At 34.8% G+C, this 72089-nt stretch overlaps 1 protein-coding gene across 1 annotated transcript; it reads right to left on the bottom strand.

Annotated features, from left to right (window-relative positions):
• Window positions 1-32194: 32194 nt before the first annotated feature.
• LOC149798920 (cyclin-dependent kinase 4 inhibitor B-like) lies at window positions 32195-69495 on the bottom strand. The gene is made up of 3 exons (XM_089957832.1): window positions 69118-69495; window positions 60877-61083; window positions 32195-32989 (listed from the first exon to the last, which is right to left on the bottom strand). Exons 1-3 carry the CDS (start codon window positions 69310-69312, stop codon window positions 32837-32839), a joined length of 555 nt encoding a protein of 184 aa, XP_089813958.1. The 5' UTR covers window positions 69313-69495; the 3' UTR covers window positions 32195-32836.
• Window positions 69496-72089: the final 2594 nt, after the last annotated feature.

The raw sequence follows: 72089 nt of genomic DNA, 5'->3' as shown, positions 1-72089 counted from the left end.
AAGTTATTGGAAATCTAAACAGTTTACGTTACTTAACAACAACGATAAGAGGAATAAAACCGATAAAGTTTGTTACAAAGGTCCTCGGTTTATCAATGAAACTTTTAACGGTAAAAGTCCAATTGGGTAAGTAATCAATCGTAAAAAAAGCATAAAAACTGATAACAGTTTAGAAAATCTTGATCTTGTGACACCTAGAGAGACAAAAATGTTTTTTTAAATAATATCGATGATTTAGAAGGTTTTAATAGATTTGCTGATTCATATTTTAATATTGATGAAGATGTTTCATTTCCATCATTACCACGTTCTAGAAGATTGTTAATAAGAAATAATTACGATGAAGTTGAAAAAATAACCACACTGCCTTATAATTTACTGATGTTAAAAGTCGCTAAATTAGTGAATAAATTACCTTGGAGATTTAATGCTACAAGATTTTGTAGAAGTTTATGCACTATTAGGCAGGATCTTGTTCTTAAAAATTTTAGTGTAAGAGATATAAGTTCAGTAATCGGGTTTATTGATGAAACAAAGCAACTTTACGCGGATCTAGTAAACAACGTAACTGGAATATAACTTTTGTTTTAATTCATGCAGTTGGTTAAGAAAAGATGGAGCATTAACAGATAAAAGTTATGATGATACTTCGTCTGATGTCTATGACAAGTACAGAAAGTTTATAGCAGATCCGAAAAACGATAGATTTCGAGTACTTCTTGATTCGGTTGTTGGTACTACAAGTTTTACTATCACGTAAAAAATATAAAATGGAAAGCAAATCATAGACTTCAACCATGTGTCTGAATATATTCCAAAAATAATTTGATGCGTTAATGCAACATTACAAGTTTTATGTAAAAACTGGTGCGTAAAGCGATGTTACAAATACTACGACAGGATCATACGCGTAATTTCATATTTTCCGGTTGATTTAACGAGTTCATGTATAATTTCTAGTGGAGCTGCGTTAAACCCGTTCTTCTTCATAATATCTGGTTTCGGTGCCTCGTTAACGATCACGTCTAAGAAAATCGAACCTAGATTTGACACCCCAAAAAAGTGCATGTAAAATCGCAAGCGTGACTCATAAAAAGTTGCTTCATAAAACACGGTCTTACTTGCGCGTTGTCAAATACGATATGTACGATATGATAAGAGAATTTCGAATTAATCACAGAATGTTTGCTGACATTTTTGCCAATGCGAGCTGAGAAATACAAAAGCCGTTATAAAAGACAATATCAAGTTGAATAAGTTAACTCTAGTATAGCTGACATAAATCAAGTATGAAATTTTGTCTAAATATTATAATATCAATTAAATAGATTGATTATCAAACATGAAACAACGACTGCAGGCAGCTGTTAAGTAGTAAGCTAATCTGGGGCGTTACGGCTCAATGACCCTAGTTCGCCTAGGACAATACAAATGTCAAATCGAAGACCTAAATAAATGAATGACCAAAAATGTCCGACCAGATCCACGAAACAAAAAGTGGGGGATCGGGCAGGGGGGTCTTTTGGGGTCTGTCGGTGAATATTTGTGCTTGTCCTGGGAAAAATAGGGAGTTTTGAACCAGAATCCCCAGAATAGTTTACTATTTTCTTGAATAAAAGTAGTTTAGACTAAAGCAATTGACAAAGGCCACACAGGAGACTTTCTGAAAGAAACTGCGCAGGTTAAAGTAATCAGATCAAATTATAACAGCGAAAGTGTGATCATACCAAAATGCTGGCTGAAAATTATATTATGCTTGAAAAGCGAAAATTCCATATGCCCGATTTATCCCCTTGGATCAATTCCAGGATCGCTCATTTAGCTCAGGCAACGAAGGAGAAAAAAGAAAATCTTATATACTGTTCTTGGATCTCGACGATTGCATGTGTTAATATGGTTACAAGCATAAAAATCTAGCATCAAGATGATGCAGTATGCATACGTAATCAGTCTGCATTGAAAGAATAAATTGCTGTACAAATATTTCAGTGCTTTAAGATAGAAGATTTCAATATTGCTAAGTCATTCTCTGTTTTGTCTTCAAATGGTATGATCGTAATATGTTCTTCAGTCCAATTTTACATAAAACGCAAACCTAAAGTAATGATATTATAAATATATCATTCGACAATGATGAAATAATTATCTTGAAAGGTTTGGTGGTAGAAATTTGTCACCTGTTACAACAATACATTCTTTTTCTTTACAGTGAAGTCGTGAAGCATAATCACAATGGTCGTGGACATATTTTTATTTATCACATAGTCGGTACACTTTGCCTATAGTGTGTGCAGTTTAATATTTTTGATATTATACACGTGAACATCACATTATGCGATTATGATTGGTCCAAATAAGCCCATTAAATTATTTTGGAGTTTTCTCTTTACTGATTGGCTGCAATCGTGGGAAAACTTTTTTTTAACTTCGCCTTCTGAAATTTTTAGTTTTCATTGAACATATTTGGCCGCCATTTTTTTTACTCGACTTGCAAAAGGAAATTGGGTAAAAATGGTCTCGTCTGTTTCAATATTGCCAATGTACCCCCGCAGCGGTTTGTTATGTCATGTATAATATATCATAACATGAAAAAATGGCATAAAAACCCAATACAAGAACAATAACAACAAGTAAAACTACCGGTATTGCTTAGATGATCACGAGGGTGGGAGTGGGGATAGATGGGTGGTATAACTGTAGTATGGAATCCACCCTATATACAAGCTTGGTTAAAATATGAACTTACTGAAGTAAATAAACTCACCTTTGTTAACAGAAGAATGTAGACATAAATTGGTCTCCCGAACTGACAAAACCTTATACGGTAAATATGTGATGAAAGTCCGGCTCAAAAGAGATTTGTTTACGTCGTCTGTACAGCCTAATGTTCCAAATCAAATACAGCAAATATCCGGTCACAAATACATTACAGTAAATATGTATATTTCTGTATCCAGTTATCTTTTCATAACAATATCGCAACAATGTAATGTTTAGGTGTTACGTAGAATTTCAACGTAAACACTGGCACTGTGTTGTGTATGCCAACTCAAATCTGTACTGTTCATTGTATCAAGCAATGTGGTATCAAGCGCATTGGATATTTTTGTTGACAAATGTTTTGTCTTTTGTAAAATGTTGTTTATTTGGATGGACGCTTGTTCTTTGATTTATAGCTATAAAAATGTATAATATACTTTGACTATTTCAACTTTGGGATTATTTTTACGCACAAAAAATGAAAGGTACAGCGTCTGTCAGAATTAACTAAATTATTCGTTCTTCTTTCTGTCTAAATAATTCTCCTGAAAAAAAAAGCATGTGATAAAAAGAATCTCAAATTGGTAATGATTTAGTATTAAATATATGAAACTTGTAAAATAATATCCAGGCTTTTCTCGCCAAGGTTCGCAAAAGCTGGACATTTTTTTAAATTCGTTTCAATATTAAATCGTTACCCATTTGTGATCCTCTATATCTTACATATTAGTGCAATAGAAATCCATTTCCTTTACATCTTTTTATGTGACCCTAATGCCAAATGCATACCAGTGTAAAAGTCTACAAAATTAATCCTTGCAATAGTTTGACTAAGATAAACATCTTACAGAGCCAAGCAGAAGGAAACCGACAAAATATGAAAATGTACTAGGTTACCTGTCGTATTCATTGATTTCAAAGGGCGTGCAATGCGTATTCGGCATTATTCTGCCGCCAGAAAATTCAGTACAACTTTGACATCATTCTTGAGATTTGACTGCCAAATATTTGACAGAAAATCGACTATCCACATCTCAAGGGGACCATTCCTAGGCCATCTTAATTGATTTTGATTGGACAAGTCGATCAGTAAATTAAATTATTGTTGTAGATGATACAAAACAATTATCTTGGGCCTTGCATTAATGGCAGACAGCGAATAACACAATTTAATTAACTCGAGAAGTCGGTTGCATGAATATCTCAAAGGGCCAAGCCATTCTGACGCTTATACGGTAGAATCTTGTCAGCACATTATGTTTGTTTCTTTTTTCTTTTGTTTCAGCGGGGAGGGGGTAGTTATGATTCCAAGGTTGTTGTGTTATGGCATCAGGATCAAGATATGCAAATAAAGTGCCGCAGAATATGGAAATTAAGCGTGTAAGCTTATAATTCTCCACACATATATGAGACGGAACTTGAGATATTTGAAGATCAGTATACCCTAATTATCCTCCACACACACATACATTAGCAGGAACTTCAATACTTGACGGTCAGTATAGGTGTATTATTCTGTACACACATACATGAGCCGGAACTTAAATACTTGAAGGCCATTATACACCAATTATCCTCCATTCACGTACACGAGTCTGAAGTAAAATACTTTAAGGTCAATATATTCTAATTATTCTCCACACACATAGTTGCGCTAGAAGAAAATACTAGATGACCAGTATACGTGTATTTCACGCAGTATCTAGATACTGCAGTAAGACAGAAAGAAGATTTTTGTCCATTTGATCCTTACGGAAGGATGAAATAGAAAGCTCTTTAAGTTTAATTTTTTATTTCTTTTTAAGCCCTCGTTGTTAAAAAAAGGCTTAAAGAATTTTTCAATTGTGGAAAAATCAAACTTTTTTCAGAGAAAAACAAAACAAGATTTTTAAAGAAAATACAATATGTTATTATCTATCGTTTAATCCTTGAAGCATAATACTTCTTTCGTGAAAATACATTATTGTCAGGAAAGCTATTAAACACTTAAACCTATCAATTTAAGGAGGAAAATCTAATTTGTATTTGACAAAAATTGGAACCTTAAAAGGAGGAATTACATATTGTGCTGTGCTGTGCTCCATTAGTGTCCTAATAGTTACAAAATAGTGCGTACGTGTTTACAATTAAGAGTTAGAATCGAGCTACTTTAAATTAAATTTTCAAGCCTCTTGAGGCCAGACCCGCGTGAACCATATTGATTTTTAAGTTACATTGGGCTGGAGATCCGCAACGGCAATCGCTAAATTATTGTCTTAAGCAACGGCAAGTAATTAAATTGTCACAGAGTTTGAAACGTTATCATCGAAAAAACTGTAGTATCACAGGATGATACAAGTTCGCGTAACTCAAATAGCATATATTATTAGATAAATGGTGATAGCAAGTGCTCAGATGGCTCTGTTCTAAAACATCTCAATGAACGACCAGACAAATCCATTTCCGTAAATGTTCTGAGCTAAGCGAACAGCATCGCAAGGAAAGCGACATATTTATGTGATAAGTAAAAAGTGAAATATACAACACATTTGACAGTTTACCATGCTATGGCTAAGTCAGCTTGCACAACATGCATTTGAATAAGACACTGAAGATGTCCCATAGATTCACCAACATAAGTGGAATTTGAGGAAGTCAAAAAGTTGATCAGTCAAATTTCATTGAACCTGGTTGCAAATGACTACATGAAAGCACCAAGAAATCCTACAAGATAAAATAATTAAATAGCGCTTAAAGATGAGTACGCGTGACCCTTAGGATTATAGTGTGGCATGTTGCAATATATTGCAAGATCTAAATCTAAAACTGTTTGGTTTATTTTTGTAAATGGGAGAAAAAAACGTTTGTATCCTTTATTACTGAGAGACAATAGTATTAACTTTAGGTTTCAGAAAGTCAAAAAGAGCACGAAAGTAAGAATGATTTGATTAAAGAGATCGAACATTACAAACTTGCTGGAAAGAAACATAAAACGACATAATTCATTATTATTATTATTATTATTATTATTATTTAAACTGGGCAGAGGTAAACATGGCCACTGTTACAGACTGTGTGGATGGTGTAGTTGCTGATTTAGGAGCTGAAGGAATAGCAACAAGATTTGTTATCGTACTGACATCAAAGAGTTTGGTACAACTTTACTGTGGGTGGGCATGGTTAACGCTATCAAGGCAAAGTTATTATGTAAGAAATCACAAGTCATAATACTTTCACCTGTGCATAAATAAGTTGAATAGTATTGATGATATGTTTATTAGGGCAATAAGAAATAACTATTAAAAAATCATGTCGAATTTCGTTGCTATGGATTACAGTAAATACAAGACAAAGAATGTAGTGGGAAAGAAATTAGTAATACAGAAGGTCTAGAACCTGAAGAGTTTCAAGAGACTTTTAAAGAAGCGAAAGAAAAAAAGATATAGCTTTCAGAGGACCTTAGAGAAAAAAGATGCCTCTAATTGCTAAAACAACGGATGTAACTATTTAAATGTTAAACAAGTCAAAATTACAGAAAAAGCCAAAAGCTTTAACTTTCGGATGGGCAATGGTCTGATACATAATGGAAAGCTTTATCGCAATTCACGGACTCACAGAGAAGGAAGTTTATCTTGGCTATCCTATTAATAACAGAATGGCAACATATTCGTTACATGACAGAAAATAGATATCTTGGTAAGGGCGGTCTTAATTCCATATGGCTTTTATAACCTTGAGATGCACACGAAAACACTCTAAGAAATTAAGACTGTTAATTATGACAATGAAAAAAGTATTGATATCTAGTGTTAGAAACACAATTTAAAAGTACGCAATTTACAGTTGGTGGATTTTTTTATACCAAGCAATTAGTACAAATTAATTTTATTAATAACTTCAACAATTTCTCTAATGTTCATTATTTGTGTTTACTAGAATATCTACGCATTAAAAATATAGTGATTTTGCTTTATACAATGTTAATGGTCGTTGTCACATAAGAATATAAACAGATACAAAGAATATGTTGACCGAGAACTAATCCAATCATGTCGATGATCGTATTAATTAAACAATTAGCCAAAATAATACAACCAATTAGAAAAGATCTGAATGATTTCAAAGACAACTTAACAACCGAAATAGATAAAAAGTATCTTGCACAAAATATAAGAACTGGTAAAGTGAAATCATATGTAACGAATACAAATAAGTCATTCAAAATCCTGTAAAAAATAAAAATGGGAATAAAGAGCATTGTTTCAAATACTGCAACTGCCCAAAATTAAAACCAGGTTTGAAAATTGAATGATTCCTATAAAATATTACTTTACAAACGTGTAATTCCTAAAATATTTTCCATAGTTTTCGAAACAAAATAATTGTTTATGCATATAATACATTTTCTATACATTTTAAGAGTTATGAGACTTTGGTATTTATAAGAGTTGTAGATTTTCAATTTATTTGATAGTGAAATGACAGAGGACACGTCAACTGATACTTATGTATTTTACTAATCGTCACTAGGTTTTGTAAAATACTGGCCAAAATCCAAATTTGTTAAATGAACCATATAACTTCGAAATAATACATTTTTAATAAACCTGAATTTTAAGGATAATTTTGACAGATCTTAGTAAATTTGGATCTTATATCTGCAGTCAACAATGCATTTTGCATTTATATATATATATATATATATATATATATATATATATATATATATATATATATATATATATATATATATATATATATATATAAAGTTACATCAGAACAAACATGATCAATTAAAACCGATTTAGAGGGAACAAGAAACAATATTTTTTAAGAATTGCTGAACAACACTGCTTAGTACAATCACAACAGATCAAATGCATTCGATTACATGACTCCTCACAACATCTTAATCAAACATAAATGATTGTATCACATTAAATCCAAGAAGCATCAAACATTTGCAGAATTTACAATTGACAATACCTGATTATACCTCTATCATTTTTCAGATCGTTTAATGTAAGTGTTAATGGAGGTGTTCATACAGCAATTCGGAAGGATATTTGTTAGAGACATCATCATTTACAATGGCAGTAAATACATTTTAAAGTTTAATGTGTAGACGTTTATTGATTCAGATTACAGATATAGAAAAGTGTATAATTAACAATTGACTGAGAAAGGCAAGATCAGGAACGCCAAATGAACAAAACACTGGTGTCGAATCTATTTATTTTGCATATTGCAAAATAGGTTTAAAATACCACTTGACACCTTGACACTTACAGGAAATTGTCCAATAGCTGCAGTTGCATCAGTTGATAAATGTAGGGAAGATTTCCATTGGTCAGAACACAACCATGTGATCAGATCCAGTCACTTTTATTTTTTTATACATCTTACTGAGAACCACCTTACACTAACTTCTATAAATAGTCACGTGCAAAGTAACTAATGTAAACACTGAATCGGGAGGTATACACACCGCATGCCTTTAAAACGAACTAAAAAGAGTGAGTTTATATTTTATCGAGAAAAATTTAATGATTTAATTTGACACAATCAATAACAAATCTTTGTAATTTTTCTGAAAATAATTAATTCTTCCTTTGATTAGATTTTTTTAACAAGTTGGGAAACTCAAAATCTGCCAAGAAGAACATTGTGACAAAGTACAGTAATTTCACTGCGGCTCGTAACAAATGAATTCAAAACTTTTGGTAAATGGATATCAGGATTGGGAGGAGGAGGATGTCAAATACTAACATTATAACAATTAGATTCACAGTCCTACAATTTAACTTTCATTGTAAGACGTCAAATTGGATAGTTACGATATGGGGCTGGGTGGGTAAAAAAAACCGCTACACCTTCATCGTAACTGTCAGGGTCGATAGCTTGCATTGTTTGACTATTGAACCCCCATGATTATAACCAATTACCAATAGTCTTAATTTCATTTGTAAGTAGCCCTTGTAATTAGCATAAACTGTTAGCGAACACGAAAATTGATTTCAAGAGACAAAATTCGTTACTCACGTGTCTGAACATGAATGATGTGGCCAATTCACAATGAAGTCATGTGACATGTGACATGCATATGTCAAACAAAACGACACATCACGTACACGTGACATGCATATGTCAAACAAAACGACACATTTGAACATTGAACATTTCTCAGATCACATATACCAGTTAGGTAGAAGGTTGAGACGATGCTGTGGAATGTTCAAAACCTTAGATCATCTACCATTTATTTGATGCTGACGTACACATGATAATAAGGCACGTGGTGTAGATCATAAATCAGTTAATAAAGTTAAACAGAAAAGCAAACGAAAATCCACACAAATATGTATTTTAAGTCTGTTGTTCAGGTAAACATTTAGAATAATCAATTAATTCAAAACGGTTTGAAATTTCCAGTTTCAAAAATTCAAATACATTGTGATGTTTCAAAACGCGGTAATTTTACGGGAGCATGATAGATGTTATCTGAACAATGTAGTTGTAGAAGGAGATGTACAAACCTGTTTGATATGTGGCTCTGAAATAATTACAAAACATGGAGGAATGCAAAAGATAAATAAAATATTGATCACATGTCAATAGTGAATTGATCATTCTCAGAATTGTCATTAGGCAATTGTTATGGAAACAATGCAGGAGTAAAATTATGAAAGCTATCATATACAATTAACAGAGGTAAAATAGCAGAATCCCTGTGTGAATCACTCAAAGAAAACTACTAATTAGAGCATGAGATACTGAAGAAGTTGAAGGATAATGATATGAGTATACATAGTGTTTGGTTGTTGGGGCTTTTAAGTTATTCAATTTGATTTTGGCACATCTAAGAAACCCGCCACAAAGAGCTATCGTAAATTAAACACAACCACAACAACAGTTAATGTGCGTAATCTAGGACAAATATTACTCTTGGAGGACAAATGGAAATTCCTGAGATAAGTTTGCCTAAACGTTCAACATGGGAATTGATTTATAGAGACAAAAGTGTTTATAGGGACAAAACGGTAAGAGTGTTACAAGTTGCTGACCTCAAAGGGGATTGACATAGTAACAGTGTTAGACCTCAACAATTGCCACAATATGTAAGTATGGGGAATGCGGTGTTAAATGGTTACATAGCTTTAACATGGAAATGGGTTTATAGGACCAAAAATATGCATAGAGACAAAATGGTTTATTGGAACAAACGCGAAGGGTAATGTTAGTATGATAAACAATTAAACACATACACACAATACAAACAAATATCAATGGCAATATTTGAATATTATCTCTCTTTTTTTAGGCATGTGGGTGGCCCTTCTTTTCCTCAGACTTTGTCATATAGGGTGATCGTACAGCAAGACATCTTCAGGTGACCCTGAACTTGCACATAAATCTGTATCTTCCAATCAGCTGTCTCTGTAATCTTTGAATGGCCCATGATGATTTCACATACATCAGATAGATCGGGTTAAACAGCATCCTGGATAATAGAGTGGATGCCAACGCGCATGCTAACATAGCGGAAAGATTACAGTCTTGACCCTCCTTGATTTGTCTGCAGCATTTAACACAACAGACCATGATATATTACTTCACCGTCTCCAGCATGTATTTTGCATTCATGATACAGCCTTACTGTGGTTCAAGTCCTACTTGGTCAACAGGACACAAATTGTGTCTGCAAATGGAATACACTCCAGCTCAGTTAATCCATGTTGTGGTGTTCCAAAGGGTTCTGTTCTTAGACCTGTTCTTTTCATTATATACACTCATAGATCATCATCCAGTGTCTCACCAATTGTACGCTGACGACATCCAAATTTATATATCTAGCCACCCAAATGAAGTTGATGCTACCATCCAAGGTGTAGAGAGGTGCATTTCTGATGTGAAATCATGGATGACATGTAACAAGCAGCAGACGAATGATGATATAACTGAGGTCACACAAAACCTGATCACAACACAAAGACTTTCTCAGTCACACCCTTTATCTCAACAATAAATATCAGTAACACCAACATTAAATTCACACAATCAGTACGAAACCAAAGTGTCACTCTGGACAGTACTCTCACATTGCACCAACCTAACATGAACATATGCAAGGCTGCATATCTTGAGCTGAGACGCATCAGCTCCATTCGCAAATATCTTTCAGTTGATGCCACTAAAACACTAGTGTGTTCATTAGTACATTCACGACTGACCATTGTAACCCAATTCTGTCTGGTTCATCTCAATATCTACTTCAGAAACTTCAAAAAAGATCAAAACACAGCTGCTCGGATCATACTTAGAGTACCACGATCAGAGCACGCCTCCCTGCTGCTCTGTACCCTATACTAGCTATCCATTCGATCCAGAATCAAATACAAAATTTGTTCTCTGTGCTACGTTTCACTGACGGACTCCAGTCCAACATACCTATCCGACCTCACCCATGTCTACACATCAGCAAGATACTTTCAATTTCATCTTCCATCCAAAACTGTTTGTGCCCTGTACAGCATCAATCGCGAACAAAATGCGCAAGTCCATGCCCATGTGTTAGAAAATAGTCAGAAAGAAGTCTTCCGGCCGTTTACTTTGACAACAGGCCAATTACTTCAACGCATCATCCACAACCTTTATCAAAACTAAACGCTTTTTAAAAAACTAAAGTAGTCTTGTCACAACTAGCAGATCGGAGAATCGATAGTGAAACCAATATCGAAAATCATTTTAAAACTTTAAAACCGTTAACAGTTGTCTAAGCTGTGTCTTCATTCGTTTCATCTTAACATGGGATCATAATGCCCAAAAGATCACCAGGAAAAACTCCTCTCCCAAAAGATATTCCAATAAAATGAGTAGTGCTGCCATGGATAGTGCGCACCTCCTGGAAAAGAAAGTAAGAAAGACGAAAAGTCCCAAGAAAAAAAAAACTACCAGAAACAGAGGTACCTCGTTGATAGTGTCTTCAGCCTCTTTGTTGGCCATGATACCTGCCAAACCTGATTTAACATGTGTTTTTCCTAATTTTGTCTAAAAATGAAAGCATATTTCCAAAGGAACTTTTCTAGCTGCTACGACCTCTGCTTCCTCTTTAGTTGCTGAGAAACGTGTCCTCACCCAAGACTAAAGACCAAATAGAACGGGAGTGTTACAAAGTTTACTGGATTTATGCAAACAACGTCACGATGTAACCGTTACAAACACCTGATCGTCGATTGTTTCTCATGATGAAGTTTATTCGACGAACTGGCAATCAGTGGAGAAAAATTCCAGTATAAAAGCGAATCAATTCGGTGTTTGATTGCACACTATTTTTTTCTCCTCCTAAGACACAAAAATTTGGAAAAGAAAGGAAATGCCTCCTCGTTTAGCCAAATACTGGGATGTACTGCCGGTACTGACGAATTTCAATCCCCCGCTGCGATAACAGCTCATTCAAAAAGCACCTAAAAATCATCGATGCCATGTGTGAATGTCATTTAAGAAAGATAATTTTTTCCAAGCTACGAGAAGAACACTTAAGAAAACATCGGAAAGTTGTTCGCCAAATAGCCAAAAATAAAATGGTCAAAAGGAAAATACCGATCAATCAGTCAAAAGAAAAAGATGCTGGTTCAACGTGAAGGATTACTTCCCATGCTGACAGGACCCTTGTTGATAGTGGTTGCTTTTTTTCGCTAAGGATCGATTGCGGAGCAACTTCTAGGAGGTATAATGAAAAGATAAAAAGAACCCATTTTCTTAAAGGTCTCATACGTTACCTTGGAATCTCTTGGAAGGACGAAAGCTGATTTTTGTAACCTACAAACCATTGAAGGACATGAACATATTCTCAAGTACACTGACATGTTAACGCGTTTCGTCAAAGCCTAAAACCAACCTTACCATGGTAGCATTGGATAAACAGCCGAAAAAGTAACTCCGACAAGAAAGTGACAGTGTTTGAGCTTTTTTTTCAACGTCTTCTTCTGCAGCCCACACATCTGGAATGCTAGCGACGCTAGAATGGATTTGCATTGGAAATAGCAAACATACCTTCAGCAAAGTTTATTTGCCTCCATGGACCATCGAATTGTTTTGTATCTCTGGACGAGTGCGTGGACACCATCCTTCAATTTATAAATTGGAAGTCATCAATGGTAAAGTGTTAAAAGGAACTTTTAATTTGTTTGAGTTACAGCGAGTGACAAAATAAGAAGACGACTTGTACGATATCAAAAGCATTCGCGATCAAAGAACATGTAAAGTATGCAGACGCCAAAACGAAGAAGTGAAAATGCGTTGGAAAGGGTATCCACCAAGATCTGACTCTTGGATTCCAGATTCGGAAATCATCGATTATAAGAAGAAATGATCATCATGCCATTAAACACATTAGCGACCTCTCCTTCTCAGAGTATCTCTCTTCAAGAACTAAAAATCCAACCCCTCTGTGTGTGTGGTATGGAGAACGTGTGAATAAAATGCAAATCACATCTTTTTTAGCATTTTGTCATCGGAGCAACCATTGCCAAATTGAGAAAGGAGTTCCCCTGAACGGGCCTTTTAGTTTCTTCTATTTCCTCTAGTTTGCCGTTATGTTCTCAGTTTTTGGACGAAATTCATCTTCTTCTTACCGTCTTCTAGTATCTAGTCTGAATGCCCCATACTCCTAAACGTTTCCTGGACCTTTATCCAGTTCTCATTCAGTTTGTCAAAGTCGTCCTTTTTCTTTCTATTTTTCTTTATTCTCCTTCACTCAGGTAGCCATGATATTTACCATTTCCTATGTCATCTCTATCCGCACTAAAAACTCAGCTATATTTAAGGCGGCTGACCCCTTCTCTCACTGTTTATGAATGGATAAGACCAATCGACGCGGGTTTTAAAAGAAATGATTTACTTCTACCATGAAATCCTCTTTCAATTTACCCAAGATACATTGTTCAAATGTAACAAACACTTTTATCTTCAGCTCTCGCCTTCTCCATTACTTCTTTGACAAACCACCTAGCTCTTTTTGGAGCGATCAGATTGCCTTCTCACATAGTGTAGGGTGCCAATGTAACGCGGGTAACCCTAAATATTTTTTCTTTTCTTTTATTATAGTCGCATTCGCCCACTGCACATGTGTGACTTTTTTTATTCTCACGAGGTTAAATATTAAACTGATCGTGAGGTAAGGAAAGAAAACCACGTCTCTCACGCCTTTATGAACACTTGGCGTGCTTCTTACTTGTATCAGTTTTTCGGTCAATGAAGCCCCAGGCTACAGTATTGGGTTTAAGATGAGTGGGAATCGAAAATCATGCACGCACTCATTTGATACAGCATGTATCGCATTTAGACGCTCGGTGTGGATTATTACCCTACTCAAGACGCCAACCAGCCCCTGTTTGAGGAAGAGAAGGAACAAACAGAACTTGCTTGGGAACTCCAAATGTCGGCCGGAACGTCGAAACCCCAGCTGGTACTGATAAGTCAAATTAAGCTCAATTTTCCTAATAGGCGGTTCCTATCTACCAATACTGTGTTAGTCGCCTGTATAATTAGGTCAAGCATTAACATTTACAAAATTTTCTTTAATTTTACTTATAGTTGGAGTTTTGGATGTGAAGTGTACATCAGTTTCTAAAAAGTAACCCAACATCTGCGAATATGAGTAGCTCATTTTTAATCCACATCACGCCATATTAAAATAATAATAATAATAATAATAATAATAATAATAATAATAATAATGAGGACTTTGTATGCGCCTAATCTTTAGAAACTCTAAGCGCTTTACAACAGTAGACAACACCTATAAGATAAAAAACATATATAATTATATGATTACAAACACCATGAAATTAGAAAACATAGAAAAAAACATGCTCAGAATATTTAAGGTAGGAAACATTATTAGGTCTTTAAGTTTGTTCTTGCAGTCAAAATAAGTGAGTTTTGAAAGCACTCTTGAATGTGATCACTATGTCTTTGTTTCTAACTTCAGTGGACAATTCATTCCACGTTGCTGGGCCCTGGTATGCAAAAGAACGCTGTCCATATGACTTTGTTGTCATAGTGGGAATAATGAGTATACGATTGTCAGAAGAGGAGCGTAAGTATATTGCTAGTGTGTACACATGGGTGAGGTCGGATAGGTATGTTGGACTAGAGTCCGTCAGTGAAACGTAGCACAGAGAACAAATTTTGTTTTGATTCTGGATCGAATGGATAGCCAGAGTAGGGTACAGAGCAGTTATAATTTAGATAAAGGTAGAAAAGGATCAAAGTTGGGTTAAATACAGTTTTATCAAAAGGGGTTTTGGATAATTGGAAAAGGAAAACCTCATCCTTAAAAGGGCTATATATATAAACCTTCAACAGCTTGGAAGACATGTTTCAGGTGGTCTGAGATTATCCATTGTCTGCTATTGTGGTTCCTAGAGGAATCCTGATCAGTCATGTTCGTTACACAGCGATGTTTAAACTCAACAATACATTTCTTCAAACCCTTCAAGTTGGATTGGATTGACAAAGTTGTATATCACTGTGGCAAGGGTTAGTGGGCAACTCGTATATTTCTAACCCTGTGAATGACGTTATTCGTCGCCTTTCTCAATTTAGCTTTATGGAGTAGTTGGTCGTCGCTCCTTCACTTAATATTTTACTGCTTCTTCAGTTACATATTGTGCGGCTTCCTAGAATAGTTATGTGATGTTTAGCTATTCTTCTCCACTCACCAGCTGGTCCTTATCAAATTCTCGAGTTTCTAATATCTTTGGTGGAAAAGGATCAGTTGACTGCGTTTTTGAAATAGGTGGACGTGGAGAGAATGGAGTTGATATTTCTTCTCTTCCGCTACTCTATCTCGCTGCTGCTTTTGTTCTTGTTGTTGTAGTTGTTGTTGATTTGCATCTATCATCTCGTACCTTTGCTTGGCTTATTGACGCGTGCTGTTTTTTGCTTCCTTGCGATTCGTAGTGGATGGATAAATACTTTTAAGAGTGGTAGATCTTTGCGACTGAGACTTCTCGGTTGGTTCACGCGATCTTGTACTTGTCTGTATTGTCCCTGATAGATGTTTGCTTCCATGTCCATATCCGTGTCCCGGCCGTCTTATTCTTCTTTTTGTTCTTTTTCCGACGTTTGATCTTTCCAAATGAGGAGGAGTGTATGTAGTTCGTGTCTCCTGCGCTCGTTGGCTCCAAACCGTAGCGACTGGTAGTCCTGGTTTTTTCAGTGCGCTTTGGGCTAAAGCGGGTATCAGCTCCAACGCCAGCTCAATTTGTCTCTACGTGCCGCTTCTTTTATGTTCACTGCGAATGAATGGATGACTGACTGACACAATTTAAATTTACGTCGCTTACACCCATTAGGGCATGTGCGACAGTTTAATTCCCACATCGTGGGATCTTTAATTTATCACTCGAGGGGGAATGACACCTCATCCCGCGTGCTCTTTAATGCGAGCATTACTCGAAAGCTAGTTGTCATGTCTAGTCAAGCAAGGGGAGGAAAAAAAATTGAATGTCGTCTTGCCGATATTTAGAATACAGATTATATGTGCAGTTAACTATATTTTTAGTATTAGGTGTACTGGAAATGGGTTAGCTATTGGTCTTTACTTTTGACAAGGCTTGGGAAATAGTTTTAATTTGATTTGTTCAAATGGTACCACACTGTGTGGATGGGCCTGGTGATTTTGGGCTTGTAACCACCTTATAATATCTACCTTTATAGACCAGATTTTAGTCTATGTTTGCTAATCTTGCCTTGTATGACTGTCAGAAATAATTATCTATCCTATTTTCCACGAATCGTGCGGGGTGGGAGGCTGATGCTATGGGCTTTTACCACTTTATTCTTTTAAGTTGGGGCCCTATGCAACCTTCTAGTTTATAATGTTTGCTACGTTGTGTATGTGGGCTTATGGTAATTATTGGGCGGGGTTATATTTTTAAGTATGTTTATAAGATTTTAATTTTTGCCACTTTATGTTGTCTGGGTCAAAAAGATTTGACCAGTTTTCAAATACTTGTATTTATTCTTACACCATTTCCAGAGTGTGACTGAGGGAAAGTATGTTAAGAAGGAGGTTTGGGTTCGTAATTACACTTTACCGTAATTTATTCGTATTGACCTTGTTACTACTTACTTGCCTGGTATCAATGCTCTCCTCTGTAAATTATGGAATTATGTATTTTAGTTTGATTGTTGTTGTTTGTTGTTTGTTTTTTTGTTTATTTATTATTTTTTTTATTATTTTTTTTTTTGCATTGCATTGCTTGACTATTATTACCGATATCCTACAAACTGTTACTAGTGACATTGTCATAAATGTTTTTGTTTTTTTATTTCAGCTGCCACACGTACGAACGGCAGGGAGTTCCCTCTCAACCACTGCCGAGTTTGAGTACGCAAACAGGTATAACCAGGCCCGGATGACCCTTTGTCCACGACCCTTCGTCAGCACTCTATGCGCCACTCACAAGGTCCGACAAGTTTGTGTTCAATGGATATGTTGGCATATATGAATTGAGGGCTATAATGTTGGGAGGACCTGTTCTAGGATACCTACTTGGAATGGAATGGTGAAGTGGAATGTAATGGAATGGTGTGGAATGGAATGGAGTGGAATGGAATGGAATGGTATGGAGTGGAATGGAATGGAATGGAATGGAGTGGAATCGCCAATGAAGGGGGAGTTATTTACACTTAACGTTTTTGTACCTATTTCGGTGAAAAAATTAAAAATGTTGAGATAGCTAAGCTCTTTTTTTTCTATAAGATGGCATCAATAATTATGAGTATGTAAATGGTGCTTGCGTATTTTTCTGATCACATTGAATCTTTTCCTCTGTGTGGTATAGAATGGACATTCGTTGAAAGTGTGACTCGGTTCTTCTACTTTTGGGCCGTGTGGGTAGCTTGCTCCCATTTCAGCGTTAATTGAAAGATATATTCCAAGCTGCCTGCTTCTGTTCTAATTCGTTTGATCATTATGTCTTGATTGTTTCTCACTTTTGGGCTATTAATATTTCGGTCGATCCTTGGTTGAATTGAGTACAGTCGTCATGCTATGACGTCAGAGTTATTTCAGATTGTTTGCCATTTGAGGTCAATTAGTAGGATGAAAATACCGTATATTTCCTGTACACTGTACTCCACGTTCTTGCAGGTTGGTTCTTGAAGTTTTAATGTAGCCTCTTTGTCTGCTCTTTATTTCCCTGGGATGTCTGTGTGGGATGGTATCCAAATGAAATCTATTTCTTGTTGATATTGTTCTGATTCTTTCATAATTAAATTTGTTTCTACTAGGTAGTTTGATCTACTGTTATCGTGTTTGCTTTCCATGGATTTTAGAACACTCATTGAGTTGATGAGTATAGTTTTTCGATTTTAATATCTCGTGTCCATTTATAGACTTCGATGACTGCACAAAACTCTGCAGAATATATATAGAAACGGTCTGGGTGGCTGTTTCCTAGTGCAAGGTTGTCTTGGATAAAATGACACTTGCTGTTCTGGTTAGGTCTTTCGACTTAGATCTATCTGTTAATATTTTCTTGTATCCGGAATATTTGATTTCTGATAAAACTTCGGTTTCTTATGTATTGGTTGTTCCTTTTTGTTGCCATATGTTGTCGCGGTGAAATTTATTAATGTAGTTTTGTTTAGCCACGGAGCTGGTTCAATGTATGGAATTGGTTCTGTTTGGATATTGTTTATTTTCTATAACTTCATTAGTTTATGGATCAATTTACCCCTCCCCAAGCTTTTTGGGGAACCAGTCGCCGGATTATTCCCGACTATCTCAGGATGGATTCCTCTCTTTGGAGTTGCAGTTGCGGTTCGTCTGCTAGGATTAGCATTTCGTCAAGCGTTCTGTTTCTTAGCGCCTCTGTGCATGTTGTTACGAGTATATGCTCTTAAAATAAGTAACAGAAAAGGGTGAAAGGCAACAAGCTTTGCCATATTTAACAAATAACTTATTTCTCTAGAATAAAAAGTGAAAATGAGGAAAATAGAACTTATGATATTGAGAATAAAATTCCAAAATAATCCGTGAATTACAAACACAAGTCCTAATAATTTTAAGACCTGAATAAAACTCAGTACAAGTTAAGAATAAATCTAAAAACTGACGGCGATGCTGTGTCTGTTATAGTTCCTAGTGTGTTGAAGTGCCAACAGTCTTTATATTTCCAGGTTTGAATACACTATAAATTCCACTGAATGTCTCTATCCAGGATTTATCTAATCACTTCAATTCAATAATTTGAAGAAATAAAATTCATCCCGACTGGACACAACATGATACAACTTGAAAGTGCTAGATGCTAAAGCACGAATGATAAAATACTATCAGCAACTATATATATATATATATATATATATATATATATATATATATATATATATATATATATATATATATATATATATATATATATATATATATATATATTTCTCTACTTGACCTAAGGTCACAATTAACATTTTCTAAAAATAATTAAAAATAACCATTATCTGATGGGAAAAAAAAATAAATCACTGGCGTATAGAGCCAATCCCCATCCCTTTTTCCGTTAGAGGGCTGAGTAATGAAGGATGTAGAGTAACCAGGGGTTTCTGGAGTATATTTTGTGTTTGGATTCAGGCGAGTCTCCTGTATGCAAATAATATCAACATTGTACTTTCTCTGTTTAACTTTATCATTAATTCTGGGGCATTTATAATCAGTTCCAGCCTGTTCTGCTGCCAAATATGAAATTATTTTTGGTTTTCCATATCATTTCTTGGTGTTAATATTTTCTCGTTATGTTCAGGTGCTAATACTTTCTCGTGATGTTAATGCGTTAATACCCCAATCGGTGTCTATGTATTTGTCCAACAGGAGGCGTAGGAGTTTGCAAGTCTGTCTGACCGTTATGTTGTCCTCAATAATGAGTTTAAGGACACCATCAAATAAATTTTAATAATATTACAGATGCTTGCAGATAGAATTCTCTGTATGGATAAAGACGTCTTTGTATTCACCTGCGTTCTTTCTTCCGGCTTTAGATGTTTCTGTCCTAGTATAGTTTGTTTTGCGGTTGATCATTGTTGTAGATGTTATCTGGTGTTGATTAAGTAGTTGAAGCTTTTGCGTCTTTCCGTTGTTTCTTATCTGTCCTTGATCTTTGTGTTTACTGTCTATTGCAATTGACCTCTCCTGTGGCATAAGTGTTTAGAGCCTCAGATGCGGAAGATCGTGGGCTCGCACCCCGGCCGAGTCCTACAAAGACAAAGAAATGGTACTAACAGCTGCCTCGTTATTCGCTTAGCATTAAGAGTCTAGTTTTAGGAATGTCATCCAGGTGACAGGATAATGTGACCGGGTGAGAGATGATGCCCCACTATAAACTTCCACACTGCTGACATCGTAACGATGTGGCTGAAACATTGCTAAAGCTATGTTAAAAATCCAAGTCATACATACTCTATTGCTATTTAACTTTTGTTTGTTTTCCTCTATGTTTTTACTACTGCTGTTCCTAATATTGATATTTACCTGCATATTTGTTTCCTCTATGTTTTTACTACTGCTGTTCCTAATATTGATATTTACCTGCATATTTGTTTTCTCTTTGTTGTTACTACTTCTGTTCCTATTATTGCTACTATTGCTATTTATCTTCAGGTCAGGTTGTATTATAGTGTACTAGTTGTATAACGTAGTAGTTGTACTATAGTCTAGTAGTTGTACTATAATGCAGCAGTTGCACTACAGTGCAGTAGTTGTAATATAGTGTGGTAGTTGTACTATAGTTTAGTAGTTGTAGTATAGTGTGGTAGTTGTACTATAGTGTAGTAGTTATAGTATAGTGTACTAGTTGTACTATTGTGTAGTAGTTGTAGTATAGTAGTGTACTAGTTGTAGTATAGTGTACTAGTTGTTTTTAGTGTCGTAGTTGTAATATAATTTAGTAGTTGTAGTATAGTGTACTAGATGTACTATAGTGTAGTAGTTGTATTATGGTGTAGTAGTTGTAGTATAGTAGTGTAGCAGTTGTAGTATAGTGTAGTAGTTGGCCAAATCACTGTATTGCAAACACCAAAAGCCTTTCTCTTCTATATCATGTGATGTACATTTCGAAAAGGCAAGACATTTGTTGCTCATGACCACAAATGCCAGTGCTTAAAAAATGTCCTAATTGCAAAGTAGCAACGGATGGACAGAGGAAGATATCGACATTTTTAGTCATGCTTAACTACTTTCGTGATCGAGCATATGGAGACGCGAGCTCGTTGATTAGAATCAGTTCAGATGAAATCATTTCATCAAACAATTTATAGATAATTCATTCTTGCAGAATGTTTAATAATCACAACTACGTTCAGCTAGAAGCGTTGATGAAAATTTGCTAAGACGAAATATGGGTTAGCAAATTTGCTCTTGGCGTTCATACGATTGACATGTACCTCACCATGTCGGCCAATTTTGCGCGTCGGGTAATTCTGCGCAATTATACGTCATTTCTGTCAACATTGGATCACTTGCTGTTCTGGGTCAAAAATATATTTGTATCAAGAAAGAACGATAGTACTTTAATTAACAAACGTGATATTCATAAAGTGTACAAAAAGGTCCCACATTTCGACTCGAAAGGCATATGAAAATATGATTTATAAATGTCAGCATGAAGACCCACTCCATGACCTTCTTAAACCTGTAACCCATAAAATCCTATTTTCTATGTATCTTTTATAATCATACAAATAAACACATTATATAAAAGATGGAAATGTATACTTGAAAACAATCTGCATCTTAACCAAAGTTTCCAATTTTGCAAGTTGTCCCACACGTACAATATCTTCTGCTACCCAACGTGTCAACTGGCCGCTAAAACGGCATTCTCCAGAAATTCCCCGGCATATATTCTGTTTCTAAATTATTTAATAATTCTTCCCCATAAACAAGACATTGTAAACATACTTCATCCTATTCATTGTTGTTTCTTATCCACATAATAGCATTTTTTTAATATATAAAATGTTGAACTTTACTAAAGTTTTTTAAAAGATCGGTTTAGTTTGTTTAATATCTCTTGACATTTATTGGCATTGTTACGTTGAATTTTATAAAACTAGCTATAAACCTGATTTAATTATTCGACTGAAATGCTGACAGAAACAGTCCAAAGTAATGTATTTCATTTCTATAGCCCGATGGATAAACATTACATCTTTTCAAAGCTGTGCACAGAAGAAGCCGACATATCGCAAGTCAAGAAAACATGGGGGTGGTATCCCATGTGTCAGAAATTAATATTATTTTGAACAGAATATTCTGGTGACAACTGCCTCTTTTCAAATGGTAAGCATTGCAGTATTTTGTTTTCGCCAATCGGTCAAATTTGGTATGAGTTTTGCTTCAATATTGGAGAGGGAAACCATAGGTGCGCAGAAATTCCCGACAGCATTGTATATGGTGATAAGATTAAGTTGACAGAATGCACAAGAAATCAAGAAATGGCATGTGCATCTTAACGACGAGAGAGAGAGACGGAGACAGAGAGTGTATAACAAGCCCTGAATGCGCCGAAAAATTGCTCATAATAACTAAATTTAAAAAAGATCTGTTTAAACTGTATCAGATTTTTAGATAGCCCTTGGTAGAATCAATGCAAGTTTGGTGCAAGCAGAAAGAAATAAAATCCCATTTCTTTCTCCTTTATTAATTTTATAGTATCTTATTTTACACGTCTTAGAGTTTAACATGTTAAAATTACTATATGCACCCTAAATTGTCCTTATCAAATTGGCATGTATCTGTGCGTGCAAGGATTCTGCCCTCTGTAGTGAATGATAGCTTGTTTAATGTTACTTCTCTAAACCAATTTGAAATTGAATAGGATATATATGGGGTGCTATTTTATTTCTCCGTTCTGGGGAATCGATTTTGGAAAGATGTTTCTCGGGCCGAGTAATAAATCAGTTATTAGTAAAAGCGTTTTTCGTACTGAACTGTATTCATGTGATTTGATGTAGGAAGGTATACTTTGTGAATTGACCTTCGTTTTGTTGTATGTGGCATGAAATACCGATCTATAGCTAACAATCGAGTACAGATGAGTCATACGGATGCAAGGCAAGGAAAGATATGCAAGTCATCGTCTCCTGAATGTGTTTCCTTAGTCAGATTATAGCATAATTGTTTGTGGTTCTAGCGCAAGTAAGAAAGCTTTAATTAATAACGACTGTGTAAACGGTTGGTCGAATTTCCGGGGGACTCTGATTACATGAATAACTTCACCTTCACTCTCACTCTTAAATTTGTAGTGATGAGTTCTGTATTGGACAAATTCTCAAATAAAAATTGATGAGTTTGTTTTCTGTACATTTGCCGGTACCGATGTCCAGAGAAGTTTGCCAAATGTTGTATATACATGATATATGGATTGTCAGATTCTATAATTAGAAGCGATCTCATGTTACTATCTCTAGAAACCGGAAATTCCAGCGTGATTTTATGTTGAGAGTATATTTTTTAACTTCATAAGTGAATGAAATTTCTATTTTATAGAGTAAGGATAAGGTTGAACTGATAATCTATCTCCATTTCGCTTCATTTTTGTGCATCTTAACCTAGTTATCGAGGGGAAGTAACATTCAGCAAGAGGACGACAACCAGCTAACATAGTGGAGCACTACATCTTAGCGTCCGTGTGGCCGCTATGAACTAAATCACGAAGATCGAAGAAATGAAGAGCCACCAGCCAAACAAGGACTGATATGTTTGCCCGGGACGGCTAAGAGTAATGCAGGATTACTTCGCTGAATAGCTGCCTTTGCTGAACCATGGTTTTCGGAGGCGCCATTGAGGGGTTATTTCAGAGCCCCAGCTGGTACTTTAACGAAGTTGCATAACGGGGGCATGAAAAGCATGCTGCACGAGTGGACAAAGGGATCCGCAGAACTGTGGCAGAACAAAGACTGTTGTCCGTCAATACCAACATGACAATGGGTCTCTACTATTGAGAAAAAAATAATCCTGCTGATTTATGGTTATGATATGTCTGCTGTTTCCAATCAAATGACAGATAGAGATCTTCTTTAAACAAAATGTGTCTTTGTAACGTCTTTTAAAATGCCACTATTTACATTTTTGACAATGATTTCTTAGATATCAAAAAATGGAGAGATTATGATAAACAAAATTGAAAAAATGGGGAACAAATGTCTCAAGGTCTAAAACAGAGACCCAGAGAATCTAAGTGTGAATTTCGGTCTAAGCTGCTTCATTTGATCGAAACATGATTGATTAGAGAGCATCACTTTTTAAAAAAAACTTTTTAGTCATATCTGCTCAAATGCCCTTGATGTTCTGTTATGGTTATCTTGTAATATTTTGGTGAAAGCTTAACTGTGTAGTAATATTCATACTTGACAGTGCATTTAACTTTTTGATTACATACACAGAAAATAGAAAAAGCTAAAACTATGGACTTCATCAGCAGACTGATGTGGTCTCTACTTACTGTTGACATCACTCAATGGAACAGTTAGTGATGTTAACTGATTTTCCCCGATATGTGACGCTGAACAGGGACGGGGTCCGTTGCAATATGATATTCACATTATTTATGGCGACATGTGTGACTAAGAAAGTCCAGGTTGCATTGTGCAAGAACAGTCTCCAGATGGTCATAATGTGTATTCGAGGTCTTACATTGCCTGTTGGAGTAAAATTCCTCACTTGCTTATGAAAATGTTAAGAAAGGAAATGTCAATGTAGTGAACATATATAAGCATGATATTTCTTATTCTGTTCATGTTCCTTTTAATAAAGTTTTGCAGTGTTTAATAAAGTTCCCTCTTTTAAGTTGTATTTGTCATTGGTACCTACTTGAAATTTTTTCAAGTGTGTACATAAATTCATGTGTGTGTGTGTGTGTGTGTGAGAGAGAGAGAGAGATTGTAACACCCGTTCTCTGGGTTACAATACAACAGCAAAGCAAAAATTTCATTTGGCAATAAATGTGTGATGTATATGAGAACAGAAAAGTTTTCAGAAGGGAATGATTTCCTAACTGAGGTATAGGTGGGTGTCAGAAGTCATTTCTCCACCAAATACTGTAAACTTTAAATAAATGTGTAATTGCAAAAAATAATGTGATGCACTTTGGTCAGGCTAATTGGCCACTAGCCTATCTGTGAAATGATTGTAAACTTTACATGATCTTTATAAAAGTGTTAAATCTTGTATTAATTTTAACGATAAATGAGATATCTTTTTGTTGTGATATACATGTAAGGGCAAGGGGGACGATCAATATGCAATATAATTTTTAATTGGTTTACTTTGTTGGAAAAGACTAAGGGTAGCAATGTTGATGAGGGGACGGCCCAGTCTGGACGTTGTCGATTATTATTTTGACTTGTTGAACACCTCTCAGCAATTTCCTCAATCGCAGAAGAATGAGGAAAAAGGAGGAGATATCGTTGAGGTTGAGCCCCCGAGATCTTTACCAGACTGGAAAGGATCTTTTTAGACTGTGTGGCAGGTTTGGGGCACAAGTCAGGGAGTAAGATGCAATATACTTTGTTTACTGCCTTGCCAAAAGACCATGGAGCTCTGCCACATCTAATGGAGATGAAGGAGTGGGTGTAAGAACAGGCGTCACATATGCTTCCTCCATGTCAAATCTATTTGAGTCTAACAGAATGGAGATAGCATTATCAAGGACACTCTGAACTGGAGAGTGGGTGGGTATCACTAAGTCCTTTGGAGGTGAAAAGGTTATAGGAACATTCTGCGCTAAGTTCTCTACTGCAATACGGTGAGATGGGTCTGAAGGAGTGGCAAAAGCTGGAGAAAGAAAAAATGTCTGTCAGTCCTGGAAGAAGTAATGCCTATATCCTTCTAAATGGTTTCCACCCGGTGATGAGGTGATGCCAGTACACAAGCCGCAGTATCGCCTCTGTTATGAGAGCAAGATCCAAAAGAGCAAGGTGACATTCATGTCCAAGGCCCCTGAGGTGAGGGACCCCGCATTCCATAGGGATTCATTAGAATAACTGGAAAAGGGGGCATACCGATCTGAACCCTTCAGCCTAATATGTTAGAATCTCAATGTTCATTATGAGGAGGTAGAGGGTGGAGAATGGGGAACACTGTCAGGACTCCATCCCTTCACCGTGAGATCATAGTGTGATGATCAGAGGATACAGATCATGAGCTGATTCATCACTAAGGAAGGTGTGATGCTGATCCCTCCAAGTGAGAAGGTGAGAAACACTACCTCTGACATGGTGGTGGAGGTGTATCTACTCCTTGATGGGAGGCAGCTGTGCTATGAGAAAAGCAGTGCATCTCCTTTTCAGAGAGAGGCAGAGACACGATATGGTATAGGATGTGCATCTCCACCTTTATGGGAGGTAACGGCACGCCATAAATGGTGCATATCGTCCACAGTGGGAGGCAGCAACATACTAAGATGCGACAGTGCATCTCCTCAACAATGGAAATCAGTGACACGATATGGGATAGCGGCTCGTCGCCTCCATGGGAGGCAGCGACACGCTTCTATATGGTCGCTGTATCTTCTTAGCAATGGGAGGTATCGACGTGCTGGGTTGGGTATTCCGGTCAGAAGACCACTTATTTTCAGTAACGGAGAAGCCCAAAAATTCCAATGAAAAAGAATGAAGTTTCTTCATTGTCTGATAAGTACGACTGGAGTCTGAAAGATTCCAAATTTCCGCTAGACAAGATTTTAAAAAACAAATGTTCTTGTACATTGGAATATTTAATACAGTCTGGATGATTGTCTCAAGAGGATTTCTTGTAGTCACAATTTCTCATAGACTGTGTTGACATTATTCCGTTATACAATAAATAAAATATATCACATATAACTTACACTGTTTGTATGTACCGCGTATGGAGTACACCCCTGTGTACTCTAGAGATGTGAACAGTAGATTAATTTACCAGTCTTTTTCCCGTGCAAGAAGAATTATCATCGTTTTAAACAACATTTATTGAATAAAAGAAGTATACATAATACATACATACAATACCAAAGTTGAATGAAATATCTTGTAACGATACCGTATCGCTACCGTGGTTCCTGCGGTGTCAATCTCGAATGAAGAACACGTAGAATCTAGTGAGCAAGCTGTCGTTCTTCGTTTCGTAAAATGACTTATCGTTACCTAGATATAAAATGATTTTGATAGAATCTGATCCCTGCGGATGCACACAAAGTAACCACTGCTACAGGCAAATTTTCTCCCATGAAGGAGAATGAAGTTTCTTCTTTCTCTTCCAGCCTTCTGTAGACCATGATTTGCAAAATGTATGATTGTTTCTTATAAATTGAAACATTTAATATTGTCTGGATGAGTGTCCCAAGGAGACTGCGTTGACCTTTATAAAGTAAATAAATTAAAATGTCACATATTACTCACCTTGTTTTTATGTACAGCGTATAGAGTGCACCCCTATGTGCTCTCCAAATGTAGTAAACAGTAGTAAAATTTTACGTCATTTTTCCGTCTTATAATGAGAGTTCTCAGTGTTTTATACAACATTTATTGAATAAAGGAAGCATACATACAGACAGTAGCAATATAAAAAAAAAAAAACACATTAAATCAAATATCTAGTATAGATACCATATATGACGCGATTCCTGTGATGTCAATCTCGACCGGTCCAGGTATTTACCGCAAACCACCACAATCCAGTCTTATAAATATATTAACGCGACTTTTTCTCATAAAATGTTTTTGGAGGAGCTAATATTATAATTTTACATCCGTTTCCAGTGTAAGTAATAGACACGGGTCATCAGATAGAGGATCTCAAATGGGGAACGATTTAATATTGAATTTATGAATCGAGTTGAATAATTGTCCAGCTTTTGTGAGCCTTGGCGAGTAAAAGCTGCACATTATTTAATGAGTTTCATAAGTCTAATATTAAATCATTACCCATCTGAGATTCTCTTTATCATATAGTTTTATTTCAGTAGAAATTATTTAGATAGAAAGAAGAATGAATAATTTCATTCATTCTGAGAGATGCTGTACCTTTCATTGGTTGTGCGTAAAAAATAGTCCCAAGCAAAGTTGGAATAGTAAAAGTACATTATACCACTTTGCTTACTATAAATCAAAGAATAAGCGTCCATCCAAATAAACAGAACATTTTACAAAAGACAAAACATTTGTCAACACAAAATGTGCTTAGCACGGGATGTCACATTGTTTGATACGGTGCACGGTACCGGTTTGAGTTGGCTTATACAACACTGTGCCAGTGTTATGATATGTTATACATGACATAACAAATATTAAATTGCACATAATATAGGCAAAGTGTACCGACTATGTGATAATAGTTTATCCACAATATTTATATGGTCTTTTTTTCCCAACCATATATCAATCGGTCGTACATCAGAACAAATCCCAAAACGATGGATACAATATCAGATAAACCGCTCTACTCAAAACCTTGAAAAGTTTATTACGAATTAAAACAAGACGACTCTTTAAGTGGACTACGGAACTTTCAACAAGCAAGGAAAAAAACTTACCGAGAAGAATGTAAAAGAAAATAGCAAATCCAAAACAAATATTCAGAAAATATTGCAGACAAGATGTTTGAGGTAACTAGTAAGTGTGGGGAAACATACATTTGTAAATTGAAAAAAACAAGACCGAAAAAGTGCCATCCATCATATTAAATACTGACAACCAAATAACAGCCTTATATTCAGGGCCGAAATAATCTCACAAAAATTGTATACAGAAACCAGAGTATCATAAGAAAAGACACCAACGATCATCCAATATATTTCGGCCCGTGCTTTCATAAAGACGCAAGTTACGAGACAATACAGAACATTACTATTCCAAATTGCATCCAAACTCGAGAAAAACATCATAAGTGTCAAAATGAGACAACACAAACATGTCATTTTGTACAGATAAAGAACCTCCCCTAACCAGAGCTCGAAAGCCAAACCAACAGAAAAGACCACGAAAAAAAAAGAATAGCAATGTGAATGAATTGACAGGGGAGTGATTTTGACCATTAAATTTAATGTATCTTTATTCTGCAATATTTTCCTTAATTTCATTTTCTTGCTTTTGCAATGCTGAAGTTTAATATTTTAGAGGGAAAGGGTTACTTGTATATCTATATGTACAAAAAAGACTTTTATTAATTTATTTTCTTTTTTTCTCAGTCGAGTGTTGGTTAGTATAGGTGCAGCTCCTCCTTAAATCATTCATAATGATATACTTATAAATCATCGTAGAAAGCCTGTGTATTTGTATGTCTTGCTTGAGGATCCACTCTGACATGTAACTATTATGTTTGTGTCTGTGTGCAAAGTTTTTAATCTTATGTAAGGACTAGTTATTGCAAATCTGACCTGCTAAAAATATTGCTTTCAATGGTATGTCATTAAAAAATGACAAACAACTTCAGTATAGATGATCTGAAATGGTAGGTTGAGATGGTAGATACAAGGTGTCAAAGAATAAGGCAAGACATAACTTGGTTTTGCCTTAGAACGATTTGATCATCTTCGTTGTACATGCATACAATGTTACCTAGGGTGAATAATTGTTTTCCAAGGTAAGCAAATGAACTAGCAAGTATCCCGTCGTAGATCACTTGCTGCGAGAGTTACTAAAAGCACAGGTATTTTACCCTAATACTCACTCTCCTATGGATTTAAGGCAAGTTCCGTTTCTAACTGACACACTGGTCTATGGATCTTGTCAAGGAGTGAACGTTCTCCATTTGTGTTCTCCAGCCATAGGGGTAAGTGTTACATTTGTATTTTATTTGATATCTGAAGCGTATTTAGTTTAATGTCATATCGTGAAATGATGCCTATACTACTAAGCAGATTTGAAACATTGTAAACTTTTGAATTACAAGTTGCTATTAGAGTTTAATTTAGCAGCATGTATCTATAGATTTTAATTCCGAATCTATTATTATGACCAGTTTGGTTTTATTGTAGCTGTTTAGGGCTGTCTGTAGCTGTCTGTGCACATGGTGGATAGATTGACAGTGGGTGTAACCAGTACAAGTGGGCCAACAAAATTTAGGAGAACTATGCGCTGTCAGTGCGTATGTGTGTGCGGGTATCTTATGCTATCTGTCTGGCAGTCTGTTTGTCAATATGGAAGATGATGTAACCATCAAGGCCATGCAAAGACAAAACCGCTAGTTTGTAAACTTGTGCGCATGGTGGATCCATGAAGGGTGTGTACGACCAATACAAGTGAGGGACAACCCAAGAATTCGGGAGAGCTGTGTGGTTTGTCAGTGGACACATTTGCAAGTTTTATAAATATTTATGAATCATACGTCTGTACAAATGACTCAGTCATATTTGTTTCAATTGATTGTTGTTTCAATTGAGTACAATTTGAGTCATTTTGATTACATGAGATTATGTGAATCTCACTTTCATTCCATAAGATTATTTGAATCTCACTTTCATTACATGAGGTTACATAAGATTATTTGAATCTTAGTTACACATGAGAATACTTGAATCATTTTTAGTTTACCAATTTGTGAATGTATGGATAGAGTATTTGAATGAGACGTATGTTTGGAGCGTGAGAATCAATGTAGTTGCAGTATATATATATATATATATATATATATATATATATATATATATATATATATATATATATATAATTTTATAAATTTTCATCTTTCATGACATTGTGTTATGTCGTCATTCGATCCAAGTGTCCATTCAGGTCTATCCTGTTACACAATGATTTAGTAATGTGATGGTGGATGGAAATTTAATGTGTAATTTACTTGAGCTAGTTTTTTAATATATGATTTGGCTAATTTCAGACTTATTTACACTAAAACTTAAAGTTACCCCCCCCCCCTTTCCTTTCTACATGAAGTGTTTCCTTGAGCTCTGTTTATGTTAGAATATTTTTACTGGTCAGCGCACGCATCTACTCTCTGCGCATGTTGGATAGTCTGATCCCAGCGCGTGTATACATTTCATTTTATATATGCTTTTTGACTGGCCCAGCGTCGGGTTGGGCAGAATTGCCATTTGTGGTTGTTGAAGATAGTACAGTCGCCATTGCTTGGCGTTAGACCAGTCTTGTGTGGTTACAGAGTTACTATATGGAGACAATACAATCGTCTGGCTTATTTTGGTGTACAAGGTGGTAAGAAATTCAGCTTCGCTCCATTAATTACATGATTTATCAAATTATTTCATACTTTCCTAATTTCCTTCTTTAATTACATGATTTATCAAATTATTTCATACTTTCCTAATTTCCTTCCTAAGTTTAGTCTCCATCCACCTAAAACACATCCTTAATTTATAACTGCTTATTTAACTAATTATTTACTTTAAATAAACCTTATTATTTTCAATCAAATTTCATCTTTGCTTCTTGATTTCAGTAAATTTCACTTTGATAAAATGAGCTATCTTTCTTTCTCTTTTAAGTGTCATTCAACTTTTAGAACTTTCTGCCTTACTCTTCCTCTCTCTCTCTCTCTCTCCAATAACTAAATTATATCACCAAATACCCTTTTATTAGAAATGAACCTGGGTTAGAATAAATGAAATAAGTGAGGACTATTTCAAGGTTTCACTATGTCCGTTCGTTCACTAACTTCGCTGGTGTACATCAGCCCCCCCCCCCTTTTCCCCATCAAGCGGAGAAAGCCCTATTAGGTTTTGTGAAGAATTGTCCCCGTTACGCTTCTAACTGGTCTTTTGATATGGTGTAATTTGCATAAGTCCATCATATGATGAATTGTAATCAATATCCTGGTCTCAAACACTTTATGCAAAATGAATTTTTCCACACATTTAAATTTCATTATGAAATTTGAGGTGGAGGAGGTGAACTCTTTTCATGAAAATTCTTAAAATTTACAGTATATCTCTTAAAATATTCATATTGATGAGCCATCCTTTCTTAGTTCACATACATTTCTTAATATATAAACAGTCTCTACTAAGTTTTAGATTAAAAAGTTTCCTTTACTCTCAACATTTCCAGAAAGACTGTTACATTATTTTTTTAATTAAAACTTAGAAGCAACTTTATATATGAAGTTGTTTTAGAAATATTTTTGGAAAACTTGCTCTAGCTTCTAGATCTTTTATGGGATGTTTGAGATAACAGTGTATGTCAATATGGTCATGTAGGTGCATTTATTCTTTTTAAATTAAATATTGTTTTCTAAAGTTTCACACACAAAATAGTTTAATCAAAGTTGATTCTATCTTGATTGTTGAATGTTCTGCACCTTACATGTCATCAAACAACTTCCTGATGAAAATTATTTGTAGCCATGGACATTTACAATGGTGTCCAGGTAAAACAAAATTGGTCAACAAAATAGAGGACATCAGTTCTAATAATAAAAAGTAACAGGGTAGAGCAATTGTTTTTTCAAGATGAAAAGCTTTATTGTGACATCACAGATTGCAATAATCCAGTTAGTACTGGATAACACGTTTAGACCATCGAGGATACGACATCATCATTTGTGGGGTTTACGAATATTCGTGAAAGTTACTGTAGAAATGTAGACTCGTTAAAGTGACTGTCGTGCAAAAACAATTTATCCATTTCTTTTGTGTCTATACTCTTGTATTAACTACTAATCTGCATGGATTTAGCCAATTTGTGACAAAAAATTTAACTGCAGATCCAGGTAAGTAGCAAAAATAAATGTACATATTTCATACAGTTCTCTGTAATTATAGCATGTAATATACAGATTGTTCATTTTATGCTAGATTACACTTTTTGCCACTTACATTAGTAATAAATTATACTTATACCTCTCTTGGGGGTTGGCATGTGTGAACGTACAACAAAGCAGTTCAGGTTCACATTTAATACAATTTTCATTTGATTGGGTACCTTGGTAACCAATCATTAGGACTGATGGGTACCTGGTAGAAATTTCCAAACATTTTGACGTCTCTAAAAATTACACTCATTACTGAACAACCTGTATGACATTTTACTCCTATAGCCATTGAATTTATTGATATGATCAAATGGTGTATATCAACTGTCATCTTCTGGGTTGTAGAAGTTCCTTTAACTCTGGATGGTTACTGGATACACAGTCCAATGGTATTCTGCCCTTATTGTCTGCCATTGATACTGCCTTTCCCCCTTGATTAACTAGCAATTTAACAATCTCCACTTGACCATTCTCTGCTGCCTGGAATAATAAATGAGCAAAGATTAAGTGAGGTCCAAGACCCTACTCACAGAATAATTTAGATAAGATTTATGCAACAATAAAGCATGAAATACTGTACCATTAGCCGATTGAAAATTGTGGCTTCACAATTTTCTTTAAATGCTTTGCAAAAGTTCCATTACAGAAAAGAAAAATGAATATTGAATAAGTATTCATAAGATTGTTTTTTCATGGGGTTTGAATAAGTATTCATAAGATTGTTGTTCATGGGGTTTGAATAAGTATTCATAAGATTGTTGTTCATGGGGATTGAATAAGTATTCATAAGATTGTTTGTTCATGGGGTTTGAATAAGTATTCATAAGATTGTTTATGGGGTTTGAATAAGTATTCATAAGATTGTTTAAGGGGTTTCAATAAGTATTCACAGGATTGTTTGTTCATGGGGTTTGAATAAGTATTCATAAGATTGTTGTTCATGGGGTTTGAATAAGTATTCATAAGATTGTTTGTTCATGGGGTTTGTATAAGTATCCATAAGATTGTTTATGGGGTTTGAATAAGTATTCATAAGATTGTTTACGGGGTTTCAATAAGTATTCATAGGATTGTTTGTTCATGGGGTTTGAATAAGTATTCATAAGATTGTTGTTCATGGGCTTTGAATAAGTATTCATAAGATTGTTAGTTCATGGGGTTTGAATAAGTATTCATAGGATTGTTTATGGGGTTTGAATAAGTATTCATAAGATTGTTTACGGGGTTTCAATAAGTATTCACAGGATTGTTTGTTCATGGGGTTTGAATAAGTATTCATAAGATTGTTGTTCATGGGGTTTGAATAAGTATTCATAAGATTGTTTGTTCATGGGGTTTGTATAAGTATTCATAAGATTGTTTATGGGGTTTGAATAAGTATTCATAAGATTGTTTACGGGGTTTCAATAAGTATTCATAGGATTGTTTGTTCATGGGGTTTGAATAAGTATTCATAAGATTGTTGTTCATGGGCTTTGAATAAGTATTCATAAGATTGTTAGTTCATGGGGTTTGAATAAGTATTCATAGGATTGTTTATGGGGTTTGAATAAGTATTCATAAGATTGTTTACGGGGTTTCAATAAGTATTCACAGGATTGTTTGTTCATGGGGTTTGAATAAGTATTCATAAGATTGTTGTTCATGGGGTTTGAATAAGTATTCATAAGATTGTTAGTTCATGGGGTTTGTATAAGTATTCATAAGATTGTTTATGGGGTTTGAACAAGTATTCATAAGATTGTTTACAGGGTTTCAATAAGTATTCATAGGATTGTTTGTTCATGGGGTTTGAATAAGTATTCATAAGATTGTTGTTCATGGGCTTTGAATAAGTATTCATAAGATTGTTAGTTCATGGGGTTTGAATAAGTATTCATAAGATTGTTTGTTCATGGGCTTTGAATAAGTATTCATAAGATTGTTAGTTCATGGGGTTTGAATAAGTATTCATAAGATTGTTTGTTTATGGGGTTTGAATAAGTATTCATAAGATTGTTTACGGGGTTTCAATAAGTATTCATAGGATTGTTTGTTCATGAGGTTTGAATAAGTATTCATAAGATTGCTTGTTCATGGGGTTTGAATAAGTATTCATGAGATTGTTTGTTCAAGGAATTTGAATAAGTATTCATGAGATTGTTTGTTCATGGGGTTTGAATAAGTATTCATGAGATTGTTCATGGGGTTTGAATAAGTATTCATGAGATTGTTTGTTCATGGGTTTGAATAAGTATTCATAAGATTGTTTGTTCATGGGGTTTGAATAAGTATTTGTTCATGGGGTTTATCTGCAGCTCTGAAAGATCTGTACTCTTATTTTCAATTCAGCTAAAATATCAATAAATATCTCTTGCAACTAGGGAACATTACTTCAACAAGCAATGAATGTGCATCACATCTCCCGAGTGTCAAATATGACCTACATGATGTCACACAAGAAGTCTGAGTCTTGGCTTGACCAACATGAGTATGTAAGAATGCTTGCCAGTTACTTCCCATAGGTTGGTTGTTCTTCCATAGTTTTTCTCCACCAAATAAACTGCCCACAATGTATAGCTATCACTGTGCTGAAAAATAGTGTTAAACCCACAAAACCAGACCAAACCATTCATACTTGCTTGTGTTAACATTTTTACAAGTCAGAACAATTAAAAACCTAAAACAAGTCCTTTGGCCTTAAAATCAGTGTCAGAGAGCTGATTATCAGCATTTTCAACATATGGAATGCAAGTAAATACTGGTATAAAGTCTGGCAACAATTCACTTTATTGTACAAAAAACTGTTTACATGCTCAGTGCAGTACAAAAATACAAGTAATGACCTCTGACTTGAAAAAATCAGTCAATGATCTCATCAATGAAAATCTTCCAAAAATTGTTGAGTTAAGAAGAAAAATAGCCCCACTAGCGACTATTCTCAAGTATAACAATGATCCATATGGTGGAGGGCATCATATTTTGCCAGGAATTGTAAATATAACATTAACGATCGCAGTCAATCTTGTATGTGATGCAACTGAGTGCAGCTATAAAGCAAATCTCGAAAGATCCAGTCAGGCTCAGCAGGGATATATTTTGTATACAGTTGCACCTCATGTACCTCCTGGATATTTGATTGTACAAGAACCCATTAATCCAGTTTATCTGCGATGTCATAATCCACTATTATCAAGGATACATTTCAAACTTATTGACCAGACGAGACACTTGCTTGATCTGCAACATGAGTTTTGAATATAAATCTATACGTAAGGGGTATTTTATATAATTTATCAACACGTGAAAGTTTTTGTATACAACAAAGAGATACTTGAAAGTGCCACCAGAACAATACTGACACTACCCACCCTTGACAAAGTCAAGGCAGAAATTATTATGATTATGTGTGATAAAGATCAGATTCTGAATTATGCACATTCTTGCATTGAATTTGATCAGCTTAAAAAATATTAGCTGATTCCCTTGACAAAGTCAAGGCAAAATAAAAATAAATATTAATGATAAAAATCATTGAATCTGATTCAGAATAAAAATCGAATTTAATCAAATTGATGGGTATATTGCCAAAATTAAATCGGATTATTAGTCAAATTCAGTAACAATTTTATATTTCAATGATTTTATCATTGATTTTAGAATGATGTTATCGTTATTAATATTATTTCAGATTAATGGATAATTTCAACAAATTGATGGCTATATTACCCAAATTAAATCAGTTTATCAATTTCATCAAATTGATGGGTATATTAAACTAAATCAGATTATGAAACAATTTTATCAAATTGATGTAGTAAATAATACTCAAAATAATAAAAAATCTCATCAAAAACAGAAGAATTTCTTTTTCATGATAATAATAATTTCACCCTGATTCAGCAAGCATTTCAGGTTTGTCTGGGGGAACAAAAAAATATATTTAAAAACAATTACTTTTTACTGATTCTTGTTCATATTTCAGGTAAATGGTACCCAAAATTGTGAAAATCAGTCAGATTTATAATTTGATGGGGTAAATGTTACTCAAAATTATTAAAATCGGTGAGATTTTATAATTTGGTGGGGTAAATGGTACTTGAAATTTTGAAAATAAGTCAGATTTTAGAATTTGATGGGGTAAATAATACTCAAAATTGTGCTCATCAATCACATTTCATAATTAATGAGGTAAATGGTATTTAAAATTGTGAAAATCATTCAGATTTTATAATTTGATTGTGTAAATGCTACTCAAAAACTTATGACTGATTTCATAATTTGTTGGGGTAAATAATATTGAAAATAATAATTATAGGACTGAATCAGAATAAATATTACTATCAGAATAAAATTAAATTTGAATGAGAATAAATATCAGAATTTTTTTAAAAAAATTGAATCAGAATAAAAATTATGAGAATTTTTAAAAATCTCAATCAGAATATTGTCATCAGAATAAATATTACACGTTATTATTCGGTATTAACACTTTCACTTTCACTTTGTCATTGTTTTTCATAATCCGTTACCCCAGACAAACCTGAAATGCTTGCTGTTGCCATAAAATTTACTTTCACAATCCCCTAAAGTTACATTTTAACTACTTTCACTGTCACAATCACTACGGTCACTGGTGACAGTGCTTTCATGTTCACGATCTGACATAATTTTTCTCAATTGTCTTGCGCATGTATTCACAATCGTTTTTGTTTCGTATGCATGAGATAATTCTGAGCTAATTGTTTAGATCGCATGTGATAGAGAAAAGAAGTTTGTATCTTTGACTGTCGCCAAGGATTGGAACATAGATTGTTGATTCAGCTTAATGAATGGGCATTCTGCTGGTAATGTATATCTATCTCCAAATTTTCATTGTTGTAATGATTCAAAATCACAATTTGTTCTGGATTCAGTTGCTCAGATATTTTTATACCATGTTTTAATTTTTGATTTGCAGAAATAATACCATTAATATTAGTGAAATTCATTATATAATAAATATTTATTTAAAATAAAATAAACATTTACACAACACTAACTTAATTCTATAGACAGCACAACCACCATGTGAACTCCGAGATTGTCAAACGACATTCTAACAAATTCAGAAGGCGATATAAAATATTTATACAACACAATGCCATGTGAACTACTGTATTGCCAAACGTTCTTGCGAATGCAGAGGGTGGTACGAAATATTTACACAACTCCCATGTGAACTCCAATATTACCAAACGACGTTCTATTAAGTTCAGAGGGCAATATATTAATAATCCTAGTTCAAAGGCTGACACAACCCCCATGTAAATCCATAGTTTGGCAAACGATGTTCTAGCATGTCCAGGTGGTGTGTGTGTGTATATATATATATATATATATATATATATATATATATATATATATATATATATATATATATATATAGTATAGTATAGAAAAACTTAGATCTACAGATGGCACAACCCCCATGTGAACTCCTAGATAGCCAAACGAAATTCTAGCAAATTCAGAGGGGCAATACAAAATATTTACAGTATATACAATCTAGTTCTAAGGATGGCACAGTACATATAGTAGCATATTCACAGTATATATAATTTTAGTTCTATGGACGGCATAATGTAGAATCTTATCTAACTTAATTCTAAGGAAAGCACAACACTAACTTCTATAACTTAACTCTATGGATGGCACAATACATATACGGGACCTCTCTACATTCAACAGATTTCTGCACATACACACACCCCATACTCAACCCAGGGGAGTGCAAAAGAGCACCTACCACGTGGTGACATGGTGTGAAGGTCAAGCAATGGGGGGACCCCAATAATAACACGGGTCCTATGCATATAATTTAACCAATACATAGAAATCTAAAAGTAGCTCACGCAATAGGAGTGGCCTATTTGCTGTTTGTTTTTCTTAATTATAGCTTACAAAATTATGACGGACCAAGAAACTGGACAGATTCAGAAAAATAAGGATAAATTATTTTTTATTCAAAAAAATAAAAAAATTAGTCATCCGTAAATAAAAATTATTTATAGGATACAGGCTCTACCTTTACCTGACCGAGTTATATTCCTTGACTTAGTCCAATGACAAAGTCACTGACGTTGAATTTCTGTCTTAAAATAAAGTCATACTATGAAGTAAGATATCTTTGTATTTCTTTTAAAATACTTATTTGGTTATATTATCTGCAACAAGATGGGGAAAAATTAACCAAAAAAATAAAAAAAATTTAATAAGCGAATACATGTATTTTTGTAAAATACAGGTGAGATAACTTTTAATCGCTCTATCCGTAACCCGACAGAGTAATTTCCCTTCATCAGGAGTGTTTGTATCTAACAATGGAGATGAAATATTATTTTTTTGTTTACATTTCTTCGAAAATTTTTATCTGGTAATATTATCTGCGACGCACTGACCCGAAGGTATGCAAATATCAAAATATTTGCCAGCCGTATTCATTGATTGAAATATTATTCTTCACCAGTCTCCACATTCACAGATTAAATAACCCTAAATGCAATTATTTTGTGCATACCAGTTTCACCAAATTTTCAATTCTGACTTTGTGTAATGGCTCGTAAATTACTCAAGGAATTATCTATCGGATCTGAAATAATGTGATCGATCACAAGACCATTTTTGATTAATCCATGAAAACACTCCTATACGAATTTATGACAGAAATAATGTTTCTTCCCCAATAGTAAATTTGAGATAACCAGTATTAGTGACAAAACTGCCCGTCTTTTTTAATTGACAGTTTCTAATTACACCATCACGACATGTCTCCTAATTTTTGATAATAGGGTGTTTCACAAATTCATTTTGCTCCATTTATATAATAATATTATTTGTCTAAATAATAATTTTGAAAATCTGGCTAGACAGTCTTCAGAGATTTTTATGACCTTGTCATTGCCGGCATTATTTTTTTTAAAATCATAATATCATTTTGACTCTGTATTTTCACCACCACGTTGCACACACAACTGCGTTTCTCATCTAACCCCAGCACCACACTTCCGCGACGCACGCTTTGTAGGTTAAGTCCACATAATTCATTTACACAAGAATTATTACAGGTAGTTTAAGTAATTATCATTAGCCATCTTTGTTTTAATTATTATATGGTATAACGGTACCAATTGTACACTCCCAAGTGGGCAGAGCTTAAGGTGTAGGGAATATTGTATTCAGAAATAAACAACACTAGCTGTGATTGGTGCATTATGCAAGACTTGTACTTTCTGTTAGGCTTAAAAAAGTTGAGCCTCTTGGCAACATGTGAGATTATGTTAACTCATATCTAGATCATATTTTGTATTTGTTATGATTTTTTAAAATGTGGTACACAAGGCTGAAAATGTCTCTTGTGACTAGATAACTCTTACCCCTGTTTAGTTCCTGCCGAGTTATCTCTCTTAAATGCAATGGAGTGCCTGGTTTTGTCCTTGTCAAATTGACAATCTATCATTGTTCTCTATGACAGAGTGTGACATGCATGCTGAGGTAGGATAAAAAATATATTTCACAAAACATTAGCATTGAGGTCTATGGAAAAACAATTGGTACTGTGATACCATATAATTATATTTCAATTAAAGTATACATTTGTCTTAATTATAATATGGAAGAGTTTGAGAGATTATGTATAATCGAACCTTCTACAGCTAGATTCAATCTTGACAGAAGAACCCCTGACTTGCCAAGGTGACCTCTGGTTGATCTGATGAAAATTCTGATTAAAAAGTATTCATGACTCCACGAAAGAATTTCACGACGATGGCACATTACAAGTGTGATCAACATTCAGAATTAAGTGCAACACCGAAGGTGTTATCGATGTTACAATGAATGACCAACAAGCAGCAACGATTATTATCTTGACAATCAAAGATAATTTTTTAGAATAAAATTTCTAAACGACCAGAGTTGCAATAAATGGACCATTACATATTTTGACCTAACTAGATTCGCTTGTATCAGTCATTTAAGTTTGCGGAAAATCTTCATCCGATTTGTTATGTCTGATTTGGCAAACACATTTCAGAAAAAAATGTGGGCACCAACAGTTTTATTACAATATATGCTCGATGTAAAATTATTATCATTGTTAATAGTAAGTGAAGCAATTATATCATATAGTTCGCAAAAACAAGTTTGGTTACCACAGCAAAAGAGATATTCTGATATAACCAATTTTGAAAATAGAACTGCAAATGATCTTGGCAGAAAATAATTGGTAAATTTACCCAAGGAGGATCATATGATCATAAACGACATTGTACAAGATTAAGTATAGACGATGCTGAACTTGATTTTATAATTACTGATACAACGAAGAGAAACACATTTATAAGGTGGAGCAATGTTAATTTGTCGGACGGAACTAAATTAGGTAAAACTGTGAGTTACTCTGATGGTGAGTCACTGCAGTTTACTCATTTAAGATCTTCAATGCTTGCGTACGTTTTGATAAATTTATTATTGATGATAAATAGATTTCCTGATGCAGCTGTTAAGAGTTGCCACCGATTCATTTTAATTTTTATATCAATAAATAAATACAGGATTACTAGAACAACTACATATTGGCGCTGATGCATCATGGGGCCAATGGAGAATAAAACAAGAAAAGATCTTAGTTATTCTGCATCTGCCGACGTTGAAATTAAGGATATTTATTACAAAAATAATCAAATATCAAAATTGTCATCTGCACCATCGGTATATGATCCTGTGACCAGACAGAAGACTTTGTCTCAATGGACCGGGTGGCTATGGTAAAACAACACATGCAATTTAATTATTTCGCTAGAGTTCTTCAAACTCTGTTGATATAATTATGTTAACACCATCATAGACGCACCAGAGAAATGAAAAAGCGAGGAGTTAAATCTCATACTTATCACAGCTTCTTTCGATGGAATGGAGATACATGGAGTCCTGATCAAATAGGTGAGAAATATATTCCAAAGATTATCATCTGGGATGAAATATGTACAGTGTCACTATAGTACTAATATTAGTACCCTACTCCTACCTCGTGGACGGGGTACTAACATGAGCATATAGGTGTCAATGGAGCAAGCCGAGTGTGATTCACACCCGGCGCTCTTTTAGCCTAATATCAACAATTTGAACAAATTCTCTGCATATAATGAAAGAAATTTGTAGTCCACTTATTTAATACCGGAAATATCGCAAACCATTGTAGAATTAGTTGTAAAATATCGTTTACCTTTCTTATCCGATATTTTCAGCTAAACTGTCCACCATGTTAGTTCAAATAATGATTACTTCCGTTCTCAGCCTCGTCTGTTTGTGTGCCATATAAGGACACTGAGGCCTTGTTTGGAAACATAAACAAATCGTGGTAAAAATATGGCATGGTTTGAGTCAGAAATTCTGCGCATTAAAAGTAAATGCGGTTTATCGGCAACTTTGAAATTCCACCAAGAAGCCATTATTCGCCACTCGATTGATAATAAGACAGCATAGAATATCCAAAAAAGGATCTGGCAAGCCTTATATAGAAAAGGGGTCACAATGAGAATATCACATTATTTGTCATGGTAGACAAAGTGATGTTAGTGTAACCATGCCAATTTATTTTATCGTGTACGGGATTAATAAATTCAAAATAAGCCAAACTTCTTTCACAACATTATACTTATGAAGCAGATTTCGACACTATTTATCTTTCTGACTTTAGCGATGATTTTGTTGCTCCATTACATGATATGGGATCAGTTCATAGCCTCAACAATAACAAATCAAGTTGAGGCTACGACATCGTAGCTAAATGCTGCTAGAGACAATACAAATATTCTTTGATTGGTTGATGACAAAAACTACTGTTATCATGTGTGGCGATCATGGTCAACCGAGACCTTTTGTTGCCTTGTCTCTATATGAATGGCTGAAACATTCGTAGATTATGATAACTGATGATCATAGAGCGCCTGATCCAGAATTACGAGAGCTTAAGAAATTATTCCGACTACAACCAAATAAAATTCAGTGTGAAATAATGCGTTAAGTAATTTCATAAAGTCCTATTAATGATTTTTGGAATATCTGATTTGATAGTTGCAAGTAGAAAGATAGTTCATGATATAATTCAACAACAATTATTTCTGTTACATGAAGTAAAATTTTCAAATCTACCAGTACCATTGTGTTATCACCCAGCAGATAATCAACAGCAAAATATCAACACTGAAATTCCAGGTTTTGGTAGTAAACAAAATCTTGTGTTAAATGATATTGTTTTAGTTCCTGTCAGTGTTGTTGAGGATGCATTAACGATGGACAAAACTCAGTGTGATGTGATGTGATTTGGATTTTTAACGTAACTTTAACAATTTTGCAGTCATATCGCTACGATGTCTGCAATGTGGCAGTTTATAGTGATGTCTAGCACCAGGGCATCATGCAGCAGACATGTAGCATGATGTCACATCCAGTCACAATATCCGGACACCAGGCAGACCAGTCCTAAACTAACCTCTTAATACTGAGTGCCAAGTGAGGCAGCTGTTAGTACCATTTTTGTAAGTCTTTGGTATGACTCGGCCGGGGATTGAACCCACAAATTCCCGCATCCGAGGCTTATGCTCATACCGCTAGGCCACCAGAGCGGTCAAAGGATATGCTATAACGATTCATTTGTCACAAGGATTTACTCTCTCTGATACTAATATTTGGATTGTTGATAATCGCATTGAATGGTCAAATTTAGTTTATCTCCCAGTGTCTAGAGTGAGAAAAATATCTCATTTTATGTGTGGTTATACTCCAGCCTGGATCAGTTGCTCTTTTTTTTTTTTACCCCCTTCAAGTTAACTAGGTTCATATAAATATCTGACAGTCATATTACCTAGTACTGGTTGTTTTGAAAACTCATGTTGTATTAGTATGGTTTTCTTTATGACTGCATGGATGGGTTTCATAGAAATCGCATGAGTAATTTCATTATTTAACACAGCTATCACAGTAATCTTGCAACCCATTCACATGATCTCATCTTTCTGAATTATTTCCTTTGCATACTGATATCCAATCTCTCAGCAAGTGTTGATTAAATCATTCAACTGATTGTGATAAGTTGTGGTATGTCCTCGTCTGATTTTGACGTAATGTTTTTTCTTCAGAGATGATAATGCACCAAGAAATTCCTTGCTAGGATCAACCTGTTGCAAATGTGGCCATTGTATAAATTCGCTCAAAAGCAGATGCAACTTCAGTTGCTGTTTTAGTTGATAGTGGTTCTACTTCTTTATACCTACTTGCAACGTCAACGACATTCAGCGCGTATTTGTATGTGTGCAATTGACATCTACCAATTTTAATAGTATCATGTAGTAAAAACAAACTATCTGCTTGATGGACTTCATTTAGAGCGCTGACATCAAAATGTGCACACTGAATATGTTTAGGCTGTGGTAGTTAAACTTGCCACATTGCCTGTCGTGCTAACCATTTTGCAGCAACAGAACATGTGACATTTACTGCATCAGCAAGTTTACTAATTGCTGATCTACCCCTCCAGTATCCTCTTGGGCTGTAATAAATCCATTCATTATAATAATCGGGTAATTACCAGCCCCTAATACTAGTTTACTTTTCATCGCAGATTTTACTAAGAAGCCAGCAAGTTTTCCTCTGTGAGGTTTTTATCTGATGGAATTTAATGAGGGAATCAACTTCACATCTGCAATATGTTGTTCTTGTAGATTTTGATTTTTATATGCTACATAATGAAAGTGACATGATTGATCGATCACATTTACTGAATACTCTCCAGGTCTAGGTTGATCTCGCTCATCAAGTCGGATATCAAGTAAGGCTCCAGGACCAAAATAATTATATCCAGGAAGATGTTTTTCTCCTGGATATTTAGCCCACAGAGCTCCTGGTCTTCTCCTAATGAAGCAGTGATATCACCACCTGTTTTCCTTGACTTGTCAAGGGAGATAAATTTGTATTTGCTTGTACCACATTTCACACATTTGCCTGTAAGTGCATGCTTTTTATTTTTTGTTATTATCATTACTAATCCACTTGGGGTGGATGCTCTGCATCGAACACATTGTAAAGCCATATTATGTATTATATTTCTGCACTATGGATATCACTGATTTCTCAGCAACACAAAAGCAAGAGCCAGTCAAACTATATCCAGCGCTACCAAATTCTATCAAAGCAATTAACATAGGTCCATCTAGGTCTGGTATTGTTACTTAATCTGATAATGAGATAGCTCAAGTGAGATAAGTTATATTTATTGGCACCTTCTGTAGATGATCAGAGATGCTACGATGTACTTAAAGATTTTAATGAAAATGCAAAATTGCTGAACAAGGATTGTAATGATATTATTGATTTTATCACTGATTCTGATGACCTCAATGGATTTATTAATAGTCTCATATTATACGATGATGTGATGCTGGATAAACAATCAAATCCAGCTCAGATATTTTCTCAAGGCAGACACAAAAGCACAGACATGATTTTTGTTACTCAGCAATATGCACAAATACCTAAAGTTATCAGATATAACTGCAATATTTTAGTTGTGTTTAATGGAGTTGATACACATACTCTGCGAAATATTCATCAAACTTGGTGTTCAGGGGATATGGATATGATTAAGCTCAAAAACTTTTATTCAAAAGTGTAATCTACCCTACATGGATTTCTCACGATAAATTTGCATGATCCTCGGTCACGATATCATGTAGGTCTTGATACAAGTTTTGGTTAAAAAAAAACAGCAGCAGGGAGGGTGTGACCAAAAATGAGTCTCCGAAAGGTAAAGAAAACACACATACAAATCTGAAAACACAAGCGATAAAGTAACAAAATGAGCTAACCCAATTAGAGAAAATCTTGCTCAGTTAGAGCCTTCGGTTTGACGTTATTAACCTTGTATTTTCATTTTTGTATGAAGCTTTATTTTCAAGGAGGGCTTGCTCCAAAATTGGTCTGTTTACCCTTCCTGCTGCTAGTTGTAAGTGAACATGCTAGGCCTCCACAATTACCAGATACTTAAATACTCCCAAGTGAATATTTTCTATGATTGTACAAGTGAAAAGGTGTCAATCAGAGCTGCATGTGCATGTTGCACCTAAAGAAAGCAAACTTGTCAAGCAATTTGAAAAAGACATCTTTTTTATCTCTGTGAAACCCTTAGTACAATGGATACTGCTCAAAATTTGTTTGGGGTGTCCCAAGTGTTTGCAGTTTTGAGGGGTTAAACTCTATTGTGAGAAAGACTGGTGGTGAAACTAATATAACATGTACTGTGTGAACACAAATTCAGATACAACAGTAATCATGGTGTGACTCCCAAATTTCACGAGCATTTCACACACATACACATAAACGTATTGCTATGCTTATGAACCATCTGAATTGGGTCCAGGTTATGGACACATACTTAAATAATCACCGGAATAGGAAATATACACTTTATAAGGTAAACATTTACTCTACTGCTACTTGTTATATCAAGATATATTCTATACACAGTAAACTAAGAGTTTTTGAGTTTCAATATATGTGACAATGTGGACAATAAATTCTGGGTACCGTGTCTATAATACTTTGTTTATATTATTTTGTAACCACGTGTCCACAAAGATGATGAAAGATTAGTGCATTATAATTAATCATTCACGTCATTTACAGTGTCTGATCTTTCTAGGAGAAAAATCATCATGAAAACGTTAGCATTCGTGATGGAAACATAAATGGGGGGGGGGTGAAGGGGGGGGGCAAGCAAGTGGAAGAGAAAATTACCAACTTTTTATGATGAAAGTAACCTCTTTTCATGTTCAAATAAGCAATTCCATAATAATTTTACTATTAACATAAATATATTGCGAGACATATGCAGTAAGTAAAAAAATATACTGCCAAGCAGATAATTTACTAGTTGTGAAGTTGTAGCAATTTAATGGTCTCAGAGTGAGAAAGATAGAGAAATTCCATCAAAATGTAATGCTGTTTTCATTATAACCTACTTATATACTTAATCACTAAAATGTAGCTTGTTTAAATTGGAAAGCCACATTTTTTTCTTCGCAAACACCTGCTGTTCTGTACATTTAAATTTAATAATGATTACAAATAAAAGTTTAATACACACTGGAAAATACTAGTGGTGGAAAACTGGTTACCATGAATTTCATCACTGCTAGCCACTGACAAAGTAGAACAAAGTGAATCTATGATCATATGCTAGCAAGGATATATATGGTAAAATGTACCAACCATCTTCAGTTAAATGAAATAAACAAATAAAATTTAAATATTAACCTAAAAAAAGGAAACAAATTACATTCATAAATAACCATTTTTTTTCTATTCAGTTTTATAATACGTAATATGAACTGGATAGCTCCAATGAGGAATAAACATGGACAGATGATTCTGGTATGTTAACATCATGGACCACCATATATATACTAATAGCTATTTTCCATCTTTCATGAAAGTTTGCAGATAGTGTCATCTGTAAGGATATATAAAATGGCAAAAAATATTTGGTTTCCTTAAACTAGAATATTCTCTGCATGATCTTGTTCAAGAGTGCAATAAAGCATCCATACCCATCTAGGATAAATCATTTGAAAATAATAAATGATGAGATATTTCTTGAGTTTTGTGATGTTAGTTTTATAAGCTAACACACAGTTTTCTTACATCACTGCTTTCACTTTTGGAAATTGCCCTTTGATTAGTTTCAAGGATCAACACTCAATATCAATCGATAACCTGAGCAGAACAGTTTCCTACGTAGAAGAAATAAAATATTCTGAAGCCAATTTATTTAGCTTGTAAAGATAGAAGAAAAGAAAAAAATCCCCATAGATTTTAAAAAGATGTGCCTATTACTTAGCTTAAAGGAATTATGAAATAATAATGGATTACAAAGAAGTGGCACTCTTTTGAAGTTCATTTTTAACATGTACAGAAGTTTTACAACTATTATTTTGCATATTTGCTGAAACATTCACCAGTGTATAAAAAGGCTAATCTTGTCTTCAATATCACTGGACAACAAATTTTTACAAAAGTCATGTTACTGAAATAAAATTAGTCAATTCTTATCAATTTTTATGTGCTGAACACGAATATGACAGTCAAATTGCAAAATTGGCTCTAGTTTTTTTGTAATCTGCAAGAAATTAATGTTTACATAACGAAATGCATTCCAATAGTAAAAGGTCAACTGTAATAGCCTACCTATAAAAAATCAAGTCATTGACTACATCTTAGATTTCTTCGCCTGTCTTTTGTACAGCTGTTCGGGAGCATCTCTGAGGAGTGTCCAGCAGTAGTCAGCCAGCATTGTAGTGGACCATTTTCCCTGGTATCTTTGTTCCATTGTTGCGATATCTTGATGAAAACGTTCGCCGTGTTCATCACTAACAATACCACAGTTGCTAGGAAAGAAATCCAAATGGGAATGAAGGAAGTGAATCTTTAGAGACATATTGCAGCCAAGTTTCTTATACTTCATCAACATGTCTTCTACTAGTTCCTTATAGTTTTCTGCTCTAACATTTCCGAGGAAGTTTGTAGAAACTAGGCGAAAAGCATTCCATGCTTGTTTCGCGTCACCTTCCAGCAAGTTGTTGAACCGGTCATCTTTGAAAAGCTCTCGAATCTGAGGACCCACAAAAACTCCCTCTTTAATCTTTGCTTCGCTGAGTCGAGGGAATTTTTCATGCAGGTATCGGAATGCTGGCAAAGTCCGGTCAATGGCTTTCACGAAGTTCTTCATCAAACCTAGTTTGATGTGAAGGGGTGGTAGCAAGATTTTCTGAGCCTCAACCAGAGCTGGGTGTTGGATATTCTTCTCTCCAATGGCTACATTCTGCCTGTGAGTCCATTCCTTCCTCATGTAGTGCATTTCCCTTGCTCGGCTATCCCACTCGCATAAGAAACACATGTATTTTGTATATCCTTGCTGCAGTCCCATTAAAAGGGCAACTACCTTCAAATCACCACAGAGGTGCCAGCTGTACTTGTTATACTCAATGGAATTCAGTAGCTGCCTTAAGTTATCGTATGTCTCTTTCATGTGGACAGCATACGCTACTGGAATAGATGGAAGAATGTTTCCATTGTGCAAAAGCACAGCCTTGAGACTCAGTTTCGAAGAGTCCACAAATAGTCTCCATTCTTGTGGGTCATGAGTGATTTTTAAAGCATTCATGAGGCCCTCAATATCGGAACAGAATATCAGATTACTTTCCTTTCTGAAGAAAGGCTCCAATTGCTGGTGGCGCTTTCGATATGCAGTAATTGTGACATCTTCTTCTAGAAGATTCCATTGTTGGAGTCTTGATCCTAGCAATTCTGCCTTGTTCTTTGATAAGTCCAAATCACGAATCAGGTCATTTAGTTCTTCCTGTGTTATTCGTTATTCTGTGTGGGGTTGATGATGCACCACAGTGAAAATCTGGATCACTGCATGCTGATGGACCAGGAGAAGAACAGGTCGACTCACCTTTGTCTTCGTCAGATGAATCAAGAGAATATTCTGCTGGAGGTTCTGGAATAGGAAGTCCCTCACCATGTGGAACTGGTCTCAATGCAGACGGAATGTTTGGGTAGACTATTCTCGACTTCTTTCGCTTCGTTATTCCGCCGGAAAGAGGAGGAACCAAGCAGAAGTAACAGTCATTTGGGTGGTTGCTTGGTTCTCTCCACACCATTGGGACTGCAAATGGCATTGATGACCTTTTGCAATTCAACCACTGTGAAAGCTGTGTTGTACATGTAGCACAGCATATATGCGGAGCCCAAGGCTTGTCTTGGTCACCAACCTTGCATCCGAAGTAAAGATGATATGCCTTCTTCACTTGAGAATTGATACTTTTCTTCTGGTTGGCAAATGTCACTTCCCCACAAATATAGCAAAAATTGTCCGCGGTATTAACACACTTTCGAGGCATTACTGTTCTTTATTGTACGTAAATGGATAAAATAATAAGTTTTATGTAACAGTAGCTTGAACTGTCTCGCACAACGTCTAAAATATTTTAAATGCTGAACCTATCTGATTGGGCTTTATATAGTACACTGATTACGTCAGCTTCAGCAGCCGCCTGGCATTAGTATAATAGGCCTACACATGTATAGTACACTGCTGACGTCAACTTACTTCAGCAGCCGCATGGCATTAGTATTGCATTGCATCAGAAAATGATGCAATCAACTGTGGATGATGTGAGCATGATGGTATTATGCAATGTTACATCATTATTCCGGATGTTGATGCAGTCCTACTGGAGAAATTTACACAGTGAAACATAGAAAATGAGGTATATGAATATCTTCAAAACGAGAGCCAATACAAATTTTTCACGGTTATATTCGTGTTCGGCACACCAAAATACTACAGATTAGGGCCTTTTCAAGTCAGTAATGATTTCACTGTTGACCAGTGTATTTATATCTACAAACATATTCTGAAAGGCATTTAGGTACGTTTTAATAAACTTAGATGAAATCCATAATGGTTAGACAATTTGAGCAAGTGCTTTCTTCAACAGTACTTCAGTATTCTTATTAGTATCATTATGGCAGTTTGGGATTTTGATTAGCTTTCTAGGTCACAGCCTCTATTCCCCATGACATTTGCCCATTTTAGCATAACAGCCACACACTTTACGCAACCCATGGATTATTAGCATCAATAATCAATGAAAGTAAAGTGGCCCAAGCAAGAGTCATATACATGTAGTGACAGAGCAGTGATCGGCAAACACCACCTATGACTTTTTGTTTTCACTCGACTTATTTTGTCTGTATATCTGCTACGCGGTTTCTTATCTGTACTCAGAGTTGTTGGATTTTCTCCATGACCGCCAACATCGTCAGGAACCCAACCATGCTAATTATTTACTAAATATGATGAGACTGCTTGTTTTATACTATTGCAAGTAGTTCTGAATAGACATGTGCACATGAATGTAATCATATCAAAATTAATTTACTAGCACCAACCAAAACCAGCTGCTATCAATACAGACCCAGCAATAATTCCAACTGGTGCACCTATAATGGTTGTCATGGTTGCACTTCAGTCATTCCAAGACCGATGGTTACTGCCACATCAGGCCTACAAATGGCATCTACAAATACACGTGTTTGTATTTCATGATCAACAAGTTTCTCTTGGTGATTTCTGCTTGCAGCTGTTGCTCCACTTATTTTTTTCACTGCCTTAGCACTGATGGCCTATCATAGTTCTACTGTTAATAATAAAATTGCATAACTGATAAACTCTCTCCAGACTCATCACATTCAGGTACAAGGCACACACACACACTTCTAGTCAAAATTGTTCTTTTTTTACTGGTACAAACAACTGTCATACAAATTAAACAAATAAAAAGTCTGTAATAATACAATTTACAACAATTGTGCTTTCTGAGGATCTAGCCCCCTTCCAATTATGCCAATACTTTTTTACATCTAATGATCATCTTTACCCAAACAAGTATGTCCTTTTTTTAATAATAATTAAGATTATTTTTCGGGTTCACATGAGTCAGTGTTAGTGTAAAATATTCACTGGTGCACATAACCAGGGTGAATACAGCAGTGAATACCACTTCACCATTATAGAAACAATCCCTGAAAGCTTTGAAACCTGGTGGTGTAGTCTAATTTTAGGCATTTGCCTGTGATAATTCAATGTTGGTCTTGAGTTGTTTGTGTTAAATCAAGGTGGTTCCAAAGGCCAATTTTTATTTAACTCTTAACAAAATGAAATGACAGTTCATACAAGGTTTGGTAACACCACTTTGAATAAGATATTCATCAATGAGTGGAACAAAACTGTTACTGATCTTAGCATCCAGCGTCCATTGCTCCAACACCCTGTCTGTAAATTCTGCAACCTTATCAGCGAACAGAATCTATTACATATATGATGATAAAATTAATCTTAAACTTAAATGCCAAACCAGTCAGGATAAATGTTGAGTGATTTGAACTAAATTTCATCTCCTGTGACAAATGATGCTGATAAGGTAAATGTGCAAATTTCACCATCATCTTTTTTATTATATAATATTAAAAATTAGTGGTACAAAATCAAAACTATGATCCCACTCATCATTTATCAAAATTCGCATCTGACCCCATGTACCTTTACTTCCAGTTATGATAAACAAGTATGATCCAGGCTCATGCACATTTAGGATGTGACTTTTGTGTCTGTCAGAACCATTTTCATATATTCTTTCTCTTCTCTAAAGCATTTGTATCTCTTCTTTTACATTTTAAAGCTGAAGCTTTCTTAACTCTCCATCTTTCTATCTTGTGTTTTAATTTAAATTCTAAAATTTTCAGAAATTGACTTACTAAACAAACCCAAAGCACTTTTATCTACCAAATTCTTTTCCACCAAATATTGGACCAAATTATTTTTTATTATTTGCTTCATTAAAGAAGCAATCACCTCTGACAGATCATATTGCCTGGCAAGCTGGAGCAATTCATCCTTTTTCAAGGACTCGAACCATTCTGGGGTAGAATTTAAGCAAATTTCTCCACTTTTGATGACTTTGCAAAAATTTGTTGGTTTCATTAAGATTTCTAAAATATGTGACATCAAAAACCCATAGACTAAAGAAATTCCTAAACAAAGTCATCTGAAATATTTTAAAGAAATTTGTATCCCTTACATTAAGCCTCCAATTTTCAAATTTAATCCCTCCCAAATAGTCTTAAAAGTTTTGTCACAGGTCCAAATGAACAGAATTCCAATTAAATTTCAGTGGTATTCCAAAAATAAGCTCCTAACTGAATGTGTTGATGTGCATGTAGTCTCGAGTGTCCTATTGTGCCAGTAACCTGGAACATGAAGATGTGCCAATAGTCGTTTATGTATTACAATAATATAATCAAACATGTTCTGTCTGAATTCCCTATAATTCCAAAGAAATGTTTTAATTCAAGAATTCCAGTGAATAATAATTGATACCTAAATCACCCAAATCAAAACATGAACACTGCAGGAGGTCATGGGTTCGATCCCTGGTTGAGTCATACCAAAGACTTACAAAATTGGTACTAACAGCTGCATTGCATGGTACTCTGCATTAAGAGGTTAGTGTTAGGACTGGTCAGCCTGGTTTCAGGATAATGTGACTGGGTGGGACATCATGCTACATGTCTGTGGCATGATGCCCCAGTGCTAGAAATCACTATAAACTGCCACACTGCAGACATCGTAGTGATATGACTGAAAAATTGTTAAAGCTACATTAAAAATCCAAATCATATACACACACGCACACAAACACAACAATAAGAGTCATTCTGCTTCAGATGTTATAGCAATAACGAGCAATTTTTCAAGTAAACAACACTATATAAAAAACTAAATAATAAAACCAGGTTGAGGGTCACAATATAATTTCTAGAATATTCTAAGTTGTCAACAAGATAAGGTTTATTACTAAAATTATAGCAATGAACATGGCAAACATCAGGTAGACTAGCTTTTTCCAAGGGGATGTGACGTGATTTTGATTTTTAACGTAGCTTTAACAATTTTTCAGTCATATCGCTACGATGTCTGCAATGTGGCAGTTTATAGTGATGTCTAGCACCAAGGCATCATGCCGCAGACGTGTAGCATGATGTCCCACCCAGTCACATTATCCTGACACTGGGCCGACCAGTCCTAACACTAACCTCTTAATGCTGAGCGCCAAGCGAGGCAGCTGTTAGTACCATTTTTGTAAGTCTTTGGTATGACTCGGCCGGGATCAAACCCACGACCTCCCGCATCCGAGGCGGACGCTCTAACCACTAGGCCACCGGAGCGGTTTTTTCCAAGGGGAAATACCAATGACCTAGACTCAGATTAAGATAAATATGTTTAAATCCATTGATAATGATCCTAATATTGAATCTATGCTCACCAAAAAATATCAGCTATGTATATTATGTTTACAAATTAGTTGTCCCTACCCAAGTGCATATGGTGAGAAAGCTTGCCAGTAGCTTCATGAGGGTCGGTGGTTCTTTCTGGGGATTTCCCAGGTTCACCAACTGTGGAGACAGGTGATTTGCTATCAATTACTCCCGTAGCAGCAGTTTATCTTCCATTTCATAATCAATTTCCCCTTGTGGATCAAGATGGGTATGTTGTGAATCTTTGTAGTGAAACAAAAACTGCTGATAAAACTGTACATTAGAGATCGACCTAATATTTAATATACTGACAGTTATACGTGGACATGCTTAACCTGCGTGTGTTGTAACAGCAGTAAACCCGTTTATCTGACATATTGTGGAACTGGACTTGGTGATCTTATTTGTGGAATGTTCACATGTGCCAAAAGTGCTTTCAGGATTGTTATAGTATGCTGAACCAGTCATAAAACAGGTTGTACTACAAGTTGCTGACAGTATCAAACATGTTAAATCGAACAAACTGGGATTATAAGCCACTCAACCACTTCTAGACTGATTAAAGCAACTGATGGCTCGAGAAAGGATCAAACATCTTGATTTGAACAATACATACTGGGATTAAAAGTCACTCAACCACTTCTAGATTGATTACAGCAATTGATGACTCGAGAAAGTATCAAAGATGTTGAATCGAACAAAAGACTGGGATTATAAGCCACTCAACCACTTCTAGATTGATTGCAGCAATTGATGACTCGAGAAAGATCAAAAGCAGTTATGCTACCATCAACATACATAATGCTGGCTGCAATTGGTAAAATCATTAATGAGGACAATCAACAACAATCGTCTGAGTCAGTAATTGCTAATCTGGAAAAGATAAGTGGATTACAGTTGAGAATGTGAGCGGAGTAACAATGGTGGTTTTTGCAGGTCACCGTATGGCTCTTGGTTGAGCCACTTTCATTGATTAATAATCATAATAGTCTACACACTGTACAACATGTGTTCATTTTTGTCCAATTGAATAGAAGTCATGGCAGTATAAGCAATGACCCAGAAAAGTGATACTAATCCAATGTGCCATAATGACAATACTTTGTGTTCTTTATTTAGCTGCCTCTTCCTTGTTTTCTTTCCATAATAACTGCATACAGAATAGGTTTTTGGTGCAGTACTTGTGTAGTCGCACGATTTCTAGAGTACACAGGACCACATGGTTAGGTGAGCTTTAAAAATGCTGATTACACAATTGTGGACCTAATAAAATCCTGCAATAGTAATTGATACTGAAATGACAAACTTTACATGACTGTAAAAAATTTTAAAGAAATATCAACAAAGTGCCATACTCAAGACAAAATATGAGCAAGTACAACAAAAGTAGAAGAAAATTCGCAACAGTATATCAAGTATTTATCACAATTACAATAAAATTAAGAAAGAAATACACCTATAATTAGAAGATAACTGGATATTAAGAGATTCGTTTTTAAAAAAAACAAAACAACCCAGAAATGCAAAATTAGAAATAGTGTCATGTCAGACTCATAAATGAAATACTAATGCTCATACCAATGATTATGCTGTTTTTGACACATTTATGAGCAATGTAAGCATTTATTGGTCATAATAACCTCTTGAAACTTAACTAGATTTGATAACTTTATGATCATGAGTATAAACTGTCTTTATGTATGAAATGTACTGCAAATGGCTACTCTAAATTAGTGTGCCTTTACAACTACAAAAACACCTAATGCATCTATGATCGGACGGAAGGTATGAAAATGAAAATTTCAACAGAAGTACACTAGCTTTACAATATTACTATGAAATGTATGCAGAACTAAATATGGTGTTACAACAGCATTTATTTATGTCAGCATCATGAATTATAACAATTCAATCATTAACATAGTAATGATAATTTGTGAAAAATATCATGCTTATCTTAAACAAGTCAAGATTCGGTCTTAATCGCTTAGCAAAACTTTGTAGAAGCCAATCAAAATAAAAAGCAAATAAGATGCGGAGTGATTCTTTAGACATTCAGTTACGAGTCTAAACTATCTGTAAAAGAGTTCCATGATAACTTGCATATCTGTTTTCAAATCATCATTGATATAACATTCCATTTCAATGGAGAACAGAGTGATGTAACAGAGATCAGGCTGTACACGTAAGGAGTACAGAAAGCAACAGCTGTTTTGTAAAGTTTCTGTGAGATGTATTTGACACAAAATATCATATATTCAATGAGAAAATGAATTTTGCACCATTTCAGCATTTAAAAAATAGGCTGCAAACTTAACAGTTACTTTTAAATTTTTAATTGCAGCATTAAATAATTCTTCCTATCTGACATATTTTATTGATGCATCTGTATGTCTGAGAAAGAGCAGATTCCATGTGTTTCTGTACATGATTGGGTTCTTAAAGCTTAAAATTTATACTGGACACAATACACTTAGTAACGCTTGTTTGATATATGTAATTTTTTTAAATTCAGCATCTGGCTGGTTTACACTTCAACACATCATTTTGTAATAAAAACAGATAGCATTTATCGGTAGGGATTTATTCAGAATAACGACCTGTTAGCAAAGGCAATTTATTTATATTCTCTCTTTTGCCTCTATTTCTCACATTTGGGAAGTGCTTTTGTGTTTATAATATGCATTAGACAAGTCCATTATATTCTGTTACAAAATAGTAGCAATTTAAATGTCAACCAATCCCTACTTCCAAAAAAGTAATCCTTTCAACACTTTGGCATAGTGATGGAAAATTATTGAATATACATTCAAAGCCAAGGAATAATGACAGCTTCCTATTGTAGCATCTCTACGGAGTAGCCGTTAGTGGCACTTGCATCTGAGTATGCGGAGAAGATGAGAAAACTAATGACTATTATTTCTTTTCCTGTTGCAGGTATGTTAATCAAAGAAACACATTACTACTTGAGCTAAACCAAAAGAATTTAATTTTGGATTTATTATGAAGAGTAAATCCCAAGGTAACCCACGACTAAAAACTAGAATAAAACTATGAAACAGTTTGATCACAATAATTATAATTGTATCTTTTCCTATAAAAATGGTATTGGTCATAGATCCTTTCTTTTCTACCATTTCTTCTTTTCTCCCATTATCTCCTTTAAATATTGAAATTGTATTTTTTATGCCTGAAATAATTTTTGTATAAATACCAGCCATCTTGAAATTTTTTCCCAGTAGAAAATGTTCTTTATGTGTGAAAGGCATAATTAGTCAATACAAGTTTAGCCCATTCCAATTCTAATGTTTGCAAAACAAATATGTTTTTCCTTTTCTCGGCCTTTGTATGGTCTTGTAAACACAGTATTTTATTGTTCCCCAGTCTATATTTTAAGGACTGTTTTTTTCTAAAGCCTTCTCGCAGTCCTTTTTCCCTGTTACTTTCAGAAGTCTCAAAAACTTTTCAATCTGATGCTCGATTGCAGCATTTTCATCCTTTGTCTAGTGAACTCTTTTTTTTGTCGCCCAGCATTTTGTCCTGAAATGTACTGAACATGAAAAATTATAGTAATGTTCATGCAATCAACTGCAAATGAAAGTTTTGTCTAAAATATTTGAAAATTAATGACAAGAAAAATACAATTGCTTGCATAATTGTTGTATTTCAACAGCAATATCTTTTTCACACTGAAGATCTACATGATCATGCATATCCTGCTGTGACGATTAAATTTTTTCTATTCTTTGTGTACACATCAAATGAAACCTTTTCTGTGTGACTTCAAACTTTAGAAATCAATATACTGTTTATACAACTATTTTATTAATTTAATGCTTTTGAAATATATATTTCTGAACAACCCATGTCAACAATGTGGACAGTGTCCACATACCAATGTAACCATGATTTCAGAATCCACACAACAACCAAAAACTTGTAAGAAAGAGTATGTCCAATGTAAGAAAGAGTATGTCCAATGAATTTAATATAACTTGTAAGAAAGATTATGTCCAATGAAAGAAAGAGTATGTCCAACGAATTTAATATAACTTGAAAGAAAGAGTATGTCCAATGTAAGAAAGAGTATGTCCAATGAATTTAATATAACCTGTTTCTATTATCTTGTCACTATCCTTGCTCTATATTTAAAATCAGGCTCATATTGAATCTTTTCAATGATTAGAAAAAGTGTACATTTTCTACGACTCCTGGTAGTTTGTTAACTCTAACTCCTTACAATTAGGCCAGCTGCTTAGTTCTTGTGACAAACTATTAGTAGATGGTCTTTCTAATGCATGAAATGCACAACCATGAATCAATTCAAACATTTGGCCCTCTTTTTAACTTGCATTGGTCCCTATGTTTAAATTCACAGGGTATTGTTTGAGGGCACTCTTTCAACAGATATTAAATGTGGAATGAACACAACATCTAGTTAGACATCATTAGAAAAATTACACATTGATATTCTTCCTTAACTTTGGAATTTTTCTACAAAGGGATTATTTTCTGACATTATATTTCTACATTTTTATTTTGTCTCATGATCTTCTGTATTGACAATGCCTAGCATCACATAAACAAGGCTCACTTTGAACACGTCCACAATCATTGTGCAAGTTGAAGTCAAGCAAGATTTCCTTGTTTCTGGTTATAATTTCCTGGATAATGCTTAATGATTAAATAACAGGGCTATGGAATATTAACACCGATGGATGCAAATGCTCAAATGAGCATTACACTCAAAAAAGGATCTTTTCATTAGACTAACTTGCTGCTGATTTGGCACTTGAAAATAACACCATAATGTTCACAAAAACAAAATTTATTACATTTTTTTAAAATTTCTTTCATGCATATGAAGAGCAACATACTATTGTTTAACAGAATTTCAAAACATTGGGTGAAGGACAGAAAGTCAACTTTAATTTCCTTACTAAATGTACGTGTAAAATAGTTGTAAAAATGGTACACAGATTTTAAAATATTTAAGTCAAACAATACTGATTTGATTTAAAATATACAAGAATAATGAAAATGTTGTCTTGAACACAATATGTGTTTTCTTAAATCTGCTCTCCATTATGTTCATATGTGCATCTTTGTATTATGACACACTGAGAAAGAACTAGAAATTTTTTATTAATAACTTTATTTGCATCAATCAGTTTTCAGCCTATCTGCCAATCATCCTTTACATGTAACACTTCTACATTTTGGTTCACCTCAGCTCTTGAACTGGCACTGTCTAGCAGCGCACGAAAAGAATCTGTTGGACACATTGACTTCATTGTCTCCACTTGGTGAAATCTTAACAAAATTTCCATCAGTCATACTAATGCTATTTGGATATTTTGTGTTATTGAAACAATTAGATAGAGATCAATACACTGAACTGTTACATGGACTATATATTCAAATGAACATCTCCTTATATTCAGACTACATTTCTATGATTTCACACTTGAACTCAACAGTGTGTAGATAGTCAGGAGTTCAGATAAAAATAGCTTTTATTGAGGATAATATTTTCTGGGCTACATGTATTATTAGAATTAAAATGTTCTAAACTAATGTAAAAATTTGCATGTGAAGAAACAGAATTGAACTGAATGAGTGTGATGAAACAATTGCATTGAACACATTGTAAACAATGTTAACTGTAATCAAACGAGCTGTCCTTATTTCTTGTTATTATTTCTGGGATTGGGATTTATTTTTAAATAAGACGACAGTGGAAAATAATCTTTGATGGTTTTATAAAATGGAATAATTATCAAATGAAAGTTAGCATCCCTTTATATGCAAACTACATTTTAATTGCTTCCCTTGAGTGTACGTGAATTTGCAATAATTAATACACACATAAGTTCTAAATTTCAGGGAAAAAAATTAGTTACTGATAGAAGGTCTGTGTGTTACATATATTATACAAGGTTTTACAACTCAGCTTCAGTTACACATCTGAGAGATCACAAAATGGTATAAAAAATTGGAATAATTTAAACAACTAATTAGGAGGCATAAACGGAACTTTCAGTAATCATTTTGTTACTTAATTTTAAATTTTAATGGACCTTAACATATCCATTAGGCCATGAATTCAAATGATCTTATCCTGACTACAATTTTTTTTAAAACTTAAAAGAGCATGATGTCACATTATTTGGAGTAACATTTTATACACAGTGTCCAAATTATGCACATATCTTAATTAATGAAGTGAAAATGTGTTACTCACCATTTATTTTCACCTTTGTGTCTAAAATGATAAGTATAATTCGCCTCTTCAACTGTAGTTGCCTTTCTCCAACTCAGTTTCCTGTATATTCCAGTAGAAAATCTCCTTGCTGAAAAACCTTGGTTGCAAAGACTCCCTGACCTGTAACATATGCAGAGTTTTGTATGTTATTCTAACAATAATGCGGTTTAAAAAATGGGATCCATGCCTGACCCTACATTACAAGTGGGTTCACAAGTTATCAGGGCACGAGTTATTGAGAGAGTGGTGTACTGAGAAAATGTTGATTTTGTTACTAAGACTGAAACTACCTTTAAAATAGATACCAAGCATTTTGGAATATTCAACATTCCAAATCTGTACCACAAGAACTGCAGAAGACTTTTATTTAAAGATTATGCATCACTTTTTTGAAGTAATAAATGAGTCTGCAAGTAATTTCAAATTATATTCAGCATAATTACTAAATGAAGAGAATAGCCATTGTTCTGAAAGGAAAGAACATATTCTCAGCTTTTTGTTTGTTCAGTTTTATATTCATGAGAAAAATAAAAAACAATGGACATAAATGTTATAGTTATATTTCTTCTTTTAGGGCTAAATTTACACTCAGCCATAAAAACACAAAATAACACAAAAGACTCTTGCATCTAACTTTATACATATTATTAAAAACTGATTCTTACCTTTTTAGATCTGTAGTTCTTTTTCTCCGCTACTGCCACTTCAGATATGATATTTGGTATCTTGCTAATGCGCAAGGCAAGAATACCCAATAGAAAGAGAGCGATAGCGTTATCCAATGGCACTGACATGAACAAACTGCAATAGGAATGTGGAAATATACACAAACATGGCAGGAAATAGTTCACAATGTCGGTTTGTTCTTTTGCTATTACATTCATTTACATGAATCTGAGTAATAATTTACCAGAAGTTGTTGTCCACAATGTAAATGTGTCCAGAACACAGTAATCTGAGTGCACACACACACATGACTGCCTCAACAAAAGTGCACTTTACACCAACTCCATCAAAAGGGAAGAAAGGGAAGAATTGGGATCAGAAAAAATTCTTTTTTTTTGTTCCCAACATATGCTATAAAATAAACAGAATTTTGGGTACAAATCAAATAAAAACAGGCTATAAGAAGAGCAAAAATCACCTTGTGTAAAGGAAGCTTGCCATCACTGTCTGAAGAAAGAGGGTCAGCTTTGTAACCTAACAGAATCTGTACTACTTTCAAATGCCCCTGGTAGCAAGCTCTGTGAAGAGAGGTAATTCCGCCTGACTTGGTTTTTATATCTGGATTTGCTCCCCTTTGTAACAGCAATTCACATACTGCATAATGTCCATTCCTGGCTGCATAATGCTGAAGAAGTAAAAGCAATTAGAGTAATCATGTGCCAAAGAAACATTAAGAGATTCTCCCCATGCCCATGGACTATCCTCAGTTTATCTGATGATCCTCTGTATCTGGAAAAACTATTTCATGAATCACCATTAAAAGTTTGGTATCCTTCACTAGAAGTAGATTGCATTTCTGACTTTCTTTACCCTTTCCATAGGAATAAATATGATGTCTAAATAATTACATGCTCTGTTATTGGGGAAAATGTACTTACAGAGATGTGTGCCCACTTTTACTCCCCTACATCACAGAAAATAAATCTATCACTGGTAGACAAAATGTTATCTATGACAAATGTTTTTCTAATACTAAGTTTTACTACATGTCATAAAGGGCATTCAACCAATCAAAATCATTATCTGACTCATTCAAGTAGGTGACTAACTCCATTCAAGCCACTGACTTAATAGTGAACAAAATCCTTCCAGTCTACATTTTTGCTTAACTTAAAACTAATAATCCCCCAATGTTCAAAGATTAACTTTGGGAAATTCTATGATCATTATGAAATTTTAGAATTTACGGTAAGTAAGACCAGAGTAAAACAAATATTTTCACCTAACAGAAATAGGGTTTTACTAGGTGTAATATATATACTAAAATTAAGGATCAGCAAAAATACATTGGTGGCCATCTCATAAAACCACCCTTTCTGCAATAAAAACATAGCCTTATTTAAATGATGGTTCCTCTAGACATAATCTTAATAAGATGTACACATTTTGTTGACAGGATTCTAATCAGGGATGGCTTTTCAAGAGAGGTACCACTGTATTCTTACATTGCATTATGCCTGAAATGATAAACTTGTACATATTTAAATTCTCATGGTAATTAAAATTCTGTCACTATAAATTAATTTTAAATACTTAGCCATTTCAGCAGTGACTGAAAAATGTAAATTACACTGAAATAATGTATTTAGGTAAATTTGAATGCAAATAAACTGCTGACTTTTGTCTCTCTTATTCTAATGGTTTCAAGTACTCAAACGCTGAAAACACAGGATACTGAAATTTTGGATTTTTCAAACACCTGCAGTAGCATCAGACTGAAGCATCAAATTACATGGATTACTATATATATAACTGCACATTGCTTTTCATAAAATCAAAATAACAGGCCCCATTTTAACAGTGTGTGTGTTAATCCAACTAGATGTAAGCAGGAGCATATCCCCGTCTTCAGTGCCATCTGTAAGCATATCCCTCTGCCTTCAGTGCCATCTGTAAGCATATCCCCCTTCCTTTAATGTTGTCTGTAAGCATATCCCCCTGCCTTCAGTGCCATCTGTAAGCATATCCCCTGCCTTCACTGCCATCTGTAAGCATATCCCCCTGTATTCAGTGACATATTTAAGCATATCAACCTGCGTTCAGTGCCATCTGTAAGCATATCCCCCTGCCTTTAGTGCAGTCCATCTCTCTCCAATCACTAAACTACTGTATTGTTTTCAATTTATACCAATTTAATGTAGGATAAACTTGTCACTATTGCATGTATCTCTTTTAACTTCCAAAAACATTTATTTATAAATTTCATTATTGACAACAAGCATATTTATAATACAAAATTGCCCTTGTTAAAAAAACACAACCTGTTTTCATTAACAAAAGTGCCCTTCTTCCCCTCTGCAAGAAATCCTAAGTTTGAAGACCATATATATATATATATATATATATATATATATATATATATATATATATATATATGTGTGTGTGTGTGTGTGTGTGTGTGTGTGTGTGTGTGTGTATAATGAGCAACCTGGTGTAATCTAATTGTTTTTATTGGTCTCCTCTGACAAGCATTATGTGAAATTGTCTACTTGGGTGCATCCACCCCTAATTAAGCTTCCTGGTCAGTTTATAGTACATACTGGGTCAGAGAGCACACAGCATTCTTCCAGGCTGAAACATTCTGATAAAGTCAACTTATAAATGAATCTTTTTTTTTTGGAACAAGCACCAGCTAACCCCTATCATATATACCATGATGATGTCCCTCCAGCAGATAAAAACAGGAAAAAGAGACCTCCCTATTTTTACAAGATAGTGATTATCGATGGTGCAAGGTGCATAGCACTGCAAGTGAAACAAAAGGTCAAGAAGTGAAATTAGAGCCATGTATAACCTTTGTTACAACAAGAAAACAACAACATCACTTCGGTAGACAAGCAAAGAATATGGCAGGTTTTACAAGCCAATTTACCTTCATAAATGAATGCATTATACTTCAAAAATGTATCTCAAATAGCCCTTATTCAAGGTAATAATAATAATAATAATAATGACTTTATTTAAAGAGGGTAACACAGTTAACTGAAGAACTAATCTACCTTGTATTATGAGCCTATGCTCTTAAAATAAGTAACAGAAAAGAGTGAAAGACAACAAGCTTTGTAAAATTTAACAAATAATTTATTTCTCTAAAATACAAAGTAAAAATGAGAAAAAAGAACTTATGGTATTGTGAATTAAATCCCAAAATAATCCAAGAATTATGGACAAAAGCCCTAATAATTTAAAGTCCTGAATAAAATTCAGTACAAGTCCTCAAAATTCCAAAAACTGAAAGTGATGATGTGTCTGTTATAACTGACAGAGTGTGGATGTGGGGGTTTTTTTTGTTCTTTTTGCTCAACGGACCCATTATTTTCGTATCAAGACCACTCTTTATTCCAAATGCCCATCTTATCCTACTTTCTGCAAAGGTTCATCTGTTTCCAGTTCATACTGATTTGCCTTAGATCTGAGACCAAAAAGTCTAAAATCTGGACACAAAATCAGAGTCCGACCATGGGCGAATTTTGCGTAGAAAAACATCGGGTCCAAAAAATGATATTTTTCCCTCTGTATTTTGTAGTGCAACTAGAAATTCCAGATTATTTGGTATCATTGTAGAGCTACATCTGTCTACCTTTCTCTAATACCACCCACTTCAGTGTATCATACACAACCAACGCTACAGAGCTCGGCAGTAGGCTACTGCCTCCTACCATTTAAACTCATCACCAGGGGTTAATGTGTTAATAGGTCCTTGCCTTCTTTCTGGATTGATATTAGCCTGAATGCACTTTTTTGGAAGATTTGCTAGATTTGCCATGTTTTTATCATTTGTATTACCCCATACTGTGTACGGTGTACCGCTCCAGTGGCATAGTCAGTAGTGGTTAGAGTGTCCATCTTGGATGCTGTAGGTCGTGGGTTCAATCCCCAGTCGAGTCATACCAAAGACTTACAAAAATGGCACTAACAGATGCCTTGGTTGGCGCTCGGCATTAAGAGGTTAGTGTTAGGACTGGTCAGCCTGGTGTCAGGATAATGTGACTGGGTAGGACATAATGCTACATGTCTGCAGCATGGTGCCCCAGTGCTAGACATCACTATAAACTGCCACACTGTAGACATCGTAGCAATATGACTGAAAAATTGTTAAAAGCTATGTTAAAATTCCTAATCACAGACACACACACAATATTAATATATTTTTGTTTGCTTTGTTAAAGAAATATACTATAACTTGACCTGATTTTGGCATTTTCGACATCCATTGCTTTCCAGCCAACTGAAATGTAGGTCAACAACACTTGAAAACAGGTCCGTTTCCGTGTGTGACAATTTAAATTTATTAGAAAAAAGACAATGAAGTAAGTAGAGTGTGACTAAAACATTATGACTTTAATTTGTAGAAAAGCATCATTTTGGGCTGCCAAGTGTGTGAGATATTCCTGAAAATATAACTTAGGTTACAATGTCAGTCAACATCAAAACATGCTAACAGTGCCATTATTTAGGCAGTAAGATCTCAATGCCAAAACATAAATATCGAGGGCTTATATTGTAGGACTACCACTAGTAGTAGTCTTACAACATAAGATGTATCAGTTTTGAACCCTGGCCAAGTCATACCAAAGACTTATAAAATGGTACTAGCTGCTGTCTCACTTGGCACTCAGCATTAACTCTTTACCTTCTGCTAACGCATATATGCGACCATAAAAATAGCCTTGTAACCCCAGAGACGCATATACAAGCTGCTAATAATACTCTCTCTGTCCTGGCTGGCTCATACATGCATTTCCGGCCAAGGGTTGGGAAACCCCAGATATGCATATGTATTAAAGCTTTGTATTGGATGAAATTACAAACATCCGTTCTCTTTTATAATATTTAGCCAATGAAAATAGTCCTTACATAAAGGATGAATGTATTCTATTAGTAGTTTTACAGCATATAAGTGGGAAATTCTGTTGAAAACAAGCTCAATGGTGACAGTAAAACAAAATGTCAACATTCATGTATTCCGACGCCGATTCTGATGGAAGTTTTGAAGGATTTGAAAGTGATGATGTTGATTTTAACCAGATTCAATATGAAGGATTGGACATTAGTATAAGTCCTGTTTTGACACCTGACATTTCAGATTTATCTGAAATACGAGACAATCAAATCTGGTCGGAACACATGAGACCGGTAAATGTGGACGACTTTACAGCAGTTTCAGGGCCAGCATTTATTTTAGAAGAAAATGCAAGGGAAATATATTTCTTTTTACGTGCTTCAGGCAGTATCATAAAAAATTACCAAATCTGCAATAAAATAGTGGACACATTGGTGTGCAAAATAGTGGTGAGAAAAGTAATCTAATATACATTTTAAACACATAACATTGAGATATATTTTTTTATTATAAATATGTGATAAACATTGATTCCTGTGGATTATATGTACTTGTTGATGGAAATGAATAGCACAAAACATTGGTAAGTGTTTAAAGTTTTATTTTACATTAAATTACATAGTTTGCATGGGACAAAATTGATACAGAAAATGTAGACAGCATGTAAATAACTCAAGAAGTTCTCACTCAGGCAGCTATTATGATGCTCTGGGGTTCAGCCTACAAACTGCTGCTAGAAGGCAGGCTGCTTATCAGGCTTAGTAGCCAGGGCAGCAAGTACTTGCAGAAGGTAAAGAGTCAAGAGGTTAGTGATAGGACTGGTCAGCCTGGTGTCAGGATAATGTGATTGGGTTACATGATGCTACATGTCTGCAGTATAATGTCCCAGTGTTACACATCACAATAGCCTCTATCGGTAACCTCATTATTTGCCCTTTCTTTTCGAGTACTTCAGTGAATGGAGGTTGCGCTAGAAGCATTCCAGTAGGTATCACCATAGGTCGACATTCGCTCATTGCAAAACAAAACGAAGTGAATGAAATTATACTTTGCGCCATAGGCAAAATTTCCAATTAAATGCCCTAAATAAATGTGCAGTTAACTATTGAAGGCTATACAAGCAGATATGTGTTACTCAGGAAGTGACCCATCATAAACACATAAATTAACTGCTTGGACCCCTAATAAATAGTCTGAATGGCCAAAACAAAATATAATTGTGTCTTCGTGTATTTTAAATGAAGGTCTCATTCTGACTTACAAAGATATTTTCTCTGACAAAATGTGACAAAAATATCCAACATTGGAGCTTGTAAAGGGTGTAGGAATATATACATGCTGATAACATTTAATATCATTCCCAAAAATATTATATATGTGCATTTTGGGGGGATTTTTTTACATATTTTTTAATTGTTTTAAAATTCCATTAAAAGTTTTAAAATAAAAATTAATTTTTTACTTTTGATTTCATTCTTATATTTTCAAAGTCAATATACATAACATATTCAAATTCCATGTGTCTATCATTAATAATAAAGATTTTATACCAATTTAAACTTTACTCCAATACAGCACTGACAGGACATAGAACACAATTAATTTTACTATATGTTCTCTACATTTGTTTCTCAGTACTGACCTTTCCATTGTGTGATGATCAATGCAAATCATATGTTAATCTAAAATAACTTCAAAGATGACTTCACTGTGAAGTTCTTGTCAAAGGTTGACATGCTCTTTTTTGAGATGCTGGACTGTCAACAGACCAGCATGTAAACAGAACACAGATTTCACTTCCGGATCATCACCAAGGCCTTATTACTCACTGTGCACTGTCGCAGAAATACACAGACAACAACACCCTGAGCTCATAATATCAAGAATAAACGACTACCTTTACATCCCTACCAAAAATACATAAATAAAGCTCTTCTATCACCATCAAAATGAGAGAGGAAAAAATGTTCCAAAAATAGACTAGAACTACATTCGTGGGTACTGAACTGGAAGTTCTAATTGTGACCTGATTCCATATACGTTGCCATCCATCGTCCAATGTATTGGGTATTAAATAAATCCTGATCACATTATGAAAATCCTTTGCGTTAAAAAAAAACACGCACAGCAACAAAATGTGTGCGTCAATTTTCTCCAGCGTGCATCTCTGATGCACAGATGTGCGTAAAGGGAAACAGTGGTCATTATCTAAATAAAGTTTCTTACAAAACTATTATTTGGAAAATAATATACATAATATAGATTTACTTAATGCCTGATGTTTCTATTTCAAAAAGAGAGACTGTAGGAAAGTAGATATTTTACATCTGATAATGCATTTATTTAAAGTGACAACAGTTAGACCTCTGCACTAATGGTGATGCGCAATGCAAAGGCCATGGAAGTAGTGCAAAACTGTCATGTAATAATTTAGTTTGTATTATTATGGCTGTATTGCTTGTTGTCAATAAAGTAATAACTATCCCATCTTTTTCAATTTTCATTGCCTATTAATAGTCTTGGAAAAATATACTCATTCACATGTTTACTTTAGAGCTGAAGAGTCTGCTGTCTGATCTTTCAAAACAAAAAAATTAACCATTTTTTAGTGAAAGTCACAGTTCTTACATCATGTCACCATGACCAATGATAGAAAACAACTTTAATGGACTGAAAAAGTTCTGCAGCAGCAAAACCCCATAGGAAGTATGTTTTTCTATCCCACCAGTATCAAAAAAACTTTGTTATGAAATTTCTCATTGAACTTGATACCAAGAAAGCAAAGGGACTTGATCAGATTACTCCGCAACTCATTAAAACTTCTGCACCATGCCGCAGACACATAGCACGATGTCCCACCCAGTCACATTATCCTGACATCAGGCCGACCAGTCCTAACACTAACCTCTTAATGCTGTGCGCCAAGCGAGGTAGCTGTTAGTACCATTTTTGTAAGTCTTTGGTATGACTCGGTTGGGGTTCGAACCCATGACCTCCCGCTTCTGAGGCAGACGCTCTAACCACTAGGCCACCGGAGCTTTATATTAATACTGAAGAAAGTGTTTAGATAGATTCATTTTGTTTAAAATTCTTGTTATCCTTTAAACCAATTTTGGTATTCCCGGCTTCCACTGCATTCCAGCCAATTGAAATGTAGGCCAACAGATCTTCTTGTTGTTGTTGTTGTTGTAGGGTTTGATGCCATTTTTCAGCACAAGATAGGCTATACATGGCGGCCAGTATTAATGGTGGAGGAAGAACCTGGGAAAACTCCAGAAAGAACCACTGTCCCAAGAGAAGCAACTGGCAAGCTGTCTCACATACCCACATTGGCCGAATCCGAGACTCGAACCCACGCAGACAAAGGTGAGATGGCAGTGATCTGTAATGGAGAGTGCTTTAGACCACTCGGCCACTCAGGGCCCCCCCAATGGATCTTGAAAACATGTCCATTTGCTTGTGTGTGAATTTTAATTTACTATCAAAGTCCGACTAAAACACTGCAACTTTAGTTTATAGAAAAGCGCCGATATGGGCTGCCAGGTATGCGAGATATTTCTGAAAATTTGACTTACCGTCCCAATGTTATGAACATCGAAACACGCTACACAGCGCCGTTATTTGGGCAGTAAGAACTCGACGCCCAAAACATAAATATCAGCGTCGAGGACTAGACTAGTGGTAGCACTAATCAATTTAGTCAGAGTTTCCTCTGACCCTTCATAAATGTCCAAATATCAAAACTGGGTGACAATGGTCAAAGGAAACTCGGACTATAATCAATTAAAGTACAATTGATTTGAAATGCACCCTTACCAATGCTGTATATCCAAAACTGTCCGTGGCATTTGGGTCTGTCCCTTCTGCTAGCATCTGGGACACTTCGTCTAATAGTCCGTTTAGAGCCGAAATCCAAATGCCGCGTGTGAAGTCCAACTCATCCAGGGTCTCCACAAGAGAGGGATTTACACATTGGCAATGACATGCATGTCCGTCGTGAATGTGATCCATTCAATTTAGCATTTATCTGCGTTCTTGATCTTTTATCCTAATGTTGCCTAGATAATGTATATTGTCACTTACAAGTAACAAAGCCAAATTATCCTGACTGAGTTGTATTGGATGACAATCAAACTTCTAACGTTCCGGTGTTTTCCAATGATTTAGTTCGCTGCGATGATGCAGAGTGGGGCGACAACTTCTAATAACGCCACAATTTAATACCCAGGTGGTTGCACTCTTTCTTGAGAAATTGCATGACTGTGCGAAGCGAACAAAAAGTCCGAGTGACTGTTTCTGCGTCAGTTCCATGAGTGCATTTACAACTGAGGAAGTTGATCATGGCTTTTTTATGTAATCACTTTGCAGCGACAAATATGATAACAATCAAAAGAAAGACAATTCGGCCAATTTGAACTGAAAATAGGGTCCTACTAAATTCTTCTAAGTCTGACAAAGCCCAACAAAGCCACATAAAGCCATACAAAGCCCCACAAATCCACGCAAAGTCAGATTAAAAATAGTATATTTATATTGCTGATTATATTGATGAATAAATTAACAAAGCCGAAAGACTAGTTTTCAACATATTTATGCAGAATTAAATGACCGAAAATTGGGCGACAAAGTTCGAAAGTAATAACAAAGTCTGACAAAATTATATGTAAACTGTTTATAAATTGTTCATTTAGTTTATTCTCAAATGAAAATGTAATTTTTCAATGTATTCTAATCACACAAAGCCAGACAAAGTCATACAGAGTCTGACAAATCCTGACAGAGTCATATTAGACAAGTGTATTTATATTGTAAATTATATAGACGAATGAATCAACCAAACTGAAGGATTAGTTTTCAACATAATTAAGCCGAATTAAATAACCAAATCATATTTGGCAACAAAGTTTGTTTTAGAATAATGACAAAATCACATGTAAAATGTTTATTATTTGATAAATTGTTCATTTGAATGATTATCAAAAGAAAATACAGTATTTCAATATGTTCTAATTATACAAAGCCTGGCAAAGTCATACAAAGCCCGACAAAGCCTGACAGAGCCGTGTAAAGTCATATTAGACAACGCTTATTGTAAATTATATTGACGAATACATTCACCAAACGGAATGACTAGTTTCAACATAATTATAAATAATGGTAAAGTCTGGAGAAGAAAAAAAAACATATTTGAAATGTTCGTCATTTTAAAAACTGTTCATTTGACTGATTATCGAAACATAGGTTGACAAACTCAACAAACCTTTCGATATTTCGTAAGAAAAGCATACAAAGCCTGACAAAGTCATACAAAATGTGTACTATTATTGTGTGGTGTTTTTACCGCATAAATTACAAAAGAAAATGTTGGATTTACTATGCACATCATAATGAATGACTGGTAATTGGGAGACAAACTCCAAATTCAGTGCATCTCAAAAAGGCAAACAAAGTCTGACACAATCTTAACTGGAATGTTTATTATTTTAAAATGTCTGTATTTGTTAAACTATCGACTTATATGGTTATTTTTCACACAGGCACACACTGTCATAAAATGGCCTAATACAAATATGTTGATTGAGTTAAAGGTAGCACGGTCCTACTCACCTACTTGTGATTGTAACAGGCGTTGACGTGTGTTAATGTAATAAAGTAGCACTTCACTAACATATGCCGTAAATTTTATATCAGCAGTAAATAATTTCCAGTATTGTAAGTTTAAAAACATTTCTATCATTGTACTGAGTTAAATAGATAATAAAAAACAATAATGATCATAGACAAAGCAAACATTTTCTAATTCTGCTATATTTATCGATTTAAATTTTGTATCGACACTACATACTTTCGAATATTGTAAGTAAATGTCATGTATGTGTCGGTCGTGATCCTGTCATTATTTTCTCCCAACACTTAACGTAATTTTTATAAACTGATACGAGGATGATTTAATATTTAACGTAATTCACTATAGTTATATGAGTCCTTCCGCGTCAGTGCGGTGTTTACTAGGACTGTAACGTCTTGGAGACGAAACCTATTGGGGGTGACACTGCCCGTAGTCAAAGAAACAACGCGATAATAATAATAATAATTAGAAATGGTAAACGCGAAAACTTTTGTAAAGGGGTATATCAAAACAAAATATTATATCATTTATATTATTTGGAGAAAGAAAAAAAACTACTTCTAGAAAAAGAAAAGAAAATATTCCAGTTAAAAGACGACCGCGGTCCCGAGAGAGAAAAATAAATTGGGCTGGATAAAAAAAATATACTGACATTGAAATTGCACCAAGTAACCTACAAGTATATCGTTCGTCATAACAGTATGTGTACACTTCCCTTGGGACCTATCTAAAGTGTTTATGTAATCAATGATACAAAGTTGCAAATGCCGGTCGACACAGTAATTTCAAATGTCTTTGTTACGGGGCATACATATGTAATGTATTTAAAGCTTTTTTGATCTTGTTGTTGTATTTTACACCTATTACAAGGTTCTAAAATCGATTATGATTAATTAAATATGAAAATATCCAAAGACCTCCCTCTCTCTCTCTCTCTCTCTCTCTCTCTCTCTCTGTGAAAAGACGAGAATAGAGGATTTTCGCTTGTGAAATACCACATTTTCTCTGGACATATGAAGGATGATGGTAACTGTTAAAAGCCAAACCGACGAGAGAGAGAGAGAGAGAGAGAGAGAATCCGTCCATTCCCACTGAAACAGTAAGCCCCTGCTTGTAGCCTTCCTTGTCCGTATTATGTAGTAGTATGTAGATACGCGGT

The sequence above is a fragment of the Sinohyriopsis cumingii genome, chromosome 5 (genome assembly GCF_028554795.1).
Source record: "Sinohyriopsis cumingii isolate HCF-2022 chromosome 5, ASM2855479v2, whole genome shotgun sequence".
Lineage (NCBI taxonomy): Eukaryota > Metazoa > Mollusca > Bivalvia > Unionida > Unionidae > Sinohyriopsis > Sinohyriopsis cumingii.
The sequence above is the reverse complement of the archived record's forward strand: the minus strand, read 5'-3'. Positions and strand labels throughout refer to the sequence as shown.

Excerpts from the sequence above, each read along its gene's own strand:
- LOC149798920 (XM_089957832.1), bottom strand. The coding sequence starts at position 69,312 with ATGGATCACATTCACGACGGACATGCATGTCATTGCCAATGTGTAAAT. Across the intron at positions 61,084-69,117 it reads GTTTTGGATATACAGCATTG|CATTATGCAGCCAGGAATGG; the intron begins GTAAGGGTGCAT and ends TTACTTCTTCAG. Across the intron at positions 32,990-60,876 it reads GCAAGCTTCCTTTACACAAG|GCAGCAGAGAATGGTCAAGT; the intron begins GTGATTTTTGCT and ends TTATTATTCCAG.